General features: G+C 36.5%; 3 protein-coding genes across 9 annotated transcripts; 2 read left to right on the top strand and 1 right to left on the bottom strand.

The window, feature by feature from the left end:
• The first annotated feature begins 12,846 nt into the window (after nucleotides 1-12,846).
• Nucleotides 12,847-27,451, top strand: ABCB27 (transporter associated with antigen processing protein 2). 3 transcript variants are annotated; one of them, XM_088985612.1, is made up of 18 exons: nucleotides 12,847-13,040; nucleotides 13,593-13,772; nucleotides 14,477-14,551; nucleotides 14,643-14,678; nucleotides 14,768-14,842; nucleotides 15,067-15,191; nucleotides 15,715-15,814; nucleotides 16,124-16,295; nucleotides 17,914-18,032; nucleotides 21,770-21,880; nucleotides 21,996-22,140; nucleotides 22,323-22,455; nucleotides 24,547-24,622; nucleotides 24,865-24,930; nucleotides 25,117-25,224; nucleotides 26,122-26,229; nucleotides 26,318-26,515; nucleotides 27,000-27,451. In XM_088985612.1, exons 2-18 carry the CDS (start codon nucleotides 13,710-13,712, stop codon nucleotides 27,195-27,197), a joined length of 1,908 nt encoding a protein of 635 aa, XP_088841738.1. In that variant the 5' UTR covers nucleotides 12,847-13,040; nucleotides 13,593-13,709; the 3' UTR covers nucleotides 27,198-27,451. The 3 variants fall into 3 exon arrangements, with proteins under 3 accessions (XP_088841738.1, XP_088841739.1, XP_088841740.1); XM_088985613.1 differs by having other exon boundaries at nucleotides 12,999-13,357; XM_088985614.1 differs by lacking the exon at nucleotides 12,847-13,040 and adding an exon at nucleotides 13,286-13,456.
• Nucleotides 27,452-40,650: 13,199 nt separating this feature from the next.
• Nucleotides 40,651-49,046, top strand: LOC148854515 (RHOMBOID-like protein 12, mitochondrial). 2 transcript variants are annotated; one of them, XM_088941475.1, is made up of 8 exons: nucleotides 40,651-41,216; nucleotides 45,139-45,253; nucleotides 45,504-45,623; nucleotides 47,119-47,229; nucleotides 47,376-47,420; nucleotides 48,254-48,358; nucleotides 48,450-48,491; nucleotides 48,831-49,046. In XM_088941475.1, exons 1-8 carry the CDS (start codon nucleotides 40,825-40,827, stop codon nucleotides 48,918-48,920), a joined length of 1,020 nt encoding a protein of 339 aa, XP_088797601.1. In that variant the 5' UTR covers nucleotides 40,651-40,824; the 3' UTR covers nucleotides 48,921-49,046. The 2 variants fall into 2 exon arrangements, with proteins under 2 accessions (XP_088797601.1, XP_088797600.1); XM_088941474.1 differs by having other exon boundaries at nucleotides 40,658-41,216; nucleotides 45,504-45,631; nucleotides 47,115-47,229.
• Nucleotides 49,047-56,724: 7,678 nt separating this feature from the next.
• Nucleotides 56,725-71,354, bottom strand: LOC148854514 (Mitochondrial transcription termination factor family protein). 4 transcript variants are annotated; one of them, XM_088984298.1, is made up of 6 exons: nucleotides 68,063-71,354; nucleotides 63,991-64,159; nucleotides 61,840-61,904; nucleotides 61,575-61,639; nucleotides 60,457-60,544; nucleotides 60,038-60,272 (listed from the first exon to the last, which is right to left on the bottom strand). In XM_088984298.1, exon 1 carries the CDS (start codon nucleotides 71,209-71,211, stop codon nucleotides 69,838-69,840), a length of 1,374 nt encoding a protein of 457 aa, XP_088840424.1. In that variant the 5' UTR covers nucleotides 71,212-71,354; the 3' UTR covers nucleotides 60,038-60,272; nucleotides 60,457-60,544; nucleotides 61,575-61,639; nucleotides 61,840-61,904; nucleotides 63,991-64,159; nucleotides 68,063-69,837. The 4 variants fall into 4 exon arrangements, with proteins under 4 accessions (XP_088840426.1, XP_088840425.1, XP_088840424.1 ...); XM_088984300.1 differs by lacking the exons at nucleotides 60,038-60,272; nucleotides 60,457-60,544 and adding an exon at nucleotides 56,725-59,685; XM_088984299.1 differs by lacking the exons at nucleotides 60,038-60,272; nucleotides 60,457-60,544 and adding an exon at nucleotides 56,725-59,498.
• Between the last annotated feature and the right edge of the window lie 735 nt (nucleotides 71,355-72,089).

Here is a 72,089-nt window from a genome sequence, read left to right as displayed (position 1 = left end):
TCGTTCTCTCTTTGCTTCCTGTACGCAATACTAACTTAAGCATCAGAGCGTTCCTGTCGGGAAATCCCCTGGGAGTTCTTCCTCCTTCCTCTCGTTTCAGGTACATCTCAGGAGTCATGCGAGCGCCAGTTAAGAGTGACCGGATTATGCTACATCACTTTCATTTCATCAGCTTATACACTAAAATATATATGATATGCTGGAGGTGTTTGGGAATATAAACTGCCCTTACACATTTAATACATACGACCACTAACATGGTGGAATTAGTAAAGGAGGTGCAAAATAGAGGGGTGTTTTAACAATATATAACATATAGGGCGTATTTTAATAATCATACAAAACTATAGGGGTGTCTACATAAATGACCCAATAAATTGCTAATTCTATCCGACGGCGGATGACTCCACTCTGCAGAGGAGGTTTTGTAGACCCTAGCGAACGGTGTGCTACCATCTCCTATGGTTGTCGCTTACATTCATGGAGAGTAGGATATCGTACATTCAATTCGTACTCACAAGTCACGTCACATTCACTCCTGAGCCCAGGCTCCAGAGCAACCGTGATCGTTTCCTTGAATACCGTGCCCAAATCTGATGCTGGACGATGATGATATGGAAGGTGAATCATCAAATCTCATCCAAATCACATTGATATACAAAATATTTTTCCCAACCCCAACAATAACCGTTTTGAGGCGTCACGTATTCATATTTGGCCACGTCAGACTGATATGGCACACCCATGGCTGAAGCTTACTTTGCGCGTTTAGCTCAGCATTATAAACACATTTAACACATAAAAAACGTCAAAAAATAGTTATTTGGTTGAGTCTTTATTAGATAAACGGCTCTTTCAAAAATCTGAAAAAAAAGCCAAGGAGATGTTTGGTTCCGTTGGCGTTTATTAAAAAACTCAGCCACATTACCACCATATAGGCATTGGCATTTATTATAGATGAAGCAAAATAAAATAATTGTTTGGTTTCATATTTATCAAATAAATGATAGAAAAATGAAATGTTTTGATTTTTGTGCATGGGGCATTTGGAGAAATGTCAAATTCTTATTTCCCCTAACGCCCCATTGTTTCTTGAAACCAAATGCTGATGTGGCACACTTTAATAGGTATTAATTTGAGGTGGAGAGTAAAAAACGTTTAAAGTGAAGTTTAACCAAACAATAAAAACAAGAAACATTTAAAATGAAAAAGTGCAAATAAACACCCAAATCTGACGTTTCTCATTTTTAAGACCGTTTTTTTTTTTATTGAATCTAAAGGTGCTAAAGTGTAAAAAATATCACACAAAATGTTTAAATTTGTATTGGCCAATCTAAAACATTGCAAATAAAATTCACAATGATACCAAACACAACCTTAAATTTAGATATACCCATATTTCCAAGTTAAACTAGAAATTTGGAATATTGGGAAATAATCTATTTTTATGTCAAATATCATTTGCAGAGGAAATTATATTATTTATCTTCATAATACTTGCAATCAAATGCACGGCCTACGTGAAAAAATGTTGAAGAAAACACACATAAGGCTATATTTTGGTTGCAGTGCAATTTTATTTGCATTAATATAAATGCATTGGAGTATCTAAAAGATGCAAATTCTTGTTTAATTTTGTTTTGCATTTTACTTTATTTTGCTTCATGTCTTAATTTACTTTATTTGTATCGCAATCAAACAAAATAAGCTAAAATTTGAAACAAAAATAGGTAAGACACTCAAATCATTTGCACTATCATGATTTTGCATCAGTGTAAATTTATTTGCATTGCAACCAAACACAACCTAAAGTTCTGCCTTGCAGTGTTGCACAACAAAAACATTTAGGCTCAGTTTATTTGCAGTGCAATTTTAGTTTGCACTGTGTAAATGCATGAGAGTGCAAATAGGTAGAAATTTGCTTCAGACTTGACCAATTGTAGAGGCTTAGACCAAAAACAAATGCAGTACAAAAAGCCTTAGGCTACGGTTGGAAACAATGCAAGTGTGAATACAAATATGTAGAGTGTAAAATGGTTCATATAAATTGCAAAGTTGGGTTAATTTTGCATTGACAAATTTACCTTCTTACCAAACAGACTTTTAGCTGTAATGGATGCTGATGGTGTGCGATCTGGCTACTCCTAGCTAGAAGGCGATCCGAATTCCAATTGGGCGGTGAGCTGGACCGTTATGCAGAACAGTGGATCAAAGAACCTGGGGTATCTAACCTAGCAAGGTCGCTCCGATGCTTAAGTTAGTACTTATGCTGTGAATGTGAGTTGAATGTTTGAGAACTTGAGTGCTAGTGAATAGAATAATCACACGTACCTTTGCCTTGAGGTTTCATGTCTTTATATATTGGAGTAGTCGTGGGCCTTATGAAAGATCTCCGAGATCTCCGGGCTGTGTAGATAAGGTTTGTTTTGTTTTTGAAGGAGAACAGTATGTTGATAAGGTTTATCGTTTTACCTTCGATTCAGGTGGAGCTAGGACGAGTCTTATCGTGATCCCTAGAAATTCGAGGCCCATTGGGGAGGCCTTTGGAGTCGGTCATGTGACGTTTCGGCTCTCTAGCTCCGGACTGCCATTTTGATTCTTTAGTCCTAAACTGGATTGGGTGTCGAGGTGCCTCTACACCGAGGTGGTATTTTGGGACGAGGTGGCTGAATACCCGAGCTCCAAATGTTGCAAACTGGGTTCGCTTGGCTAAGTTGTCACTCATCGATCAAATTGCGCCTACGTGTCCCCTTCTTGCTAGGTCATGCCAAATCACCATTCATCAAATGCAAATATGAATTTCAATAAAGCATAAGCTTTTTTTTAATCAAAGCCCACTTAAATGCAAATTTACTTCTTTTTCATTGATGTGCTTTTACATCTTATTATCAATGTAAATATGCTTTGGTCTTTCATTTATCAATGCATAAATTTAATGTTGCCAAACACAGGCAAAAGTGAACCGGAGTGCAAATTTACCCTGAATTGGGATTTACACTCCATTTGCATCGTTTCCAAACACAGCTTTAGGGTTTGGAGGATGGACTACTCCCATTTCCTTGAAGCAAAAAGCCTTAGGGAGTAGACCTGTTCATGGGCCGGGTCAGGCTCGGGCCGGGCTTTTACTCATCATTAATGGAAATACGCTAGGCCCGAGCCCGAGCCTGACCAACGGACCTATAACTTGGGCCCTAGCCCGAAGCTCGAGCCCGAGCCTGAAGCCCGACCTAATAAAAAAATTACAATTTTCCCTATTTGAATTAGAATTAATAATTCATATGACTTTTTTTTCCTATTTAAATGAACAATGGGCCTACAAGATGGTTTTTTCCCTTTCTTTTACGTTTTAAAACACAGTTTGACATTCTTAAATCAAAAAATTTATTCAAATGGACATAATCACATAACCCATTTTAAGTCTAATTTTAGGTCAGGCCGGGCTGGGCTATTTTGACAAAACCCAAGCCCGATTCGAATTTATTACGGGCCGAGCTTTTTGGCCCGAATTTAAGCCCACGGGCCTATAAACATGTTCTAACCTGTCCGGGCCAGCCCATGAATAGGTCTATTAGGGAGTGTTCACCTAGGAGGTATTTGCCAATTAATACACCCCTCCCGCAATACACGGGTGACCACATGAATCCTATTTCACCGGTTAATGCCATATCTATTGTAATTTGTTAATTTATTTATTTTAGAGTAAAAGAAAGGAAAAAATACAAAATTTTATTGAAAAATGATAAAAAGTTCCCTTGATAATTGATCACTAACACCATAAACCTCCACAGAATCTTGGATTAGAACTAGAAGGCAACCCTAAATAAAGAATGGAAGAAAATGCGAAGGCATAGACCAATTGATGAATAATTTAAGTCTTACAGCATAATCAATTAAGATGGTGTTTGGAAGTGGGACGTTTTTTGGGACCTATTTTCAGGAAAAAATGTCCATAATTCCAAGATTTGTTTTTTACAGAAAAAATGCTTTGATTTTGTTTGGAAGTGTTTCTACCTTGTAGGTAGTGAACAATACTATGCTGTTTGGTAAGGTGATTTTCATCACCGTTTTTCATGTATGTACTAATAGATAAGCACCACATAGGATACATGTTGCCAATCAATCAACCGTTGGAAGCAACAATTCACCGATGCATGAAACGCCAAATTTAACGTTTCATGCATCGGTTGGGTCTTAATTTACGAAGCATACCCATGGTTCAAACGTTTTTTCAAAAAAAAACACACGTAGACCAAACAATTATATATATGGGCGTTTATTGAAACGCCTATATAAATCCAACGTGACACCAATTTTCAGAAAAACGGCCACGACGGTTCCAAACATCCCCTAATTCATCTGGTTTCCTGTTAACAGTTTGCGAGAGACATGATAAAGCAAGAAAGGTTCAAACCTATGTGTAAAGTTGCTGCATATTTATCTGACTACAAGACTCCCGATATTCTACAAACAAGATATGTGGAAACAAATTCAATGAGTAATAAAGATATCAGTTGTTAGTAGCTGCTACATCTACCTAGGTACGGATATTGTTAATACATTTATTTCTGATTGGGCTTGGTACTTGATAGCCTCTTGTAAACGGAGTTTTAGATCTCCTACACTAATACCTTGTACAGGCGCGTACACTAATTAACTAATCAAAATTTACATAGGGTTAGAGTTTAAAGGGTTTGATTGATCATATTACATATTACAAAGTGTATTTATATCTATATACAAATTATTTAAATTATTTTTAATCATTTTGAGTTTATGCTGCTTAAACAAAATATTAATTATGGAGTGAAACATAAGGTTATCCCATCATCTCTCTTCCCAGGTATGGCAAAAAACAGTCACTCTCAGACTTGAAGCTGGTTATCGCCCAATTGATGATCTCTTTGGTGCACCGCATTAAATGCTATAGTTTCTGAATCAATTGAATCCATGTGGCAACTGACCCATGTCTCTCTCCCAATTTGTGGCCTCAACCGACAGGGCCTATGTCGTTCTTTGGAATTTGAATTGTTCGGGCCAACTCTTCGTCGTAGAGGATTCAAAACAAGAGGGTGGTCGATGTTGGTGATAAGTGATAACCCGCAGATCTTGCCAATACCACTTTGAAACTTCAAAAAGACTCCTCTTTGTATTCCCCCCGTCAACTTGGATAAGGAACATGGTTTCATGTTAAAAATGCCGGCCGGTTGTTAGAGTGGAATGGTAGTAAAATGTAATTGTAAGGATTTTAAAATTGGACTGGATGGAAAATTATTCTGAGTTCAGTTATTGGGTTGAATGGTCCGATCATCTAGTTTGAATGGACATTTTGTTTTGATAAAAAAATCAAAAAAATCAAAAAATAGTCAAAAACATTATTCGATCGAATGATCAACGATCATACTGTCTAAATCAACAGTTTTTGGCCAAAAACTGATTTTGGAGTTAAACAGAATCAATCAAATGACCGATTCTTGATTTTTCCGGTCCAATCCGATTTTGAAAATATTGAATACTAACATTTGGCTTATTGACACACATGTGGTTTAGGTGAACTCTACCATTCAATCGTTACTCCACAGCTAGACTTTAGCTTGTACCGGCCCAAATGTTGTTCTGTAGTTGTTCAAGATACAGACACTATTCCTGCACCCTATTCATTATCCATTTGCTCTTCCTAATTTGGAGAGAGAGAAATGAGACGGATAATAAGCCTCATATATTTGGTTGATTTTTCTGGTATATGGTAGATGGGTGGATTTAATCCAGCCATGCATGTAACTCATCTGTCATGGCAGAACATGGACGGTGAATATAGTCTTCTCTCCGTCCTTTGTGTATTCATCTATTAGTGATAACTATTTAATTTGCTAATTTTGATGTAGCTTATTTTGTTTCTGCAACCTAAATAATATCGAAGTATGAAATCAGTCTTTTCATCCCATCTTAAAATTCTTCATAAAATTGTAAACAAGCTGAGAGTTTGGGTTTCACTTCATTTGTATGCGACGTGACTGATTTCCTTTGTTAAAAGACCCATGAAAAACAGGATTTTCGTCGTCCAATTTTCATGCTCTTAAAAGCTCATTCATCATGGGTTCTAGCTTTGGCAAATCTTCTGTTCTCTGTATCAATCATCAAGTTTTCTTAGGTGCTGACAGAAGAGGAGGAGGAGGAGGAGGAGGTTCACTATCTAACAAATATTGGAAGATAAAGCAATTTTCAGCTACATAAAAATCAAGACCTTCCTTCAATTGGACGGATACCAGAAGCAGATATTTTTTCAATTTCTTAACCTAAACCACAGATCCACAGACCATAGGCCTTGTCACTAAGAATCAATTAAGTGGGTGGGGAACACTGAACAATGAACACATGGGCTCCGTCAATAGGGCCGGATTCTACTCATTTTCAATGCTAGTTGGTCTATAAATGCACTACAAGGTATACTTCTTTTAAATTAGTATTAATACATATCAGTGTGTATCATACGATAAGTATCAATTCGAGCCCACAGATATACTAAACACTAGGAATTAGAGCATGCGGCTACTTTTCAAGGTTAATACCTTTTTTAGAGATTCTTCAACTCAAAATCCAATTAAGTTTTTTTTTTCGAGAGTTATGTGGGATTATGAAATTTTTATTTTCTCCCATCTTCTGACAAATCTGCCCGTCTTAATAATGACTTATTAAGTTAAAATGGTCATTTTTTTTTAATTTATCTAGAAAATAAAAAAAAATATGGATAAAAATATTTACCCGAATCAATATTTATTAGAAAACAGTTACCAGAATAAATGTATTTCCCGAAAAACAAACGGGACCTTGATCTAAATCACCTCCTTTGAATCGCACAATACACAATTTCTATGTATCACCCTTGGTTCACGAGTTGGAAGAAAACTCAGACAATCAAAATTGGACCGGATGCCTAACCGAAAGAATCACATAAGTTACGAGTTATTTTGGTTAAATTCTCAAGGCAAACATGACTAATTACCTAAGCAGTAAGGAAAGGTAATTAATTAATTGCATTAGCTGGGTGGGTACGACCCATGTGGCCGTGCTGGTCTCCCTGACCCAGAACCGTCCAAGAGCTCTGACTGGTTCAAGTCATATCGTGTCAATAAAACCAAAACAAACATTAGGTGATGCATAATACGTCAAACCCAAAGGGACAGACAGAGGTTGGCCCAATATGATTCACCAGAAGACAGAAGCTGAGCCTCATTGACCAGCTGATTTATCCTCTGGGTCATCCCAGAGACAACCTGCCTCAAGTGCAGATTTTGGCAGGGATATCTCTAATGTCTTGTGCAGTTGTACCAGTGCTCAAGTGTGGATCACAAATTTTGATAGATGGGCTACCAGATAAAAGAACTAGACACTCTTGTAAAACCCGTTTAAGTAAAAAAGTGACATCTCTTAGGCCCTAGCAAAGCATTATTGAAAACTTCCGTAGGGATTTGATCTCCTTATAATGGCAACTTCAACTTGGGGCCATCGGCTCCAGCTTTCCTGAACGATACACAGGCGGCCTTTCTTTTCAACCAAACAAGGTGTCCGTCCATTTAAGGTTATAAGCAATGGCGCAACCCCATGAGCCCCTTCAAATTGGCCAAGAAACAGACTCCAACGAAAGTGACTTTCAACGAACCCCAGATGTAGGGTCTTAAGTTTCTTCTGTGCAAATGGCTTCAACTTCTCTAGTCCCCATCAATATGAGTGTATGATTGACAGGAATTTCTCCTCTTATATAGTGGGTATAAACTATAAACCATGTGGATCCCCACCCCGTGTCTAAGGTGGTGTTTGGTAGCCTTTTGCCAACCTCCAAATTTTGAACTGTTCCCTTTCAAATTAAGTTTAGTGATTAATTGTTTGATCCAAAACATTTTGAACCCCTCTCTAAACATTTTAAACATTTTCGGAAGTGATCTAGTAATCTCCCCACTCCCCTCTCATGGGGTGTCAACATGTTGACTAATGCTTTTCGATTTTGTTGCTTTATTTTTGTGTTTTTTTATTTTGTCTAGGCTTTTGGACAGGGTTGAGAGGGTAAGGGGGTGTTGATGAAGGAAGATTTGGCCTGAACTTACAATTATGCAACACGTGGTAAAGGCAACAGTTCGGCACAAAAGCACATCTAAGGCGTGAGCACCATGGGGAGAAACCAGCGGTTCGAACTCCCTACTAGGGGCCCGAACTCACCCTTGGCCCCAAATCAGACAGTAATCCGAACTGGCCTGCATGTAACAGTTCGGGACACACCTTGCCAAACTGGCCTGCCTTGTAATAGTTTAGGACATACTTCACCGGATTGGCCTGCCTTGTAATAGTTCGGAACATACCTCGCCGAACTGGCCTGCCTTATAACAGTTCGGGATGCACCTCGCTGAACTGGCCTGCCTTATAAAAGTTTGGGATACACTTCGCCGAACTGACCTGCCCTATAGCAATACAGGACATACCTCCGAACTCAAGACTTCGCCTCGCTCACTACTCCACCACATCGCCCTCAGGACACCAAAACCAAACAAACCGTACTATGCCTGACGCCGAGGAAGTCCGTACCCAAGGGCGGCGCACCCGACTGACTTGGAATCTGACGCTTGACGGCCGCACTCCAAACGGCCCCCTGCCACCGCCTCCTAACACTGCCATCTCCAGTTAGAGAGACGGTTCCGACAAAAGGCAGTGACGGTTCTGTCTCAACAGAAAGGACGACACCCGAATTGACAGATGCGAGGGTAATCATACCCGACCTGACAAGGGCTTCGGAGCGAGTGCGCAAAGTGATTATAAAAGGCCGCCTACCCCCAACAACAAGGTATGTGAACTTTGCGCCATCTGGTCTATACTTTGCCTTTGAGAGATTAATAACTTGAGCTTCGAAGTTATCTCCCCGGGTTCCCCCCGGAGTTCCCTCATCTTTCCCGTTTCAGGCTCTCCGTCACTCCAGCTCAGAGGCAAAATCGTTGACAGCTAAGACCGACTGGATTGCGCTCCATCAGGTGTCATTTTGTTTTGGGTTTTTGGGGCGAGTTCAGATTTTTGCCCCACAGTACATCCCCACCGTGTATTGAGAACATCTTCCAATGATAGTATCAGTCCCGATGATGTTATCATCGAGAGATGTTCCCTATACATAGTAGGAATGTGCCATGGGGCGGAGATGTGATCTCTTTTGGGGCAAGGCGGCCTATGTACTCCCTTGTATTGTTTCACTTTTTTTTTTTTATGTTACTTGATCGACAAAATTTTAAGTTAATTGCCCCTTGTATTTGTTTGGGTACAACCAATTGAAGGTTTTGTTAAACTGAGCTTTGAAGGTTTAGGTAAGTGACCGAAACTTTTAAAATGTCTTGTAAAGTTGTGTTTGGTTTGAAGGAAAAGATAGGGAAATCTGTACAAGGTTCTCTTCCTTTTTCTATACTTTTCTTCAAACCAAACACAGCCTTAATAAATCACTTGGGTATAGATTTTAAAAAATGGGGCTTCCATGGTTTATTCAGTGATGGCGTTCCCATCCAAACAACGCACTGTGTCTGTCCATACCTGAACAGATAACAGATGGAACTTACCGTTATCATGATTGGGGTTGGTAGTAGGCTCTGTTTGGCTGGTACAAGAGTACTCCACATCCGCGTGAGACGCAATATGATGAAGATGAATCAAGTAAACCCATCACCGTCATAAATGGACCGAATTGGTTCAGTGTACTCTGCAAAAGAAAGGCCGTATTGGGTTCCTTTTTTCAAGGTAAAGGTATCCGTTGGACAAGTTCATAAGGTGGGCCCATGTCCCTACAATTAGGGCTGGGTTGGGCATAAAGCCAAACCATAAACTGCTGGGGGACCATTTAAAAGGCCTGGACCAGGCCTACATACCTGACTGGTGACTACTTGACTAGTGACTACTTACAACAACATTACTAAGCCTAACCGCCTAACCCAAACACATCCTATAATTACACACGCTTCACCAAATTGTCACTACCTTGAAGTGGTGAAGTTGACAATAGAGATAGAATGATAGATTTGCTAACTCAGCCCAAATTGTTGGCCCAGACTGAAGAGGACCACACCTTTACTTATCGAGAATTAGAGATTGAGTGACTCTTTTCATGGATCATATAAATGTCTCAAGCATGAAATTGAAATAGAAAAGGAAATCCTCTTCACGCCAACAAAAAAGAAAAGAAAAAAAGAGATGTATCATATCCACAAGAAATTATTCCTAAGTAATCCTTTTGCTAAATTTAAAAACAAAAAGAGATTTGTGCAATAATCTTTTGATGATCAACCCTATAGAAGGACAACCGCCAATTGATCCAAGTGCTGCAAACTTTCGGCACTTGCACCATCATATCTTCTTCTTCTTTTGTCCTTTATATATATAAATAAATAATAATTTGGTTCGTTGCTCCTTTTAATTTTAATATATTGTTGTATATTTTTAACTGTAAAAATAATTAGAAAATACTTTGACAGTGATATTTATCATGGTGATATATTCCTTACGAAAGAGAGAGGGGTCAACCCTAGAGAACCCATATTTAGCTTTGGCATGGATTTTTTTGGCCCAAGCCCATCTGGGATACCGTAAGTAGCCTTTCCTAAAGTTGGGGTATGGTTGGCCCAGCCCAAGTTGCAATACTGAACAGTGAAAACTAATCTCCTTCCCACTTAAGTGATGAAATTAGACACCAGACCCCTGAAGGTGAAGCCATACAGGTGCCACCAATTCATGAAAACCAAAAAAAAAAAAAAAAAAGGTTCAAACTCCAAATTCAACTAGAGCATAGAACCACACCATTTCCTCTCCTGATCTAACTGATCTAATCTTTTTTGTGTTCTTTTTTTGGTAAACCTAACTGATTCAATCACTACTTTAAGTTCCAAACTGAATTATGTGCATTGCTCACTAGGGTCATGATAGAGTGGGATTTGTATCGGATCCAGCTACATACATTAGGCGCTGATCCTAATGTGACATATCAGACTCTGACCAGTTTGTTTGTGTTTAAAATAAACAAAATATAAAAAGAATCTATAATGAATTTGTTAGATTATAAGGAGCCTATTAAGGGACCTCACCTAACAGCTTAAGCTTTTTGGTTGAACAGTTTTTTAAGATAGTATTATAGCCTATTTAACCAAGTGGTATAGTGTTCAATCCTCATTGCTCCTATTATAATTAATTTAATTTTAGCACAAGATATGAGTGGAATGTGCTCAATGGCATATCCAAGACCTTTGATCAGTGGGGGCAAACCTTATCACAACATCAACTTTACCATAACAATTTGAGTAATTAATACAAAAATTGTGACTAAAATATTTCCACTCGTACACTTTAAGAAAAATAGATACATCTTGCAAATCGATTGGTTCTTCTCCTAGATTTTTATAATATTCAACATACAAGGATCTAAAACCTAAGAAAAACAAAAGAAAACAGTGTTCCTAATACAACAACAATTAGGACAATTTTTGCATAAAAAGTAAGGGGGCTGTAATTTGCAAAATGCCAAGAGAGAGATCTCCTTGAGTGTGCGCCGTGCCATCATCCTTCAAGAATGTTATAGTGAATAGAAATAGAATGGAAGGACTCTATTTGGTTCATTTCCCTGATTTTCTCCTCCATGATCCAGCAATTGTTCCAAATCTAGGGGGTGTCAATATACCATGTATGGGTTAGACCTGTTTGAATCAAAATCAATTTGAATAGGTTGGGTGGTTTAATAAGACATATTGAATTGAACTAGTCCAGACTTAATGGTCCAAAGTATTTATTGGATTGGATTGGACCTAGCTCATTTATAATGAATTTATTTGGACTAGGTTGGATTGAACTGTACCGATATTTGATCCATTGATAGAAGAAAAGAGTAGAGGGGTCAATGAGCTGGGTTTGGATTGGATTGGATCCAATATGAATTAAAACCACTTTGAGCAAGTTGGACAATCCAATAAGACATTGGATTGGACCTAGTCCATCTGTAATGGAATCATATTGGGTCAAGTCAAGTTGGACTAATATCTAGTCCATTGACAGTCTTAACCCTTTAGTTTTCCAGGGTAATGCTTATCAATTGTAACATTGGCTCAATTTAGAAAGAGTATAGTTGTACAAATACGAATATATACAGTAATACAAAAAACAAGATTTTGCATACTACATATTTGTATTTGTACTCCTTCCAAACTGAGCCATTTGGCTGCATTTAGAAACAATGCAAATGAAATTTAAATCCCAGTTCAGGGTAAATTTACACTCTTGTTCACTTTTGCTTGTGTTTGGCAATATTACATTTATGCACATTGATAATAAGATGTAAAAATAAATCAATAAAAAAAATAAATTTGCATTTAAGTGAACTTTTAATAAAAAAAAAAGCATATGCTTTATTAGAATTCATGTTTGATCCATTAGAACTAAAAAATCTAATTGATAAATTTGTTAATTCACACTTATTTGCATTGTTTCCAAAAGCAGGCATTAGAAAAAATACAAGAATGTAGAGTCACTTCAAGTATCATTCTTTAAGTAGGTCTTAGTACATGTGTGTCATCCCTCTTATCATGCCTCTACCTGTCCATGTTTTTGGTCCAATAGACTTCTCATGAGAGTGGTATATTAGATAATAAAAAGCTACAAGGGACCTAACCTACCAGTTATATAAATAAATATAAATATTAAATAAATTAAATTAAAATCTACATTCAATCCAATTAAAGAGATGTGGGTTCTAAGATATCCATACAAATCTAAAATAATCCGATGGGATGTGGCCACGTGGGATAGAATTTGATTTTAGAGCCCATTCAGTCCTAGAATGCTCACTCCCACTGCTCAGTGTCATGTTAATGGATTTCCTTTCAGCTTTTCTGTTTAGGGAGAATGAAAGCTCATCTTGTCTTCATCTACTGGTGGAGGTTTACCTTGTAGCATCTCCTTCTTTTATGCAAATCATCGCCTCCATCGTCGGCTTTGGCTGACAGCCTGTGAGCCTGACATTGAGATGTCTGGGGAAGGTGAAATGCTCTCTCTTTCATATTATTTTATGTACTAAAACAACACCACCTACACCTAATCCCACAGACCAGAGTTTCCACTCACCACTCCAAAAGCCGTCCGCTCCAGGTCCAGTCTAAAGAACCGTTTCTCAGATCTGGAACATTCTTGGTCCCACTCCGACTCCGACTAAAACTCAATCAACAGATCAGCAAAACCAAGTTGATATCGCTATCAAAACCCAGCTTCTTTCGGTATATTTGTTGTCCAAGCTCCAAGGTTTATGGGATGAGATGGATAATGTTCAGAAGGTTTCAAGAGTATCTGTCCTCCCCAAGTAGGAACCGTTGGATTGGAATTTTTTTTTACAATAACAGGAAGGATGACGGTCCCATCATCAGAATCAGGGTGGCGCGTCCGCTTTTGTGTTTCTGTGGTGGGACTAATTATCTTATATTATTATTGGTTGACTGACTCGCTTGAACTGAAAACAACGATCAAATCATCTTGTATTAAGGATCTTTGTTTGTGAGCCATTCATTGCTCCCCCCCCTTTTTATTCGCTTTTGTAGATTGCTTTGGGATTGGAATCGACAGGACGACAGCTTTAATAAAACGTAGGATTGTTTGGGGTCATGTTCAACGTTTGAGTCAGCTGTTTGTCTCGAGAGAAACCTGAGAAGGAGTCAATGGGTAGGAATTCAGGTGCCAGTGCTTCAGGAAGTGAAAGAGTTCCTCTCTTGAATCAAGAGGTAAGCTTGAACATTTCAAATGAATAACCCATGATTCTCGTTTCTTTTTCATCTTTTTTATTTTTTATTTTTTATTTTGAAAAGGTATTTCTTTTTCATCTTCGATTTGTACTTGCATTTAGATTGTGGATAATCTTTTGCTTCGAGTTTTTGACAACCGACACGTTGTAGTTACCAGATTCTTTTTGGTCGTCTGTTGACTTTCATAATTTAAGCAACCCATGTTGTGGTTGCAGGCCAAATTTCTAGATTTTAGATTTTTCCCGATTGTTTAATGTTGAGAGGTTTTTGCTTTGTTTAGATTGTATGAGAGACATATGTAAACTTTCCTTGTTTACTGTTGGTTGTTGGTTGTTTTGGAATCCAAGTTTTTGGTGTCAAATCTTTAGCTTATCATGCCTGGGCTAATAATTAGATGCTTCGCCTAGTTGGGTTTTCGTCTCTGGTATCTTTGAAGTTTAGCTACCCCATATGGCTATTGGTTGTTGGTCTGTGTCTGGTAGATTCATCGAGCGTTGGTTTTGGCCCTTATCATTTGATTTTTGCCTCCGGTTTGCGATTTTGTATGCATATATGTTATATGACGATGGGGTTGTCGGAATGCCTCCCTTAGAAAAGGAACAAATAGCAAACTCAGAAGCAGTTTAATTCATCAAAAGAAGAAAAAGAAAAACTTAGAGGCAGTTAATTTCCTATTTCCACAGGTAGAGAGGAAGGTAAATGATGCCCAATCGGCTAATGGTCCTGTAACAGACCTTGAACATGGGGATGCGGTCCAGGTGATTTTAATTTCTTTTTTAAGTTTCTAATTCTTATATCCTGATTTTATGAGTACTTCAATGAAAAGCTGCTGACTCTTTGGAAACTCAGGCTGCAAATGTGGGATTCTGCAGAGTACTTCGACTGGTAAGTCAGAGTTTTTCTAATGTTTGCTTCTTGTACTAAAGCTATGCAATGAAATATGTAAAGCTGTTAACATCTTATCAAACTTACAGGCAAAGCCTGACGCAGGGAAACTGATGCTTGCTACTATTGCACTTCTGATAGCATCCACAACAAGCATTCTGATTGTAGGTATTTCTTGTATGTTGAGATGGGGCAACCCATCTTCATGAATCATGATTACCATATCCATATTTCTATCACGGATGGTGCTTTGTAATCATTGAACATGCTCAATTTGAAACTCTCATATGATCAAACGTACCTTCATAAACTAATTAGGCTTCTGTTTAAGCTAATATGTTTCTCTGTTTGGTCTTACTAAGTGGATGAATTTTCTTTTCCTTGGCAGCCAAAATATGGTGGAATGATAATAGACATTGTGTCCAGAGATACAACAACTCCTGAAAAGCAATTTGAAGCTTTGGATGCCATCAAGAACACCATATTAACTATTGTTCTGATAGTAGTGGTTGGGTATGACTAACCCTGCCATTTTGATTTCTTTTGTAAACCTATATACTAATACATTGTTGCCAGATCAATTTGAAGTTTGCTCTTTACTGAGCTCTAAAAACAATTGAGTAAAAGACAGACTATACACAAGTGTTTCTCCCATATTGTTGCTATCCTCTGTAGTTGTGTTTTTAACCATACAAGAGATAATCCATTTGAACACAAATGGCTTTATGGGGATCTCGAACCTCCAATACTGGATCAGTCCAATTTATTGAGAATTTAACAAAATAAGTTCTCTTAAAGTTATCTTATTTTTCTAAGTGATTGAGTTCTTTTTTGTGGGAATTATTCCTGATTGAAGATGGATAGAAAAAAGAACTGTTCAGTAGTAGCTCTTAATTTTGTTGTACATCTCTACTTGTGTGCTGAAAGACAATTTTCTATCTTACTCTTTCCAAGTCTATATTAAATTATATTTTGCTTGGGTCCTCAAAAGTTTTTCAGTTTGCGAAGGCTCTGATTAATGGTTTCTTTTTTATAGTTCGATTTGCACAGCACTTCGGGCATGGTTGTTTTCTTCAGCTAGTGAGAGAGTTGTTGCTCGACTGAGAAAGAAGTTATTTAGTCATCTTATTCAACAAGTGAGACTCAGGAATCCTTAATTTTATTACTTTTGATTCTCCTAGATATTGTAGCTTTTGAGTCACCATATTAATGATCTTTGGATGCTCCAAGTGATCGATCCTACAATCTAAGGTTTGCCAAACATTCTGGAATAGCAAAACAGTTTCTTTAGTCAATGTGTTAAAGCATTATGGCCTGCAGGTGACATAATGTTGGAGAGCACATGCCACTTTAGCTAGGCAATTAACAAGTTATTTGTTGTTTGCTCCTAATCACTGTTGTCATCTACATGGACACCCATTGATATGGTTAAAATGAATTGGCAGGAAATAGCCTTCTATGATGTTACTCGAACTGGGGAGCTCCTAAGTAGGCTGTCTGAAGATACACAGATCATAAAAAATGCTGCAACTACCAACCTTTCTGAGGCACTGCGAAATCTAGCAACAACATTTATTGGTCTTGGCTTCATGTTCACAACATCATGGAAGTTAACTTGTAAGTTACTTGTTTAAAACTGAAATATTCTTTTTGCATTCTTTTTGAAAAATTAAAGTATATTTTCATTACTAGGGGCATAAATCCCCCCCAAAATCATTTACAACCACTAATATATCTATACAGTGTGCCTGTATTTTTTTTATAGTAAAAAGAAAGAAATTTATTAAAAATAAAAGGAAAAGAACTGATTACAATCAATGTCAAGGTATTAATATAACACTCAACCCAGCAACAACCATAACAAAAAAAGCTCATCAAAGAAAAAAAGGCATAAAGAGAAAACAAAAGAAACCTCCCCAACTTGAAAGCATTGTTAACCATCTCCTTCAAACACTTCTTCCTTTCCGTCTCCTTCCTCATTCCATGCTTCTCCTCTTTCCCTTATTATGATCTCCATTCTCTCTTCCTTCTCCTTTCAAAAGCTCTTCTAGCAAACTCCTCTCCTCCTCAGAAAAACAAACCTAAGTTCTTGCCAACCCTGACATTTCTGTATAGTAGACATAGAAATATAAAACCTCCCCTACAAAACTACAATCAAGGGGAAGAAACCTCTCAAGGCCCAAGAGTCTGACTTGAAACAATATCATCAAAAGCAGTCTTCCTGAACTGCTTCAATATTGTCAACCAAGAGCTAATAGTGTGAAACAGTTTTCTCAACAAATCATCTTTCTGAACACTCTTTGGTTTCTCTCATTTCAAATGTACCATGTGAGAGCTGAAAAGATGGTTCTTCATAACTGCTTCCCTTTACTTGGTATCCCCTCAATACACCAACTACCTAGCAATTCCGGAACTGATTTTGGAGTTCACCAACTGGCATTCTCCTCTTTAAGATCAAATACCCCAACTGATATTTCAGTGAAGGAATAAGTAATCAACCATTTCAAGATCAAACATACACACACACACACACACACACACACACACACACACACACTTATGGATCAGGTACTGTCATATCGCTGCTAATTAATTTGCCACCTGTCGGGCATTTACCACAAGCCATGTCCATATGAGAAAGGAAACTTTTGAGGGAACAATTTTACTCCATGCCACCCTTCTAGGCGGAAGGAAGGGTTGCCCCTCTGCTGACAATCTTCTAGTAAGGGATTGGATAAAAATTTTTCCTGAAGAATTCCGTAACGAAATCCTCTCATCTTGTCTTCTCAGCCTCGGCTGCTGACCTTGCAGTGTCTGTAGTAGGGCTGCAAACTCCTCAATCTCCCAGTCTTTAAGATTCCTTCACAACCTCGGCATCCATATAACCTGGCTGTGTTCATCACTTCTTAACATATTCTAACTTTATCCTCCCTGATCACTGACATGGCAAAGATATTTGGATAAAGTTGTTTCAGTGGGATGTTGCCACACCACCTGTCTAACCACAAGCACACCTCTCCCTCTCCAACCTTGAATGCAATCTCTTCCTCAAACAGATTATAAACCTTTTCTGTTTTACTTTTCCTTGTTCCCACCCACCCACACAATTTGAAAATTGCTTCCACCATATCCACCAGCTGTCTTGTTCGAGGCTAAAGCTTGATAGCCACTTTTCTAACAGAATTTCATGTATAGTCGACCTATTTTTCTAATCTTATTCTTTACTCTTTGATAGTGTTGGCTTTGGCTGTCGTACCGGCTATTTCAGTTGCTGTACGTAAGTTTGGGCGTTTTCTTCGTGAACTTTCACATAAGACTCAAGCTGCAGCTGCAGTAGCTTCATCATATGCTGAGGTTTGTATTCTCTATTTGAATTTTTAGTTTTTCTTTTTTTTTTTTTTGATCAGCAAGAAAATTTTTATTAATAAAGTAGCAAAAGTTACAATCAGTTACAAAAGTTATAGGTAGCAGAAAAGCATTAATCTAATCTGCACCCACAAACAATCAGTTACAGTTCTGCCTAGTACAATGTAGATTTATTTGCCCCTTGTTTTGCTAGGGTATCCGCCATCCCATTTGTGCTCCGTTGACCCAACCAAACTGAGAGTTGATCCTCCTTGTAAGTATGTCAATTTCTCTGAAGATAAATTTGAGCTTCCAAGGTATTGAAGTGATGTTTTTAGCCCAAGAAATGACCAGTAGTGAGTCTCCTTCTATTTCTAAGTCTGTTATTCCTATATGTTCAGCCATCTTTAGACCTTGAAGTAGGGCTAGAGATTCAGCCTGTATTGAGTCACCAGTACCTATTGGTCTTGAGAAGAGTACCACCACCACACCCTGATGATTTCTTATCACACCCCCATGCCTGCCCTTCCTGGGTTACCAAAAGAACTCCCATCAAAATTTAGTTTTAGTTTGTTCAGTGCCGGTGGCCTCCATTCCTCACTCACAATTACTTTGGGTGCATCTGTCAGTGCTACTTCAGCCCAACTTCTTAAAATCTCATTCGTGGAGAAATTTTTTAATAGGTCAATGGTCTTCACCCAATGTGCAGTTCTGATTTTTATGGCTCAACCACTTCCTCCTTTGATTTACTTTTTTCAGAGAAAATTCTTAGGTTTCTTTCCTCCCATATAGTCCATACTGTAGCTGCTCTTGCTGCCTTTCATAAGCATTTTCCTCTTTTCTTCTATTGTCTCAGGAAGGAAGGGCTGAAAAGACTTACCACATCTTGTGAGGGAGCCCATTTGCATCCAAAGAGAGAACAAACAACATTCCAAATACCAGAAACAAAGGAGCAAGATAAAAGTAAATGGGGTAGGGTTTCACCACAATCCAAACAAAGGACACACACATGAGGAGAGAGGCATTTATTTGGCCTCCTTTTCTGTAGCACATCACAAGTGTTTACCTTCCCTAAGAACACTTCCCAACAGAAAGCTTGTACTTTTGGAGGGATCGGTTTACACCATATTTCTTTCACAGGGAAGTTCACCCCCATAGGGTCAGAGTGAGTGAGCAAACCAAAGAAAGATGAACAAGAAAATAAGCCATCAGGAGTTGGGGACCAAACTCTACTATCAGCTATAGATTGGTCTAAGTAGACCCTCTCAAGTGTTGAGATTAAAAGCACTAGAGACTCACATTCATTTTCCCTCAACCCTCTTTTGAACCCAAAATCCCAAGAGATACCAAAGTTTGAGAGCAAACCAAACCTAGCAGCAGGTTTGTTTTTGAGGTTTGATAAAGAGTAAAGATCCGGGAATTTAACCATAAGAGGCACATCCCCAACCCAAAGGTCTTCCCAGAATAAAACATTATTGCCACATCCAACATCAAATCTGATAAATTGAAGAAAGATTGGTAATACCTCCGAGATTGCCTTCCAAGGAGAGTTTGGAGCTGTATTGGAGGCTAGTTTTACATCCCAGCCGTTAACTGCTTCACCATGAATGCTTTTAATGACCCTGTGCCACAACCTATCTTCTTCACAAGGGAATCTCCATAGCCATTTCCCTAGAAGGGCCTTATTTTTCTTTAATAAGTTCCCTATACCTAGGCCACCCTGCTCCTTAGGGTAACAAACTTGCTCTCACTTTACTAAATGATCATTCTTTTCATCGCCAAGTTCCCACAAAAAATCCCTCATAACCTTCTTCAATTTCCTAGCTATTTTCATCGGGATCTTAAAGGTGGAGAGGAAATAAGTGGGTAGGTTTTCTAGGGTAGATTTTATCAGGGTGATTTTTCCCCCCAAGGAAATATAATTCTCTTCCACATTGCCAACTTCTTTGTGAATCTCTCTAACATTGGCTTCCAGAAGCTTTCAGCTTTTGGATTCCCCCCCCCCAAGGGCATACCTAAGTATTCTAGAATCCAGCTTTCCACTTCACAGCCTAGCAAATTTGTCGATGCTTGGATGTCCCCCTCCCCAATGTTTATTCCAGCTACACAACTTTTTCCCCAATTCACTTTCACTTTGGAGGCCTTTTGAAACTTATCCACCAATCTTTTCAGGTTCCTTACACTGGATTCATCCGAACCTTCACAGAAAATGATTATATCATCAGCAAATTACAAGTGAGACACCACCACTTCTGATCTACCCATCCTCCAACCTTTAAACTGGTTATCTTGGTCAACCTTGGTGATTTGTCTACTTAAGATCTCAACCACAAAAGTGAATAAGAATGGGATAAAGGATCACCCTGTCTGAGTCCTCTTTTAGCCTGAAAGAAATCCTTTGCTACCCCATTCATCAGAATAGAAAAATGTGCCAAGCTAATACATTCTTTAATCCACATTCTCCATCTTTCACCTAACCCCATTTTTTCCATTAGATTCAACAGGAAGGACCAATCCACCATAATAAGCTTTTTCTAGGTCCAATTTACAAATCAAACCTTTGCTACCTTGTTTTTTCTTAGTTGCCACTAAGATTTGATCCACAATTTGTCTCCCTTCTACAAAAGCTCGTTGGTTCTGAGATATAACATAGGGCAAGACAGTCTTCAACCTACCAACTAGGACTTTAGCAATGATCTTATACAAGCTACCCACAAGGCTTATTGGTCTGTAATCCTTGGGGTTTTGGCCTCCTTTTTTGGCACTAAAGCAATAAAAGTTGCATTTGCTCCAAGCAATAACTTCCCTTTTTAATAGAACTCCACAAATACATCCATTAATTCATCTTTCAAGATTTCCCAACAGTCATGATAGAAAGCCATTGAAAATCCATCTGGCCTTGAAGCTTTAGATCTATCCATTGAGAAAATTGCTTTGTGTACCTCCTCTACAATGAAAGCTCTTTCTAAGAAGGTTGCTTCGGATTCTGGCACTCTGTCCCACTGAAATTCTCCTAACTCTGCATTGCTTTCCTCAGAGGAGGCAAGGATTGACCTGAAGTGATCCACAAAGCACCTTTCAATTTCCTCCTTTGAATTTACTACTCTTCCCTCCACCTCTATATGGGAGATTTAGTTTTTCTATCTTCTCCCGTTTGCTAGGGAGTGGAAAAATCTGGTATTTCCATTCCTCTCCAGAAGCCATTTATACCTAGATTTTTGCCTCTAGGAAATTTCTTCCTTCCTCAGGATCTCCTATAGTTGCATTTTTATATTCCATTTTTCAGCTTTGTTTTTGTAGCATGACTATTATTGGTCTCTCTGTTCTTATCACATTCCCAATAATTTTCCTTTTCTTTGCACTCCCTAGCCCTCTCACATTCCAACAAAGAATCTTCATTCCACTTACTTGAAAATCAAATAAATAAACCTTGAAAATCCTTCCAAAATGTATCTTTGTTTACCATAATCTAACTCTTGGATTTAATTGTTGAAGCATAAAAAAGAAAGCCTTTAATTGTAAACTTGAGGGGGATATGCTGATTCTATATAAAAGAAACTGAATTTAAAGATGTTTTGTTAGAACATCTTAAACCATCATGTATTTCACTTAATCTAGCCCTTACTATTTCTAAATCAGTTATTGTGAATGTTATTATCCTTTTGCCTTTTTCTAAGGCATGCTAACACAATCCTGAGTTAAGCTTGTGATAATTTGCTAATAAGATTTTGAAAAATAAATTGTAGGAATCCTTTGGTGCCATAAGAACAGTGAGATCTTTTGCACAGGAGGATTATGAGATTTCACGCTATTCAGAAAAAGTTGATGAGACTTTGATGTTGGGACTTAAACAAGCTGTGAGCTGTTCATATTGTTACAATTTATCCTCCCCCTCCCCAACTTATAGGTGATCTTGGAGTTTTAAATTTCAGAAGGCATCTGAACTTTAGAGTTCCATTTTTTCTGCTACAGAAAGTAATTGGACTCTTTTCTGGAGGGCTAAATGCAGCATCCACATTATCGGTTATCATAGTTGTGATCTATGGGGCTAACATGACAATCAAAGGCTCCATGACCACGGGTGCTCTCACATCCTTCATTCTTTATAGTCTTACAGGTATTTCCCTCATCATATCTGGAACATAGGGTAGCTTCTTTCTAAATTGTTTCATGCTCATTATGTGTCTTGCTCTAGGGCACCTGCATAGATTTGTCTCTGATATTTTGTAATGTCATAGATTTCTTGGGATCCCTACACTTATGGTCTAATCCAACTTGCAAATGCTTTTCTACCTGCAGTGGGGTCCTCAGTATCTTCACTGTCGGGGTTATACACCACAGCAATGAAAGCTGCAGGAGCAAGTAGGAGGGTTTTTCAGCTTCTGGATCGTGTCTCGTCAATGCCTAAATCAGGAAATAAGTGTCCTATGGGGTTGGTTCATTGGAATCTACATCTCTTTGTTTGTAGTATTTAACAATCTGATTTTGCAGTACTAAATGCATTTTTGAGCAAATTTAAGGTATCTGTATGATAGAGTTTAACATTATTTACCACCAATGTGACTGTTATTATGCATAGGTGGGAGTGTAACTGGATCCCACTGGGAGATCTGGTTCTAAAAACTTATTCTATAGGATTGCTTTTTTTTTTTTATCAATAACCAAATAATTCATTAAAATAGGAAAAAAGTTACAGGGAAGGGGAGCCAAAGATACTTAACTCCCCAGAAAAGAAGTACAACTGATTTAAACACTCAGACCCTCACAATTGAGCCCAAAACCCAGAATTTCTAAAAACTCCTTGCCTAGCCAATCCATCAGCAAAGGAGTTGGTGCTTCTTCTAACCCAAGTACATAGGACTTCCATATCCTTAATCAGTGACTTGAATTTTCTTTTCTCATTGCTGTAGCTCCACATGTCTTCTTTCAGCCAATCCACAACAATCGCAGAATCTCCTTCTATAAGCAGTTTCTTGACTTGAATTTCTTTGGCCCTTTGTACCCCTTCCAACACTGCTAACACCTCAGCCCTCAAGGAGTCTCCCACTCCAATTGGACATGAGAACATAGCTATAACATTACCTCTCTCATCCCTTAGGACCCCCCCAATACCCGAAGGCCCTGGATTCCCCATGCTACTGCCATCAAAATTTAGTTTGATAAAACCATGAGGTGGAGGGTTCCACATGAGATTCAAAGTCTTCTTCCTTGTAACTGAGCTAGCAACTTCTTTCCACTTTCTTAGCATATCATTTGTTGAAAAATCTGTAAACTCCTTCATTGTCTTCAGCCAGTGTATTACTCTTATATGAGTCAACTCTACCAAAGTTTCCAAGCCTCTCTCCTTTTCCGAGAAGATTCTTCCATTTCTTTCCTCCCAGAGTGTCCAACAAACAGCAGCTCTCACGCATCTCCACATAATTCTTGATGTTCTCGTTAAGCATTCAATAAGTGAAGAGGAAAACAAGCTTTACAAACTATTTGGAGGTGTCCACCTGCACCCAAATAAAGAAGCAAACCAATCCCAAATATTTTTTGCCAAAACACAAGATATTAGTAAGTGGTACCCAGACTCACCAGCAGCTTTGCATAAAACACATCAGTGTGGAGATAAACAGCTATTGGGTCTTTTTCTTTGAAGTAGGTCACCTGTGTTGATTCTTTCAAGGAAAACTTCCCAACAAAATCTCCCAACCCTCGGAGGTATAGGTTTACACCACATTTCCTTGACAGGGAATGACAGACCAAAAGGAATTTCTGGTTGTATCAGGACTTTAAAGAAGGATGCACAAGTGAAGGATCCAGAGGGAGACAAAGACCAGATCCTACTATTTGTCTTCGTGGGTTCCAAGAAGATCCCCTCAAGAATGGACAAAAGAGATGAAACATTAACCAGTTTTGTGTCCCTGAGTGCTCTTCTCAAACCAAAGTTCCAAGCAAACCCAGAATTTGAGTTTGAGAAAACGAGGAAACTGGAAATTGGTTCATTTTTTAGGGTGGAGATTGCAAATAGAGTCGGAAATTGTTCTTTGAAAGGGGTCTCCCCAACCCAAACATGTTACCAGAACTTTATGAGATTACCCGAGTGTAAATCATACCTGATCCAAGGAGAGAAGAGAGGCAAAACATCTTGGATGGATTTCCAAGGTGATGCTCTTGTAGCTATAGCCAGAATCCCAGAGTCCCAACCATTCTCTGCAAGCCCGTGAATACTACATATTATCTTCGTCCACAGTTTTTCCCTCTCCATAGAAAACCTCCACAGCCATTTCCCTAGCAAAGCCAAATTCCTCTTCATAATATTCCCAATGCCTAGCCCTCCATCCTGCTTATTCTATAGGATTGTAACAAACAACTGATTGCCATCATTGCCTCTTGCCACCATACACTATCACCTTGACAGAGATTTACATCCACATGTGCTTGTGTAATATGTAGAGAATGTTACAGAAACCTTATACTTCCTTTCTGTTCTGAGATTAAAGTCATACTCATATTAATCATCTTCTGTTTACGGTGACAGTGATCAAGATGGAAATGTGGAGATGGATGATGTTTGGTTTGCATACCCCTCTCGGCCAAGTCACATGGTACTAAAGGTAATAATTTTGTTTGATTATTTCTTTTGTCTTATTTGTGCTTACTTGTTTTAATAAATTTTCTCTCTATTGGTAGGTAAACTAAAAATAGAAAATGTCTTAGGGTCTTGGGAAATAGCTATGTATCAGGAACAAAAAGATTTTCTTTTATTTATAAAAAAAACAGATATTAGGAAATGATCAATTACATCTTAGGATTTTGGGTCTTAACTAACATGCATTATGCATTTCATAAATTGCAGGGAATATCATTAAAGCTTACATCTGGTTCAAAGGTTGCACTTGTTGGTCCAAGTGGTGGTGGAAAGGTATTATTTCTCTCTTCTAATGTACCATCTGTCTCTGATTAATTTATTATTTTCTTTTTTTCCCCTTTGCTTGGTGGGATTTGTCACCAGCTTTTGCACTGTCAGGTGGAGTTGAAAGGACCTTTCTTATACAAACTTGAGTCAGAATACTTGTTTCACTAATGCTCATCTCTTTGTATACTGCAGACAACAATAGCAAATTTGATTGAAAGGTTTTATGATCCTCTTAAGGGAAAGATTTTAATAAATGGTATCCCACTAGTAGAAATATCACATGCGCATCTCCACAGAAAGGTAAAATTTGATTCTAGCTCCTAACCTTTTCTTTTGTTCATAAAATAAGATGCTTTAACACCCACTGTCCATCTACAACCTTTTGTACTTGATTCAATTTCACACTCTCAGTCAAATTGTATATATCTAGGCATTAAAACGTGCTGAGTTGGATATGAATTGGCCTATTGTTGGATAGAGCTTGATTCAAGAAAAAGAAAAAGAAAAATTATGGAATTTAATCCATGTTTCTTTTGATATACCACCCAATATAATTTATGCTAGACTTGTAATGCATGCTTGTGCTCTGAATACGAGTGTATTTGTTGACTGATAACCTAATAATGTGAACCTTAAGATATCTACTTTACCGAAAACTATGATATGATTTCTTTGCAGAAGCTTGTCATGGACACCTAGAATAACTTATCTAAATGGATCATTAAACCAGAAGCTTATGTATTCTTTATTCCATTGGAAGAAAACAATAGAGGATTTAACATGTATCGAGTACATCGGTTCATATGTACAGGATTTAACTAAGTTGCACATATGCTGATAGTGCAGTTGATTGGGACATAAAGGATCTAACAAACCCCTAAATGGTGACAAGAAATCCCTCATGCACTATACAACAGGGCCCCATAAAACTGAGTTGCATCAGCTCAATCCTTTTACTCTTTGTACTTTCTGACATTAAAAGGTTAACTCTACAAATTATATCTGTTGATTGTTATGCTTCTACTATTCGATTAATAGTATTCTTAAAATGACAGTTACACAATATTAGTGCATGTAGACTATCTTGTATCTAGACGTCACTTTTTTTTTCTTCTTGTTGTGCTAATGTATTACATGTAAAGACGTTTACAGATTCAGTTTAGCATTTGTCATCTTCCACTTTCTTTGAAATTACAGATCAGTATAGTGAGTCAGGAACCTGTTCTGTTCAACTGTTCTGTGGAAGAGAATATTGCCTATGGATTTGATGGAAAAGCTAGCAGCACTGATATAGAAAATGCAGCTGTAAGGTTCAGGGTCCCTTGTATATGCAATCATTCTTTTTGTTTATTCTTCATAATCCTCTAATTATAAATGCCACTGGGAATTTCAGAAAATGGCTAATGCCCATGAATTTGTATCAAAATTTCCGGACAAATATAAAACTTTTGTTGGAGAACGTGGTGTGAGGCTATCAGGAGGTCAGAAACAAAGAATAGCAATTGCAAGAGCACTACTTATGAACCCAAAAATCCTCCTTTTAGATGAAGCCACGAGTGCTCTGGATGCTGAAAGTGAATACCTTGTTCAGGTGAGATTCATGTCTTTTTTTTTTTCTTGAGAAATGTCTGCGTAGGAAAATCTACTTAATTAGGTCATCTATGCTTGCATTCAATTAGTTGATGTCCAAGGTAAAAATGTTGTGATCCCCCAAAAGGAAAAGGGAAAAGGGGAAAAGAAGGAAAAGCAATTTCTCTCATCATAGCTTGAAACAGATGAAGGTTCTCTTTAGTTTTCAGAACTGACAAAAAGCTCTCATGATTTTCAAGGTGCCCAATGTTTTTCTCCTAATAATCTGATTGTGTGGATGTGGGGGTCGAATCAGGTCTGGAATTTGTTATGTCTTCAATGGGCCTGAGGGCAAGGCCAAGCCTAATATAATTGAAAATGTTCAAATCAGGCAATTGGAGTTGCACCCCTATACTGTAAATGCATGTAGATTTTGTATTTTTCCAGTCGTTTTTTTTCTGAAAGGTTTTATATTTCAGTCAATCATTTTTTTTTTGGGTGTACAGGATGCCATGGATTCTCTCATGAAGGGCAGGACTGTTCTTGTTATAGCCCACAGACTTTCAACTGTTCAAAGTGCCAACTCAGTGGCAGTTATATCTGATGGTCAGATCGTTGAAAGGGGCACACATGATGAGCTTCTCAGCAAGGATGGCATATATACTGCACTAGTGAGGAGGCAGCTGCAAGGACACAAAAGTTGACTTCAAGGTCAATTGGATAAACAAATATAAAAGTAGTTAATCAGCAGTGGAACTGATCTTCTGACTAGAATCCTCATTTTGGGCATGGCTTGAATGACCCATTAATCATAGGACCTTCAACAAAATTGAGTTTGTAAGTTAGGATGTGGTTAAATTCTTGAGGAGAATGATGAAACGCAACAGAAGCATGCCAATAAATAACAAAAATTATGTCTAACTAATGCTATTTGTATATGATGGTCAAGTTTTGCAAATTTGCCACTTTGCAAGATGTAGAATCATATGCTTATTTAGTTCATTCTCTTCCTGGAAAGGGTCAAATGCATTCGAACTTCAAATCCTAAGCAACATATCAAACTGTCCAGTTCTCAAGGTCGTGAAGAAATCTTATAGTTGAAACTCAAGGTTCAAAATATCTGTATATGTACGTGATTCGCTTTGGATATGTATGGATTTGTTGGAAAGATTGGAAAACACATGAAAACATTGAGAAATACATTTACAAGAATATACTGGCATGCAGATAATGTAAACTGATTTTACTAACAACGCATCAATTAAGAGTACTGAACATATTGTGTAGTTCTTTCGAAAATTATCATATGTATAAAGCCATTAACATGTTATAATTTGTTCAAGTTAACATTATTAATTAATAATTATAAAATATATTATTAGATCCATGAGAATTTAGAAGATTCATAAATTTAAGAGATTAAGACACAAATCATATGTAATTGTTATATTTTAATTACCATATTAATTGTTTTAAATGTTAGTATTTTTTTTCTTTTGTATTTTACCAAAGACATTAGTCAAATTAATCTTAATTCTTAATATGCTAACTAATGGCTATATGCCTTCTTTAAAACTAATAATGCAAACTAATTTAATTTTTAAATAATATTTTTGTTTATGTAAATAATAAATATGTTGTTACTTATTGCAAATTAAACTATTAATTAATAATTTATAGAATTAGGTTATCTTACTTCAAAGTATATCAAATCCATTAAAATTTGTAAGATATCATATACAATTCATAAATTTTAATATTTTAAGTAGTTATTATGTTTTTATTATTTTTATTTCTATATATAACCAACAAACTAAAAATACATTTTTTACATAAATATAGTTCAATGGGTTTGATAGAGCATTCATATATCACATGCTTCACTAATATTTATAAGTACCAATTTTAATAATCAATGTTTAAACATCCATAAATAACACTATTTTATTTGAATTAAATGTGGCCCTCATGTTAAACAATTCCTATGTTATTTTAACTACTAGCACTTGATTAGGAGATGATTCAATAGTGAGTAATCATCTATACTATTACAAAACAGATACATGCCTTGGTTCGGGTGTAGGTCATAAAAGTTAAATTTGATAATGTATTGTTAATTAATATTTTTACCTTGGTTTTGATATATACATACATAACATTCCCTCACATTAATACCTTTAATATTGGAAGAATTGGGTTCAAATGAAATGATATTTTTTAAAAATCTTCTACAATATATAAAGTAGATGCTTGCATTGGGTTTTGTGATAGTATAGATGGGTCCCACCAAGTCACCAACATGACTATCTATGTTTATATGTATGGGTTCTATATAGGCACCAATTTGTGGTCCCACATATACAATTTATCTATGGGTCCACTTATTTAAATCTTGGCAATAATCTACCTCAATCATGTTTCTATTCAATTAGCCGACCTCATATAGATAAGGGTGCTCACAATTCAGTTAATCAAACTGTGGGTCTTTTTTTAAATCGAATCAGTAGTATTGGTTTTTGAAAAACCGGTAATTGAAACTGAATCAAAGTTGATCGGTTAATCAGTTGATTGGTTCAGTCCATTAGTTTTTATTTTTATAATATTGTATATAATAAATATAAAATATCATATCATAAATAATAAATAATATATTATATATTATAAATAAATATTTATAATATATAATGTAAATACATTCATTTATAATATATAAATAATAATATAATATAAAATATATGAAACATATATAATATATACACAAATATATATAATATATATAAATATATGTATACTGATCAGTTTGATTAATCACCAGTTTTTTATATTGATTAACCAAAATTAAACCGATACTTTTGATTTTTCAAAAATACTGAACCAATCGATTCAGTTAACCAAATTTTTCAGTTCAGATTTGTCAGTTCGATTTGGTGTTTCGATTTTTCATGACCACCCCTACATGACATAATTCAGAAAAGGGGTTGGATAATGAAGTCATGAAGATGATGATATTTTAAATCCACATGATCGTGTGATTATGGCCCAACATTTAGATGTTGGCCCACTTGTTTTAAATCTTGCCAATAGTTTTCCGCAAACAATGAGGCTCAAATAGGCAGCAAATTGTGAGGCTAATTAATAATCTACCCCATTCATGTGTGCAGTTCAGCCATAGACGTGAGATTGCAAGACTCATAATCACCAAGTGCTCTAATCACGTGATCAAAGAGCCTTAGTGTAAAAATCATTATTTATAATACATTAAATTTTGATATCAGGCATTATTTTATGGTGTTTTACCATAAAGTAATTTGAATCTAATTATGATCTAATCCATTAAAATAATTTGAATTTGAATGAAAATCTGTTTACTGATTGGGGTTTGTGGTCACAGCACTACCAAGACCAGTTTCAGACCATTGCCCAATAAGTCTTGCCCAAGAGAGGGTGGGGGTGGCCCTTGTGGCTACTACACCCTGATTTTTTACCAAAGGTGAAGGAGTGGTAGGAGGAGGATGAAGTGGAGTTCAAGTGCAAAGGTTATTGATTCTATAAGAAATTGCAGATGATGAAAGTAAAAATTAAGGTTTGGAATAAAGAGATTTTTGAAAGGATTGAAGAAATAAAACAAGAAATCCTAGGTAGAATAGAGGAGTTGGATGGGATGGAAGCTGAGAGAAGTTTGAATTCAGAAGACAGGAAAGAAAGATGGGGTTTGAAAAAGGATTTGGAAGACATTCTAAGAAGATAGAAAGTTACTTGGAGGCAAAAATCTAGATGTCAATGGCTAAAAGAAGGAGATGGTAATACCAGTTTTTTTTCATATATTGTCAAATGGGAGAAAGAAGAAAAACTCAATGCTCAAATTGGAATGGAATGAGCAAGTATTGACTATTGACAAGAGATGAGAACATAGCTAATGCCTTTGTGAGCCATTTCAAAACACTCTATGAGGGCCGAGGAGTTCAAGAGAAGGTTTAGAGGGATTGGAATGGATGGATAGAAATAGAGAGCTATTGGAATCCTTGGAAAAGAAATTTGAGGTTTAGGAAGTGAAAAATATAGTTTTCTCGATGGAGAGATCTAAAGTCATAGGACCTGATGGTTTTACAATGACATTTTATCAAGATTGTTGGGAGATAATTGAGGATGACCTGATGGAGGTTTTTGATGAATTCTATGAGAGGGCAAATTTAACTCAGTTGCAAATGCAACTTTCATTGTGTTGATACCAAAGAAAGTGGATGCAATCCAACCGAAGGACTTCATATTTATAAGTCTAATAGGAAGCATGTACAAAATCATTTTTAAGGTTTTTGCATTGAGAATAAAAAATGTAATTCCCTTGATGATTTCTCCAAATCAAGGGGCTTTTGTTTTTGGGAGACAAATAATGGATCAATTTCTCATTGCCAATGAATGTGTAGAGTTTAGAAAAAGGGAGAAGCAAAAATGACTGATTTGTAAATTGAATTTAGAAAATGCTTATGACATAGTGGACTGGGAGTTTTTGATGGGTATTTTTAAGTGTAGAGGATTCGAAGCAAGATGGTGTAGATGGGTGAAGGGCTGCATTTCTTCATGTCATTTATCAATTTTGGTAAATGGAGTAGCAAGGGATTTTTTTTTCTTGCCAAAAGGGGCCTTAGACAAGGATATCCTTTATCCCCCTTCCTGTATACTCTAGTAGCTGATGTGTTGAGTGAATTAATCATAAGGGTAGATGCAAAGAATATGATTAGAGGCTGGAGAGTTGGAAGAGAGGAGGTGGTGGTTACACATCTATATTTTGCATATGATATTATTTTGTTTTGTGAAGGAAGAGCATAAGAACTTATGAACCTAAAAAGGATAGTATATAATTTTGAGTGGATCTCCAACTTTAAAATTTATTGGGGCAAGAGCTACATGGAAGGAGTGAAGAGGTGAATCTACTAGCTGGACTGTTGGGGTGTGAAGTAGGGGATTGGCCACTACAAATTTGAGACTACCTTTGGAAGGAAATCCAAATACATATAGTTTTTGGTATCCAATGGTTGAGAGATTTACAAAAAAATCTTGAGAATTGGAAAAAAACTACATTTCCTTGAGAGGTAGGATAACCCTAATAAAGTCAACAATGGCTAACTTACCCGTGTATTTTCTATCTACCTTAAGGATACCAATGAAAGTGGCAAACCAAATAGAAAAGATTATGAGGGAATTCCTTTGGAAACTAGAAGACACACACACACACACAAAAAAAAAACATTTAGCGAAGTGAGAGGAGAGGTGGATTTTAGAAGTAGAGATGAAAGTGGTATAGGAATAGAAAAATATTAAAGTAAGAAACATAGCTTTGTTGGGAAAATGGATATGGAGATTGTCGTTGGAACATGATAAGCTTTAGCATAGGGTGATTGTTAGCATTCATGGATTAGCAAATAATGGTTGGGATGTAGGAGCTGGCCTTAGGGTTTCTTGGTGCTCTCCCTTGAAAGCTTTTCATCGTATATTGCCTTCCTTCCTTATGTTAAATTTGATGCTTGTGTATGAAACAAAATGTTGTTTTGGGAAGATATTCAGGTTGGAGAGAGTCCCCTTAGTAATAGGTTATTTACTATTTATTCATTGTCAAAAAACAAAAGGAGAGTGATCTCTTTAGTTTTTATTTATAATTCTTAGGACCTGGGTTTGAAGAGAGGTCTAAGGGAGTTGGAAATGAAATGGTGGATGAATTAGTTAACCTTTTAGAGTCAACCTATTTGGATCAATCTTGTTTGGACAGTAGAATTTGGAAACCTTCCCCATCTGGTGAGTTCACTTATTCCTCCTTTGATGTCATCATTCAATCAACAAACCCTATAAAAAGTTTTCCTTCAAATGAGGTTTGATGTCGGCCTATATCTCCAAAAATTTATGCTTTTTGTTGGGAGGTGATTCTCCAAAAAATCAATACTCTAGATATGTTGCAAAGAAGAAAAAGCCAAATTTGTGCTTGTCACCTCATGTTTGTAGCCTCTGCTTTGGTTCTAGTGAGACGATCACACACCTATTAATTTCTTGTCTATTTGTGTGCTTTCTTTGGACATGGTTCTCTTCTATCTTTGGTTGCAGATGGACACCTCCCCCTGACGCAATAAGCCTTTTTGACCCAAGCTTTTTTAGGCAAGCGAAGAGGCATAGAATAATAATGTGGAGGACCACAAGAGTAGCTATCCTATGGTCGGTCTAGGAAGAAAGAAATAATAGAATCTTCAAAGAAGTGGAGAAATCCTAGGAGGAAATTGTAGAAAGAATAACCATTATGACTATTTAATGGTTGAGAACTTTGGATTTATTTAAAGACTTCTCAACTAAAGACATTTACAGGAATTGGGGAGTGGTGGCAACTACAACCTTCATAAAACCTATTGTGTAGGAGTTATGTCCCCACCAATACAAGAAAGAATGAAACTGAACTTTGACGGGAGCTGTAAAGGTAACCTAGGCCCTTCATGTATAGGGGGAGTATTCAAAGATGAAAATGGCAGAGCTGTGGCTATGTTTTCAGGGATAATAGGAGTGGGGGATTCATTGAGAGTAGAGGTGATGGCCTTGCTTCAAGTTGTAAGACATGCCAAACAATTGGGGTTACACCAAGTTGAGATAGTGTGAGACTCTAAACTATTAATTAATTGGTTGCAATCAGGTAAGTTGGAAGCCTGGATTTATAGACAACCCATAAGGGAAATCCTCAACATAACAAGGGAGATTGGTGCTTGCTTCAAGTGGACAAGAGGATCAGCTAGGCTTAGCTGATACATTGGCTAAACAAGGGATTGTAAGGGAGGGTATATTCTGAGCAATTTTGTAACAAAGATTATTAGGGACTTAACACCTGTTTAGGGGTTGATAGTTGTACCAAATATTGTATTAATGAAGTTATTGTTTCCAATAAAAAAAGTGTCCAATCCAAATATTGAACCTTAATTATTAAGCTTTTATTTGTTAAAATTAATGTATTTTTCTGTACATAAGATTTAGTTTTCTAAGCACATTTACCTAGATAAATAACTTACCATTTAACGGGCCTTTAATTCATGCTTGTCAAATTTGTACAAAACTTAAATTGAAATTTCAAGAGAAGAGGCTCCCAAATGAAGTAACAACTCTATGAAACATTGTTAATTCTATAAAACCATGCAACATGTGAGACAAATTAACAAGATTAGTCATCGATTGCGCATTTGAAGGATACATTGTTAATTCCTTTCTTTCATGTATGTCTCTTTTGGTTTCTACACATTTGAAGCCCATTGACCTATCCATGGCTGACTAGAGAAAACCTATTGTCTTCCCTCTTCTCATTTCTCAACTCAATCAATGGCTATTCAAAAGCATGCATGTGCTACTTACACTAGAATAAGGTGGATTCGTTTTGACATCACACGGACAAGCATGAATGAAAAAGCCTTTCAAATATTCTTTAGAATGAAAAAAAAAAAACCTTGAAATTGGACAAATATCTAATTGACTGGAAGAAGATTTCATGATAAAATTATAAAGATCATGGTTCTAGATCCTGATTTTGGCACTAATTTATTTAGTTTATCCATATACTAGGAATCTTTACTATATTGGCTTAAAATTGGATGAAATTTTATCAACATTGGATTTACATCTAGTCCACACCTCCCAAGACTTCCCAAGACCCAAATAACTTGGACAATAGTCCTAGCAATGGTCCTTGGTACCACTGTTATTTCCACCTAAAACGTTTTGGGTTGATCAATACAAATTGACAAGCAACTGTTATTTGAGGTTGTTTGTAGTTGAAACAAGCATACCTTAAAATTGCATGTGTGGGACTGATCAATGGCATACATACGATTATGGTTTACTTGTCGTTGGCATACAATCGTTTCTTGCTCCAGGGGGAAGCCCAATTATTCTCACCACCAATTTGTATTGATCAACCCAAAACCTTTTAGGTAGAAACAACAATAATACCAAACACAACACTAATTTTCAGAAAGGTGGTCAAACAGATTTCTAGCTTAAAGCAGGACTGTTGGATTGATGTACCTTAGAGGAATGGGGAAAAGTTTTGGGTATAATCCCAGCAAACTGCCTTGCATTCAAGCTAAGGTCTATTTCTATTGGGACCCAGATAATGATGATGTCAACCGAAAGTCAAATTCTAATGTAGGACATAAGAGTCGCATCTCATATATCCATATTGAGACAAAACCTCCTAGCAATGCTAGATAAAGCTATTGGTTGCCTAAACCTGGACAACAGGGACACCTATGGACTCCAATCCATGGCACTAATCTGAACGGGAGAAAGATGAATTTTCCAATTGAATGTAAGAAAAGATTCATCTGAGATTGATAATCTATTGGATAATGGTTGTAACATCTAGTCTCACTCTTACCATTTCTTCTTTTGCACTATACAATATATACTCATATTCCTCATAATATTGGGTTAGGTATAATGGGTTAAGGCCAATTTAATACATGATCTGTTTCTTTATAGATCCACTGTCATGTGTAGTATAGGATGTTGAAAGTTGGATTAAAAATTGTGTGTATAATTGTGTTACATCACAAGTCATCCATACAAGATGATCTTGCAAAATTAGGACAATGAGACTAGGTAAAGGAATAAAAGATAGAGAGCCCATCCTGAGCAAAGACATGGGCAGCTTGGTTATAAGTGCCTGAAATGCATGTAATTTGGATATCTCTAAAGGATGACAAAATATTTTGACAATCCAGAATAAAAGGTTTGATTGACCATGACAGGTCTAGCTCTTCAGGTCACTACAAGGTCTCAACAATTTGGGTTGAGTCACTTTCTAAGATGAGGCATTGGGTGCCAATGGATATGACCAAGAGGAATCCTTCAAGGCAAGCCATGACTTCAGCTGTCAATGCTGCACAAGGGAGAAGGTGCCCAGATCGAGAAACTATGAAGGAACCTCTTGAGTCTTTAATGATCAAGCCCCCGACTGTAGTGCCGGGTTGGGAGGCTCTATCAGAATTTAAGTTGAGCTAAGAGTCAAGCAGTTTGCTCCATCTAGCTAGCATTCTTGGGACTATGCCTGTAGTTGAATCTTGGGAAATGGAATTAGAAAGGTTTGAGATATAGGAGTTAAGTGTCTGATGACAATGCAAGGGTTAAAGTAGCAATTTTCAAAGACAACTTTGTTGCAGTATTTCTAGATAATCCACCAAAGAGATGCCCCTTTTCATATCATGGACAGGCAGTTGCCCCCTGTTCTAGTTTCATCTGAGGTATGAACCAAACTAAACTTGCCTAAGATCTAGGTAGCTTAGGAGGAGGTGAGGCATGGTCTCATCTTCCTGAAGGAGAGTGGGCAGATCAGATCGATTGTAATAAGACTTAGATGATGATGATGATGATGATATATATGAAACAAGATTAGTTTATATAAGAATCCAAATGGGAGATGACAAATTTTAAGCCCACATTATTTACTATTGGGGCATACACAGAGAGGTAGATAAGAAAGATCACATGCTGAAGCTAAGAGCTGCATTTATGAAACCAGCTTTTACAGGAATTGCAACCAGAGGAGGACTAGCTTTTGGAAATTGGCATAACTAATGATTGAATAAATGAACCATGGGCCATCAGCAAGATGAGATGTCAATAGTGTAAGAATATAGCATATCTACGTCCGTTCTAATGATGACTTGATTCAACTATAATTGTTTGGTGAGACTTAAAAGTCTCTCTACTTCCAAAATCCTAATCTCAGGAATTGAGCTAGGTGGACAAGAAACAACACAAAAAATGGAGATCATGGGAGTTTAAACCAGCTGAAGCAGTAGGCTTCAACAGCTATGATGGCTCCATTGAAAGCATTCTCTTAACTTCATTGTGTCGGTTGCCATTAAAGATAACAATGGCAGGATCCAATTGCTTATTCAAAGTTGAACATTTTATTACTTTTCAAATATCACATAAAAAGATGATACAATGAAAAGAAACCCAAACTTCTAGCGCTGATGTTCTCTAAAGGACATCCTATATTTGAGTGGGACTCCTAGCTCAAGCCAAATGGCAATGAAAAAGAGGTGATGAATGGTTTTGAAGTTGTCATCACACAATCACACAATGAACATTTGAGCTAATAATGAGACCATTGTAGGCCATTTCTGTCCTCGCAAGGATCATGCAAGCAAGGTATTTCCAAAGAGGGAATGCATCCAAGGGAAACACTCATCTTTTTTTCCCATTACTTGGATGTTTCCAAAATACATATCACTACAAAGCAAAAGAGTAATGGATCTCCACAACACAATTCCCTTTGGAGATAAACTTTTGACACCAAGCGAAGTTGCATAATGGGCTGAAGTAGCAATCTGTGAGAAGCTCTGGAAAAAGGCCCAAGTAAACTGATAATGTTCTTGTACCATGTAGACATGGAGCTTTTCATGCAACTGGAATCAACTAACACTTGTCAAAGTACAACCAAAGTAGGCAAATTCCTTCACCAATTGGCTATTTGCTTTATCACAATGGTAGGTCTTTAGTTGAGTGACCAAATCATGCAAAAAATCTTCTTCCTAGCTAGGATACTGAACTTCCCATCTAAATATTCTCACAATGCAAAGAATCAAATACAACACGATTAGCATTCCATAAAGCATTAAACCAAAGATTCCACGAACAACTTAATGTTTCTTAAATCCTCTTTGGACTATGGGTAGTTTTGTGGCTTGAACAGCTTCCACAATCCAACAAGATGTTGGGGTTCAATTTTGGCTTGTGTTGATAATCTGCCAAAGATCTTTCCACACTCAGAATATGTCTTGACATAAAGATTGTAGAACATTATCCTATTGGGTTTTATTAGACCCTTCAACCCAACTTCAAAACCAAGTGCACCTTTTGAGTTTTGACTAGGGGTGGATTCGAGTTGAGCCGAGCTGAATAGTACGAGGCTCGAGCTTGGCTCGACTCAAGCTCGATTTGAGAAAAAATGTTTTATAAAAATAAAAATTATATTAAAAAATATTTTTTATTTGATATTTAAAAATTAAGAATTATAACATTTTTCTTATATATATATACATATATATTCGAGCTCGGCTTGAAGCTCGGTTGAAATTGAGCCAAGCTGAGCTCAAGTAGCTCGTGAACAGCTCGGCTCGTGGCCACCCCTACTTTTGACCTTAGATACTCAATCACACTATAACAAGAAACTTTTTTCTGTGAATTTTGTAGTGATTTTGGATGAGGTTTATAGCTTCCTGAAAAAAGATCAAACTTTTTTATTACAAGCTAAGTTTTTTCGGGAAAGCAATGAATAATCGATGAAAATCTGATTTAGTTAAAACCCTAATTGTCATTGCCGAAACCTTGATGATTTGGAAAAATACTTGGCTCCCACTAGGACATCCATCCTACAACAACCATTTTACACACTAGTTAAGGCTTAAGATTTGGACTTGGAGTTTTCATTGGATGGTTTTAGGGTTTAACTAAGATTTTAAATAGGAGTAGTGAACACAACAATATATGTTCAGCAGCTATGCAATCAACAATGACTCTCCACGCCAAAAAAAGGGTAAAATATAAAAACCTCCCCTAAGGTTTCTCACAATCATAAAAATCTCCCTGAAGTTTCATTTTAACAAAAACCTCACCTATAGTTTTGAAAAATCCTGTAGTTACCTCCCATTTTACCCTTATGACTATCAATTCATATGGAATTTTACTAAAATACTCCAAAAGAACTTTTAATTTTTAACTAAAAAATATCCTAAAGAGTAAAGTAATTTAATTTTGTATACTCATTATGATTGAGTGAAGTCTAAAAGGGTAAATCTTGGCATTTTGATTATATTGAAAGATTTATTTACGAGTAATAAGGACAATTTTATAACTTCAAAATCTCTATTATAGAAACAATAATCTTTTTTTTTTCCTTGATAATGAATGAAACAATGATAAAAGCCTTCTATCAAGGGAGGCTTTAAAGTTACCACATGATTTTTTTAAACTATAGGAGAGGTTTTTGTTAAAATGAAACTTCAGGGGAGGCATTCATCATTGTTAGAAACCTCAGGGGAAGTTTTTATATTTTACCCAAAATAATAATAATCTCTCCACATTAATCAAAATACATGGGGCACGGAATTTTCGTAAGGGTAAAATATAAAAACCTCCACTCAATCTACTGGCAATCTAAATGATAATATGTAAATACATAAAATATTTCCAATCTTGTGGACCGATCCGAATTGGATTGACTCACCGTTGCATTGCTTTGAATTCAAATTGTATGTCTTATTTGGTGGCAAACTTTGGCTCTCTTTTCTATAATCGAACATTGCCCACCAAGTTTAAGGGCTAGAAAAGTGAAACAAAGAGAAGAAGAATATAGTCCCTTTAGGGTATTTTAGTAAATATACACTCAAATGGATTATCCTAGGAGTAGAGGTGTAAATCAGGTCATGCCGCCCAAAACCCGGCATGGCCCAACACAAACTTGGACTGGCTTGGCACGATAGTCCATGGGTCATGTCAGGCCCAGCACAACCATGCAAGTCATGTTGGGCCTGGGGTTTTAGGTCCACAGGCCGACATAACATGTTACAACCGAGCGGGCCGTGCCGCGGGTGGCACGACCCATATATATAATAATTTTTTAATTTTATTATACTAATTTATTTAATTATTGTATATATAAGTAATTGTATACACAAAATTCATATAAAATTAAAATTTTAAGTTTTTTGTCAATTGTTTTTAAATAAGTAGCTTTGGCCCGATGCACGGCCCGACCAGACCCAAGGCTTAGCCCATGGGCCAGCCAGCTACCCGACCCGTGGCACGACATGGGCCGATCCCCAAAATTTTCACCGAGTGCCCGCGAACCGTGTCGTGTTGGCCCGACATGGCCCACTTTACACCTCTACGGGTAAATGTGTAAAACTAGCATTTTCAAAAAAGTAGTGCATCATGTGAGCAATTTTCGTTTGAAAAGATAATGGAAGGGAGCTAACCGTAAGGGTGAGTATGCATTGGTTGGGTTCGGCTCCCTAGCTTGTATTAATTAAATTAAGTAATTTAATATGTAGACTATTATAATAAATGATTCACAACTTATTATTATAATTTAAATTTTATAAATATTATCTTTTACATTACTTATTATACACATTGAGATATTAAAATAAAAACAAATAATCAAATCATTCAAGTAACTCACCAGTTAAATGAAATTAGGGCCTTTGTATACATGAGTAATTGGGTTCAAATTTTTACATCCTCGAGAGTATTTTGGGGTTTATTTCAAGACAACTTCAATTCCAAGGTTGGTTCCACTTCATTGGATCGGTTCGAGTGGAGTAAACCCCTAGATCCTAGAATCGACTTGGGTGGGGGTTGGTTCAAAGAATGTGAAATCAAACCATACCCTATTACAGATTGGGTAGGGTCGATTCAAGCCCATTTTGAGTTCAATTCCATTCGGTTTCAAGTAAAACTTATCCATTTGTTCACTCGTGTTTGATTGTACATTATTTTTAAAATTAGAGAGGAGATTTTTTATACAATCAAAACACATGGTAGCTTTTATGATTGTCAAAAAATCAAGGGGAGGTTTTTTATATTTTAGGGTCATTTACTAGAATATGCCTTATGTTTTCATAGATTTACTTAAATCTACCCTATACTTTACCTTTTACTAAAACACCCCTTATAATATGCAACCTATTTACTTAATCGACTTTTCATTAAGAAATATTTGTTTTGCCATCTAAACATAGTAACATGATCACCTAAATTAAGTAGAAAATGTTCAATCATGATTGTTTATTTCAAAAGTACCCCTAACATTTTTGTATATAAAACAAAATTGATCAAATAGAAAAAATAGAGTAATTGTCTATGTTTTATTAGGGGCAAATATGGCATTTTTTGTTTTTAGTTTATTTTCATTAAATTTGGTTGAATGGATGTTAGGGTTAAAACTATCATTTTCTACTCTAATGAAAGGTCGGTTAAACAAAAATGGCATTATTGTTTTTAGTTTCTTTCCATTAAATTTATTTAAATGAATGTTAGGATTAAAATTATCATTTTCTCTAATAATAATAAATTCATGAAAATATAAGAGATGTTTTAATAAATAATCCTATATTTTTCCCTTGACTTGAACTTTGAGGTGGCTGACCCATCCATGTGAATTTGATCCAACCGCTTCGCGGTTCGCGCTCAAAGTCGAGGTTTTCAGTTCAGTTTTCTTTCTTCCTGCTCCTGTATATATTCCTCCCAAATACCAAATAGACACCAACAAGAAGGCTTTTCTTTTTCTAAAAGAAAAAAAAAATGCAGAGATTGCTTTCTTCTAAACTGATCTCAGAAATTCCCAGAAAGCTTCACGACACCTCGTCGTTTCTGGAATCCCATTTCTGCAAAAAATTCATTACTTTCACCGAGCAGAACCCTAAGCAGCTATTCAAGTCTTCGGTCACTCAACCTCATTCGAAGTCTGAGCTTGGCTTCACTGTCTCTCGTTCATGGCGGTCTTATCACAGCGCTTCAGAGAAGAACTATTGGTTCTTCGCAGACCCAGAATTCGTAAAACAACTAGCCTCAAATACCCAGTTGATGGTCCGAAGTGGAGCGGTTAGTAAACGCGGGTTTGTCTTTCTGAGAAGCCAGTTTGGAAGACGGCATTTCGAAATCAACCCGATATTCAACTCTTCACGACATCGCTGGTAGGGCGTCCTCTTTTTTCGTTTTATTTTTTTCTGTTTGAACATTTGGGGCTTCAGCACTTTGAGCTTTCGTCGACTGTGCCACTGTAAAAATGTGGTTGTTGATGCTTTTGTTTTTCTGTTTCGGTAGATTGTGACTTTTGGGGGACAAACCGAAATGCCAGTTAGGTTTAGTTGAGGGTCTTGATCACGAATTTTCATCCATACCACAGAAGATATCGCCATGAGATTGCATTTGCCGCGAGGATTGAAAAGAACTGAACTGGTGCACAAGTAAGGCACCTGGTTTTTGTAGCAAGTGAAGCATCTGGTTTTATTTCCTCCGGGTTCCGGCCCGCCCGATATAAACCATCATTGTTCTCTCTGTTGTTACTTACCAACCCGAACCGACCCGGGTTATAGCTAGCCCCTCCCTAACACAGTAAAAGAGTTTAGTGGCCCTAAAAATAGTTTGGGCTGCCAATTACCAACCCGCACCGATAACCAATTATTACTTTTCTATTTAGGATTTACAGCAGCAATTGTCTTTTTGTTTTATATTTTTTGATTGGTAACTGTCAAGTTTTATTAGATCAGAAAAAGAATGAGGAATGTAGAATATGCCAATGCATCTTTATGGATAGGCTGGTAAACATCCACCTAACCCATTTTTGTAACTCACATTACAGTTGGGCCCATAGAATTCATCTTCATTCACCCTCGTTTAACCAGTGTGTCAACTAAAGTATTGGCTGATCTTTGAAATCAATAGAATGTTGCATCTAGTTCCCTTGTCATGTTTCTGGTTTCCCTTATAATGTGTTTGTACTGCCATAGTGTTGGGTTATTGTTTTACATCCAGCTCACCACTACCTTGGAATTTTCTTCTACCACTACCTTAATAAGATTTAGTGATTAGCATCTCAAACCTTGCAATACTATTAGTGGTTCTATTCTTAACGATTCTATGTTACCAAAAGTCCTATATAAAATTATAAATTGCTAATATAATGCCATTTGCATCCCTCCTACTACCCCAGAAGGTCCTATATTCCCAACGTTGCACCTATTAAAGTTCAATTTGTACATATTAGCTACACTCCTTATGCTTGATGAAGTAGCCTCCAGATGCCATACTATAAAGATATCTTCCATACAAAAGGGGCAAAGATATTCAAACTTTTCAACCAATGCACCACTTTCATTGTGATGCTTTCAATGATTTCTACCTTGGTGTGTACCTTCCCATTGAAGATTCTTGTCTTTCTTGCTTCCCAAATTGTTCAAATCATTGCTGCCCTACCATATATAGTATTATAGCCACATAATCCTTTCACTCCTTGACAATGTGATTATGGTTGGTGGGAACAAATTGGCCACATCAGTTGGAGAAATCCACTTGCAAGGTGCAACCAAATAAGGAGGCAATCCACTCCCATATATTAGAAACAAAAGAGCAAAAGATTAGTAAATAGTCAGTAGTTCCTCTACTTGCATTACATAGAGAGCACATGTTGTGGGGATAAGCACCAATTCAGTCTTCTCTTTTAGAGAGTTTCATATGTGTTTATTTTCTTATGAAGACCTCTCAACAAAAGTCTTTTTTTTTTATGCATAGACCTATTTCAGACTTCTTTTATTGGAAAAGGCTATGGAGGATGAGAAGTAGAGGAAAGAGCTTGAAAGAAAGATGTACAAGTGAAAGATCGAAGGGGTTTGCTAGCCAAACTTTGCGATCTAGTTTATACACATCAAAGTACTTCCTCCAAAACTTTAAACAAATCAAGAGCACAAATGATTTCAAAGTCCCTAGGCCCTTCTAAAGCCAAAGTTCCAGACAATTCCATGAACAGAGACTAGAAAATAATTTAGATACAAATTTATCCTAATACAAAGAAAGAGACAGCAAAGTTAGAAAATAACCATTTTTAGGAGTTTCCCTCAACTACAAGTCTTTCTTTAGTCCTTTTCCTGAATAAACATCATATAGAACAATGTTAAAAAAAAAAAAAAAAAGCTGGGGGTAAACTATAGATAGCTTTCCAAGAAGTCAAAGTAGGTCTAGTTGCCAGACCAGCTTCTGAACCATTTTTCCAGTAATTCATATATGCTAATTTCCGTTTTTCTGCTATAACTTATTAGTGTGTAACAGTAATCTCTGTAACCATTTCCCAAGCAAGGTTGTGATCCTAATCCCCAAGTTCCCCAGACCTCGCCCCCTTGGCCCTTCCTCCTACACAGCAACAATATCTTTTTATTTTTTTTATACAATGATTTCTTTGGGTCTCATTGAAGATATGATTAATACCTGTCCCCTATTTTGCATTATAGATGAAATTTAAAGATTTTGTTCATCAAGATTATATTTTCTTTTATTTATCAAAAAGGATAATATTTTCTTTTTTGAAAAATAACAAAATTTTGAGGGGAGTGATTTGTGCACATCCCATTTTTTATAAAGGGAGTATACCCTTAAACTTTATCCAAATGATATGCCTTAAAAGACAAAAGCACCTCTATGTTTTGACTTTTGTGATAACAAACAGTGTTTCTTTGTCTTTTCAGTAGGGATTTACCCAATTCATAAAAAATAGGATGTGCCCTAATCACTTCCCATTTTTAAACTTAAACAGAGCTTTTCTATTAACTCTCTCTCATTCTCATCTCATTAGTAAAAGGAAAAAAGAAAACATCCTTCATTACCTTTCTCTCACTCTAACTATTAATTTTTCCCTTTAATTCACACAATCCAAACTATCATTTTGCAATCCTCAGTGACATTATCTATGTTTAACTGAATGCCACTAACCTTTTTTACTTGAAGTAGTCCAGGTGTGGAGAAGGATAAACTTTCATCCACTCTCTGACAAAGAAAGGATGCATGTTTTTAACATTCTTTATTTCTATGTTGGTCCTTGACCTGAAACTGTTGGTCAATCTACTGTGGATAATGTTTTAGCAAGATTATGAAGCAAAAGTTCCAGCAACTTTCCTGCCTGAGTTTATTGTCTAAAACTTTAAGATGATTGGTGGGGTAAGGCAATCACATGATAGGCAACTGTACCTTCTCAAAGCTTGTAGCTCACCAACTCAGGATTTTTTTTCCTCTGCTGAGAGAGTTTACTTTTAATAAAGACAGTATTGCAGGTTAGAATTGGTGAGACTGCATGAAGTAGAAAAGGTGTTTCAAGAAGAGTTTTTAGAGTGGGCTGTCAATTGAAAATGCAATAAATTGTTAGTTGATGAATTTTTCAATTTACATGGAGCTAAATGTGTACCAACGGTCTTGCATTAATATATGGTTTATATCATCGGAAGTCTTTCACAAAAAAAAGTAATAATAATGGGAAGTACTCAGACTGATAACAGAATTCAATTTTGAGAGGAGTGAATGTTCTCTATATGCTATAAAGCTAAGCAATAATGGTTGTTGCCTAATGATGCAAAGAATTTGTATTCTTCTTTAGTACTTCATTTTTCCTGGACGAGTGAACATGAACATTGCTTGGTTTCACTCTGGGGGTGGGGAATGAAAGATCTACCACTTTGAGAAAGAGAGTAAGAATCATATGATAGTACTGAACTGCTAGGTTTTTCATGAAGCAAGGTGGGCAGTGCGGTCGTCCTTGAGACTGTGATACCAAGGGAGAAAAAAGTGCATTTTTTATGTAAGTGCTGAAATATCTGATGATTGGAGAGATTGAGGGAGTTATTGGCATCATAATTTTCTGTACTTCACTACATTTATATCCATTATTTGTTCACTTTTATGGTAGAGTTTGTTGCTCTAATTTAACACTTGTTATCCAATGCATATAACCAGCTGTATTCATGCTTCCTATTCTGTTGCCTGAAAAGTTTCATTTTTACTCTTATTAGATGATTCATGATCCAATCCCTATGTGTGATAATTTGTTGCCATCACTTCCTTTTCTATTTCCAGGAGGTCATGGCTCCCAACAGCAGAGGGAATGGTTTTGGCCTTGATTGTGGCTAATGGTGCTGTTATTATCTTATGGAGGATAGCCGATCCTACATTCATGAGGAAGAACTTCATGGTCAGTTTTCTGTTGGAACAATCACAAATTCTGTTTCTCCAATTAATGTCAAATTTATTTTTCTTACTAGACTAGACTTACCAACCCTAGTACTCATAAGTAGGAATTTTAAGTGACCATCAATCTACCATATTTTCTATTGGTTAACCTTTCTTTTAGGATTGTTTTTAGACAGTATTTGATTATTTAAGACTCTTGTAAAACTTTTTCTTAACCATGAGAATATGCTAACTCCTTGTTATTTGAGCAGATTTCAGTGGAAAATTTTACAAGTGGACGAGTTCATACATTGATAACTTCTGCATTCAGTCACAATGACATTGGACACCTTGGATCTAATATGATCGGACTTTACTTCTTTGGAAGAACTGTATGCAAGTACATCTTTAAATCTTTATTTTAGTTTAAAGTGAGTTATATGCAGCTGGAAACTCACTCTAAGGCTGCGTTTCTTTCAAGCCAAACACAGCCTAAGGGATTATTTTCATCGGGCAGGACTGTCCTCCTTGCTACTATCAGAGATGTGGTTAATGGTGGCAACAGGCCTATCCTGGTCTCACACAAGCTTGAGGCCAGACAAATAATGCATGCATGAATAATGAAAAGGTTTGCAAGTTGACTCCATTCAGGAAAGCTCCCTAACAACCTAGGAATTTTCCAATGGACAAATGAGTTTGTAGTCCAAAAGGACATCCTGCATTCCTCTCCCCACCCTATGTTCATGCAACAAATTTCAATCTAGAAGACCTTGCCACAAGTTCAAAAATAAATCCCCTTTTTATGGGTAAATTTCATATTATTAAAGGAAAAAACTTTGAAAATATATTATTAGCAGTGTTTTAAAACCCTGTCCAGAGGTTGAACTGCTTCTCTTTGGGTCAATGGGTCAGCAGTTCAATCATAGGGTTAACGGGCCAACCCGTGATGTCATTATTGTAATTTTAAAAAATAAAATAATACAAAAAATGGTAACCTGTTGAATAGATTAGATGGGTCAGTGGTTCAACCATCTGGGTTAACAGGTTGTTGACCAAGTCAATGATTTTTGGTAATATAGCATGTTAGATGTTAACCCAAACTGAAATTGTAGTCCATTTGACAGGGAAACTCTGGACCAGCCATGTCTTCTCTCATCTGGACTGCTGAATAACCATCTTGTATAAGAGTTTTGCTCAAATAATATTAGTGATATGAACTGCCAATTCTTTTTTTTTTTTTTTTCTAAATTGAAAGAATGCCCATAAGGAATATCTTGTTCTAGACATGGCAACCTTTTCTTTGGCTACCTCATAAATAAACGATGAAGAGAGGAACTCACGGACTTTTGGGCCCCATAACTAGTTTCCATGTGGAAGATTGCAGGATCATTGAACAGCTCACTAAATTATCCAACTAGAAAACTGTCGTGCCTCTACATGTGATAACAAGCAACCATTTCTAGCCAAGACAAAGGAAAAGTAGGCCCCAAATCTTTTTTTTTTTTTTCCTTATTGTATTGACCAGAAAAACCATTTGATAGGGATACTTTGGTCAATACGTGGAGGATTTTTAGTTTTTATCCCTCTAAGCAATGTTGTATTTTGAAATCATGCCTAAACCACTTACTATAACAAGTAAAGCAAAATAAATATTTCCCTCAAAATGGATGTCCTAAAAACAGTAGTTCAGGCCTGGCCGAGATGAAACTAGTCATTCCATAGCCAGGTCATGCCAGATCTTGAACTGGCATGGTGTGCCATGTATATGCTGCACTTATTAAGAATCCCTGGACCTTTTTTTGTATATACTTCTGCATATAAAGTGAATTTTCAGTAATATCCTCTGAAATTTTTTTGATGTTCTCTTTTCACATTGCATTTAGCCAGATTGGACAAATGTTTGGACCTGAGTTTCTGCTCAAGTTGTATCTAGCTGGGGCAATTGCTGGGTCGGTGTTCTACTTGGTACACCATGCTTTCATGTCGCCATCTCCAAAGGTGCAACCTAAATTAATGGATCCATAATAACAAAATCTAGATATTGAATGCTTATATGAGAATTGAACTTAGAATAAATTACGAGATCCCCTCTTAACTGTTAGCAATTGCTTGGCTTTAAATTCTGTCCACTCTTCTACTTGCAGGGTGGGGGAATGTGGTATGTCGACCCTTTGAGGATTCCAGGATTGGTATGCTTTTACTCAATACTACTTACCGGAGAAGCGCTATATTTGTTTTTTAAGTTCTTTTTCCTTTTTTAGTTGGCACAAATCAACCTGTTGCAGGTAGGAGTTGAGCATTTTCTGATAGAAAACTAATCTAACCAAAAAAGAACTAACCTAGATAAGCCTGGTCCTTTCTATCAGCCCTTCTTAAGTTGAACCAGCTAGCACAGCCCAGTTTATTGGTTCTATTGGTTCAAGTATGAAAATCCTGTTTAATTATTTTAGGTTTGCATGTATTAAGTCTTTACCTGATCAATTGCCACTCACCCACTGCCACATAAATGCTTACATATGAACATTATTGGAACCAGGTAGCATGTACAAGGAATAATACAGATATTGGATATTGATGGATAACAGTCATAGGCCTGTATATACCTCTAATTGTATAGTCCATTTATAGTTTATACAGTGCTTATTTATACTTGTGTAGTCCAACTAAAGTCAACTAAGCTTTGTTGCAAACTTGCAACTATATGAGGCCATCTATGTGAATCCCGTTCTGCCACACAACTTTATGTACCACAAAATATTTTTCAATATCCTGTATTATGCAAAGGGTGTATCTTTTGGATGTACATTAGTAATACATCGGCATATATATTCTTATATACAGCCAACAACAATTGCATTGGCAGTCAACAAAATCCCATTGCATTTCGATAGATTATAAATAGCTAATGTGTGCATAAGGATGTGCTTGTTTAACTATTTCTTCCATTTGATTTGCTACCTGGTATAATCTTTCATATTAAATTGTGATTGCTCATGAATTTATTGCTCTTGGCATCATGCAGGGGGCAAGTGGTGCTGTGAATGCTATTATGCTGCTAGATATATTTCTCTTTCCAAGAGCTACTATTTATTTTAATTTGTTCATACCAGTTCCAGCAATTTTGTTGGTAGAGTATCTTTCCATTCAAGGTTATATATGAACTGATGGCCGAAAGATGAATACAATCTTACCACACTTTCTGCTTTAAATCATATCAGGGAGCAGTTTTAATCGGAAAAGATATGCTAAGGATATTACAGGTATGATCAATCTGGAGCCCTTCAGTTCTGCTACATCCTTTTTTTTCCCATTTTTTGACCCTTGACCTTTTTGATAGGTAGCTGAATTGCTTTTCTTTAAAAGACTTTCTTCAGAATAACTCTAGGTTAGAAAATAGACTGGAATTACAGTACATGATGATTGGGAGTTGAGAAAAATGTGTGGCATATTTCATCCAGACATCTCCCAGTTTTTCTCATTGATGCAATCATCCTGAGCACATCCTTCTGTGCTTGGGCCATGGCCAGTGTATCGGGCCTAATGGGTGATCTACCCCCTTTAACTCTGTGGCTTTTAACTTTTACAATCTGTTTTCGCAGGGAGACAGTGAGGTCTCAGGATCGGCGCACCTGGGTGGTGCTGTGGTTGCTGCTCTAGCTTGGGCTCGGATTAAAAAGAGATGGATCTGAAAGCAATACTCCCTATATTTTGACCCCCAAACTATCACGATTCAGTAATTTACCCAAGATGATTTGTAAAACATTCCTGTAGGAAATGGAGCATACCATCAATTGAATGATGCTTTCCTTCTTGAAGCTTAGAATGTCTTTGAGGGTTTTTTCTAAAGAACTTGAAACTTTTGACTTTTCCAGTGGAGAAGAAATCTTTCAATGGACACGCTTTTTCATAAGGCTCCATTTGGGAAGAGTACAAATACAAAGATGTTCACTTGTTCAATGTAAACACAAATGCTGTCATTCTCATAAACCTGGCATATTTATATTTGCACTGCATATATTTGTATCTGCACTCTTCCTAAACAGAGCCTAGTCTCAGGTTGGGAAGAGTGCAAATATAAATATGTTAAGTGCAAAACCTTGTATAGGTATTTGTATGCCTTGTAGGCTTGTATTTCAACTATATATATTTGTATTTGCACTCTTCCCAAGGCTCAGTTTTGGAAGAGTGTAAATACAAATTTAGGTTTAAAATTACAAAATACAAGGTTTTGTAAGGTATATATTTGTATTTACACTCTTTACAAGTGAGCCTAAAGGTTTAAAATTTTCTGACCAAGCAAATTTGGCTCGGTAGTAGTAAGTAGGATCGTATGAAAATCTGGAAAAAGGTGGAGAATTAAGACAAAAACCGATACAAGAATGAATAAGCCAATAAGGTTGGCTAAGAAGAATTAAGTCGAAAACCGGTACAAGCAAATTTGACCAATCCGGTTTGTGTTTTTAGGATAGTGCTTTTATAGTTTTATGGAAATTCAGAGCAGCCCGTTTTGTAGTCCAGAAAATGAAGTTCTTACTAACCATCGTAATAACCCATTGTAAATGTTTTAAAAGCTGCTTTCAAAAAAAATGTTTTAAAAAAATAAGAATTAATCAAATCACTTCTAGAGGTGAGCATTTAGTTTATTTGGTTAAAATCGAACTGAACAAATCAAAATAAAAAAAATGAATTTAAAAAAAGAAAACTGAACTAAAATTGAATTATGGAAAAACCAAAATAATCAAAACCGAAAATTTTAGTTCGGTTTTTTATTAAAATCAAATTTCAATAATATATAATTAAATACATTATATTATATATTATATAGGGAAAATTGCATAATATTAGTACCCTGTACTTTGTGACTAGCTTTACTTTGGTCCCTGAACTTCAAAACATGTCAATATAGTACTTGAACTTCCAAAACATGCCAATTTAATATCTACCGTTAACCAACAGTCAGTTATATGTATCACATGATGACATGTGACTTAAAACTTTTGAAAATGTTTAAATTACCCTTTGAAATAAGACATCTTCCCTTGGAATTAAGATTGAACCAAAGCAATGGTGAAATTGAGTACCAAATGAAGTTGTTTTGCTCTAATATTTAACCCACACCCCCTCCCCCCTCTCTCTCTCTTCCATTCTTTCACTTCTCCTAAGAAGTCTAAACCATCTCTCCGCTTCTCTCTTTTCTCTTTCTTTAATCTTTGTTTCTCAACTAGTGTTGAATCCATACGCCATGCCCTACGAGCTAAAAAACCCATCTCTTCCTCTGTTCTATCCACCAGCTCCACCACCACTAAAGATGGCAACGGTTGTTCCACTTCTTCCACCACAACTACCAACTTTTAGAGCCTTTGGGCCTTTATTTTATCATCCATTTTACCCAGTTCCAAGCTATTACTAATGAGACCGGATCTGCTCCTCACACCTGGCGCCTCACACGCACATCCAACCATGCATTGGGAACATCTTCTGCACTTATTAATTATTATTCACAGGAGACATTTCCAATGCACGGTGGATGTGCATGTGAGGCGCCCATTTGTGAGGAGCAGATCCTGTCTCATTATTAACAACAACCATGCAACCTTTACTATTGTCTTCCACCTCCTTTGCTACCATGACCGGCATTGCATTTTCCCACATATGCATACTGCACCATTGCTACAGACATCCAGATTATGGGCATGGAGGTAAAAAGTGGCGGTGCTTGCAGAACAAGATCTATGCCCTAAGAAACATAATATTCCAAAGAAATTAGGATTTTGTTATTTCTCAATAATAGAGGAATGAGAAACACACTATTCCATGGTGTCCCTTTAAAATAACGAACATGCGTGGCTATGTGTGGGTGTAGTATTGTTCCCCTAAAATCAATGTTCAAAGTATCGATACGTATCGTCGGCCAATACGTATCATATTGGGGGCTTCCCAATATGCCCCTACATGGTGTGTTTCGGGGTCCTGACCAGTTCAAAGGGTGGGTAGATCTCTGAACCAAATTCGGAAAAAAACAAGTAAAAATAAATAAAAAAGCTATTGATACTAATCAATATATCACTACCGGTGTATCAGGCATATCAATATTTTGAACATTGCCTTCTTCCTCCATCAACAAAGCTCCTGACGCAACCCCCTCTCAACTCTTAAAAATGTTTGAGATGTCTATGTAACACCCATTTTCTCTTAAAAATGTTTGACTTTTTTATATATTTTATATGTTATTTTTCCTTATTGGATCCCCTATTTGTTTTTCATTGATTTTCTTATACCGACGCATAGGGGAGGCATCAAAAGCCCAATTGATCATTTTTTTTCTTCCTCCAACACAATATTTCTTTACAAATAGAACCTATTAAGCTATGTTTTTTTTTTTCTAACACTTTAGGTGTTTTAATCTATATTGTGTATTTTTCTCCTACATTAACTGCCACGGATGAAAGTTATTGAGGCTATGTTTGATGATTAAGTGGTTTGAAAAATAAGCATTTATTGTATAAATGTTTATTCTAAGTACTTATTTTAACAACCACTTAATGATGTTTGGTGACCCATTTCTCAAATCACACATATAAACAATGGTTTATATGAAAAATTTAACCCCCAAAAGTGCTTATCTTAGCATAAATGAAAATTTTAACCCCCATTTCACCCACACATATAGACAATGGTTTTCATGTATTATATTATACATTTAAAGGAGCCCACATGTACCACGTGAATCCACATGTGCCATTAATAGAAAAAATAAGGAACAATAGTAATGATAGTGATGATAATAATAATAATAACAACAATATAATAATGATGATGATGATAAAAAATAACAATAAAATAACAAATATTGAAGAGTATTTTCAAAAAATATTTTTAAATAGCAGTTTTCACAAAATACTTTCAAAAAGCACTTCCAAGGGGCAATTTTCACAAAGTACTTTTAGAAAGTATTTTCAAATAGCAGCTTTCACAAAATACTTCCAAATAACAATTTTCACAAAGTACTTCCAAAGGACAGTTTTCACAAATTACTTTTAGAAAGTACTTTCAAAGAGCAATTCTTACAAATTGCTTTCATAAATAATTTTCAAAGAGCAATTTTCACAAAATACTATTAAAAAGTACTTTCAAAGAGCAGTTTTCACAAATTGCTTTCAAAAAGTATTTTCAAAGAGCAATTTTCACAAAATGCTTCCAAGAAAGTACTTTCAAAGAGTAGATCTCATAAAATACTTTCAGAAAATACTTCCAAAGAAAAGTTCTTACAAAATACTTTCAAAAAGTACTTTTAAAGAGTAGTTTTCACAAATTGCTTTCAAAAAGTAATTTTCACAAAATACTTTCAAATAACAATTCTCACAAAATACTTTTATAAAGTAATTTTAAATAGTAGACTCCATAGAATACATTTAACCTAACTTTATAAAATGTTTCTAAATTTTTGTCTTTAATTATAGTTAAGAAAACATGCAACAAATATCAGAAACTCTGTGTTCATGTTCAATTAATGCACCCTCTAGTAACATAAAAGTGTGGATTTTTGTAAAATTGCATCTCACTTGGACATGTACATCACACCCATTGTAATCACACTAACTAGCAAGACATACGTGGATGCCCAATACACATAAGGTTAATCTAGGTGCACCACTCCTATCAAACGGTGGATTAGTCGAAGAATCATGTGAAGCATGAAACGACGGAAATGATAATCTACTTCTTCGTATGTTTTATATGAGAAAACATCGTACCACTATATTGGTTAGGGGTAAGCACTATTCGGTTTCGATTATTTTAGTTTTTCTATAATCCAGTTACGGTTTCAATTTTTAAAATTTCTATTTATTTGGTTTGATTTTTAATCGAACAAACCAAATGCTCACCCTTAGTATCAGTGGACCTGTAAGTTGCGCACATTCAGCCCAGGTATTGTATATACTTGGGCAACAACCAATGAACACTACATACTATTTCCTACCAACCATTAATGACCTGTAATGAGATCATATGTATCATCAACGACTAGATAAATATGGCTAAAGTCTCCAAAACATAAGGTACCTATATATGTTAAAGTCGAATACATCCTCAGTCAATGCATAATGTTATTGAAACACAAAAAAACAAATACCATGACCAATAACACAACTTATGTTGACCTAAGCCTCATCAAAACATCTTGTTATTGACATTATACATTGACATAAGTTAAATTTGAAAATCAACAATAAGATGTTTTGGAGACTTTAGCCATATTTATTTAGCCATAAAGTACCTAGCAACTGAGGTTTGAAATACAATTGCATCTCTTGTTGCTGATTTAAACTAGCAACTGCAATCTTATCAAAATCTTCTACATTTGTCTCAGATGGAGGTTGTATTTCAAACCCCTCATCATTTTTAAACTCGTTAAACAGGGTGTCTATGTGCTGGTTGTCCCTCATGAAGTTATGTATTGTCATGCAAACCATAACTAGCAATTGTTGTGTTTTCAATGAATAGCACAACAAACACTTCAAGATAGGGAATTGAGCCTTCAATACATGAAACTCCATTCAATGACACTTCTTAATAAGGCATGGGCATTGTTGAAGTACTCTTCCTTTGTCCTAGGCCATCCTCCCTTTCAAAAATCAAGCAAATGATACCATGTATTATGGTATGGTGCCATGTAGCCAAGTAATAATTTAAACAAAATTTTTAATGTATACATACATACCCTAGGGTGGATGCAGGATATTATATTTCGAATTATGTATGGCTTTTCCAAATATGTGATAGTTATGTGCGGTCCTCTCCCATCCAACAAAGACAAATGTAAATTGCATATTAAAATCACATGCGACCATTACATTTTGTATGTAATGCCCTTTTTTGTGTTGGTATAGTGTCTGCATATTAGTAGGGACCATGCAAATATGTGTCCCATCAATAGCTCCTATGCAGTTCTAAAAAAACTAAACTCAATAAAATTTAGTATTCATCTATGTGGTTTTAAAATGAACTCAGTGTGCAAATGTTACCTTGAAATATGGATAGTATTTTGGATTCCGCCAGATGTGTGGATGAACAATGTTGAAGTTAGGGGGCATATTATTGACAACAAAAGTTTAACCATTGCCATCAATATGTTATTGAAAGAACGACTAATCGTCTCGTTGGAGTGTTGGAATCATTCTTGCATCATCTGGTTTCTCTTGTTATGTCCAACAACATGAAGAAAAATGACTAATTGTTCCTCCACTGAAACATCTTGACTATTTTCAATGAAGACATGTTCTTATTAAGTGTATCGCATAGTCATATAAACACATGCTTGCCCATACGACAAAGTTCGTATAGTCGACCATCATGCCCTTTGAGGATAAATTGTGTATACATCGTACCATTGCAATCAATGGTGTATTTAGGTTCTCTACGAACCCAAGTATCATAGTAATACTCCCCCACCGCAAATGCAACATCCATAATACACTCCATCTCTTATCGGTGTCCATCACACCATCATAAGATAAGCTAATATTGAAATCTGACTCAATATCCGATACTACCTCAGTCTCCATTTCGGTTTCCTTATTAGTATCCATCTCTTACATTACCATGCAATTTAAAAAAAAATAGAAAAAAGATAATCATAGAACGGAACGCATAATGCAAGAAAAAAAAACAAGTGTAACATACCATTAAAATGTAAAGTAAATCAAATCCAATGATAATAATCCTAAAACATGGTTAACAAAATAGAGTAGTAATCAAGTTCTCAAATCATAGAAAGATAAACATGTATAACTATCTTGGAATGCTGGTACAACTCTCTAATCATCTTCAGGTGCAAGGTCATAGACCTAATTGCAATAAACAAGTTACAAAATTCGCCTTTCATTAACAGGAGACTAGCAAACATGAATAGAGGGCTCCCCTTAGGGATGGCAATTTTCTCCATTTCCCCGATCCCCATGGGGATCCGCCCAGAATGGGGCGAGGATGGGAATGATTTTCCCCCCACGGGGACGGGGAGAGCACTCCCCACCCTGTGGAGACCCCGATCCCCGCCCTGTGGGATCCCCACTGATATATATGTATATATGTATGCATATATTATATGTATATATGTACACATACATCTATATATTAACATTTTTTAAAATATGGTTGAATATGTTTGAATCTTTTTCTAATAAGATTGTGAATTTTAAGTATTTTGTTTTATTTTTTAAATAATAAAAAAATAAAAAAAAATATTTAACATTATAAAAAATCACGAGGAATGGGGATCACCACGGGGTGGGATCCCTGTTGGGGTGGGAGCGGGGATAACCTTGTCCACGTTAGTGGGGACGAGGATGGGGAGAGGCTCCTCGTCCCCACCCCGCCTCGTTGTCATTCCTAATTCCCCTCCTCAATCTCAAGGATCTCACTAAGGAGTTTCATGCATCGCTCCATAGAAATGAGCTTTACGAGTAGCTATTATCTCGAATGCATAGGGAATTCTTTCTAGGTTCTTGTTAATTTGTACAACCCCTGTTGTCTTCTCTTTCCTAGAGGAGTTGTTACTCTCGCTCATGTCTTTGGGGATAATCTTATGTGGGTGAGTGTTATTTGGGAATATTCTAGCTTCTTGCATTGTTTCAAATGCCTCTATTGGTGTTTGTGATTCATGTTGTACTTCATCATCCATCTAGTCATCATTTAGAGTTAATAAATGATGATGATGATAATATGCAATGAGAAACTTTGAAAAAGGGATAACACTTATTATTCATATTATACATAAATAAATGAAAATGTAGATGAATAAAAAAAATAGGAAAAAACATCACAAATATACAATAAGAAATTAAAAGAAAGATAACATTTACAATTCATATTAATAATAAAAAATAAATGAAATTTTGGATTAATAAAAAATGTAAAAAACAACACAAAAAAAAGTAGGATAATAATTTTTATTCATATTAATAATAAAAATAAAGGAAAATCTGGATTAATAAAAAAAAGGAAAAGCATAACAAATATGCAATGAGAAATTAAAAAAAAAAGTGTGATATCATTTATTGTTCATATTAAAAAATAAATGAAATTTCAAATTAATCAAAAAAATGTAGAAAACATCACAAATATGCAAAGATATGGATACAAAAAAAAAAAACTACTTATATCAGCATATTATTATTCATATTAAAAATCAAGAAACACCAAAATGTAATCACATATTTCAACATATTATTATTCATATTAAAAATCAAGAAAAAATTCAGCAACCACATATTCCAGCATATTGTTAACATAATCTTCAACAAAAATGGACCAAAAAAATACTTCTTATTCATAAGAAACACCACAAGCATGCAATAAGAATTAAAAAAAAAAAAGATATCACCAATTATTCACATTAAATTTCCAAAAAAAAAATGCAGCAGAATTCGGAATATGCAAAAACAGAACAAAAAAAAAAATCAGTAATTACCTCTTAACAATGGAAGGATTGAATTGCTTATCTTCAAAGTTGAACTTTTTATTACTTTTCAAATATCACATAAAAAGATGATACAATGAAAAGAAACCCAAACTTCTAGAGCTGTTCCAAGAAATCAAATTAAATATCTATTCTCTAAAGGACTTCCTGTGTCTGAGTGGGACTCCTGGCTCAAGCCAAATGGCAATAGAAAAGAGGTGATGAATGGCTTTAAAGTTGTCATCACACAATGACAATAATGACAATGAACATTTGAGCTGATAATGAGATCACTGTAGGCCATTTCTGTTCAGGCAAGGATCATGCAAGAAGGGTATTTCCAAAGAGGAAATGCATCCAAGGGACTCTAAATCCGATTTCCAAAATATCTTCCAAAAACACTCGTCTTTTATTACGTTCCTCTCTTGGTAGGGAGAGAAAAACATAAACTGGGTTAATTCGAGAAAACCCAAAGCCTCCAAACTCTAACAAGAGTACAAATTTGAGATAATATCCAATATTTTAATTAACTCTAAAAATACAACTTAAATACATGAACCAACGTTCCAACATATCAACTACTAGAGAGATTCTCTCCTTGTTTTAAGGCTTTACTCCATCTTAATAACAAACCCACGAGTCCAGATCTCCTGCTCACGAGAACTCTGCCCACGTTAATCGCATCCACACATAGAAAACATCTCATCCTCGACATAGTATTACGCAGGGGGAGATGTTCCCAATTCATTAAAGGCAGTGTATTGTGGGTAAGCGTGGGCAGAGTTCTCGTGAGCAGGAGATCCGGAGTCCAAACCCAACTTATCTAAAGACCCCCATTGACTGCTTTAATAAGACCACGTAATCTCCTAAATGGCTAAATGTAAGTTCATGGAACCCACTAAATCCCCAACAACCGATTAACACTAACAGACTACTAACCCAACAAATCACCCTGGTGGGTCCCAACACAGCCCACTAATCCACTAAACCTGACATGTAACATTCCCATCCCCTTAAAATTGACTTGTCCTCAAGGTCATGCGATGAACGAACACAAATAGTGACACGTGCATGCTTTTCTTGATTGGCCACCACATTGTTGGCCACAAGTTTCCCTCGAATCCAATACCCCTCCAGCACTAGCGGGCCCATAGTAATTAACACAGTGTTGTCTTCGTCACAATACTTGGTATTTCTCTTTTTATAGCAAAATTGTTGTGTTCCAGTCCCCAAGAATGTCACTCTTACACGCTTGTTCGAGTGCAGTGATACCTGCAAACGGAGAGCTAAGGGCACATGGGAAATTCAGGTAGTAATTCGCGATCAAGTCATAGAGCAGTCCTGGATTCATGCCACAGTTTGGTTGCACATGACCCACATCATAATTGTATGAGGTTGCTTTAATCTCCTTTTCCTTGCACAAGGGATCAATCGGAGTGTTGAATACAGCAGATATGGATGTGACCCTTGAAGTGGAATCCATGTAACAAAAAATGTTCATTGCTTTATTTAGATTACCAGCTCTGTAATACTGCCTGATCAATGCTCCATAGGTAACTATAGTGAACAGAAGACCATCTTTAATAATTTTTTCTGGTACTAGACATGCATTGCACTATTGGAGAAAATTTCAGCTATGGACCAAGTGGAAATGAGTAGGTTGTATGTCCTTTCAGCAGGTCAAATTCTCTTCTCCATTAGTTCCGTAAATGGCACTGAATCAGTGAATTGGCATTCATCTCTCGCTCCACCACCACTCGGAATTTATTCTGCCATAACATGCTCAACCCCGAATTTGCCCATCTGTGCAGCAATGCTAGAGTCCTCAACTCGGTTCCATAGTATAAGTGCTAGGCAGTTTTGGATCATCTCATAGGCTTTGGAAAAGTGAAGCTGCTCAAGCTTCTCATTTTGGATTGTAGACGAGAACTCCAAAAAGTTCCAGACAGCTCCATAAAAACAAGAGCCAAAGGGCTTGATTCTACTTTTATCTCAGCAAATAATGGAAGAAGAGCAATAAAAACAACAGCATAATTATTGTTAAGAATGCCGGTGCAAGTTCCTCCGCCATTGTGTGTAGAAATATTCCAAGGTGGATGTTTGGATGTCTCTGCTTCTATTTCAGTGTTCTCAATTGACCTTGAGCAACATTTGCTAGGCAACATCGCTGCCCTCTGCAATGGAAAAATCTTAAACTGGGTTGTCCAAGTGGAACTGCACAGAATGTGATGGAATAATGGAGGAGAGGTGATGACAAAGCTCGCCATCACCACCGTCATTTTCTTCCACCCACCAGGATCGAGTAAACCCTTTGGTTTGGACTTCAGAATTCCCCATCGTTTTGACTTTAACTCATCCGCTAAATCATCAACCTTCTCCCAATATGATTTCACCATAGTATCTGTAAGTGAGCGATACAGTGGAAGGAGAATAAAACCTCCAAAGGTTCTGGCTCTTCTTAGATCATCAATCGTGATCACTGTTGTCTTTCTGCTCTTGTGATCATTCATATTACAAAACTCCACAACAGAAGCCTTCTCACCACCAAGAAACCCAGCATGACCGCTCATAGGATTAAGACATTGAATCACACTTGTAGGATGAATAATATTATGAGACTTAAAAAGCCAGTCATTGAGATACATGGTGTAGAATCTTGGAATACCTCGACTGAAATCTAAAAGCACATCACGAGGTTCAAATACTTCACCATCCGGGGACACCTCAATTACCTGACTGAATTTTTCAAAGCTAGTTGGAGTCACATTGGTCACCTTGAATTTGACCGTAGAAGATGCCTTTGCTTCTCCTGAGAAATCCATTGAGAGGGAGAGAGATGGAGAGTACTGATCGTTAGTGCTAGATGTCATTGATCCACTGTTGATTTTCATAGAGCCAAAGAGATCCCCTCTTCCAAAGAACTCTTCAACGGCATCTACCTTCTCATCTTCTTTATTGCAAATGGCTTTTAGTTGATCCAAACTAGCAGAGAGGCACTACAGGAAAAATGGTTGCCGCTAAAACTCCAAAACTGCCGCTAAAAGTTTTACCGGCAGTCAGCAACATGCCGCTAAAACATGTGTTGCTAGAAGTTCTAGCGGACTAGCAACAGTTTTGACAACTGCTGGTAAAAAAAAAATGCCGCTAAAACTAAGGCCTTTAGCAGCAGATGTAAACTGCCACTAAAGACTAAAATCTAAGCGACAGCTTTATCTTTAGCAGCAGTCATGACTGCCACTAAAAGTTTGTCACGCTTTTTTCGGCACACTTTTTGGTGCGCTTTTTTCGCTAAATCATATTTTTTTTCATATCCCTATAGTTGTTTTCAATCAGTAAACAAGCTTCTAATTTGCTTCAAATAACATGTTTTCTCTTCATTAATCTAAATTGAAATGTAATACAAAAGTCAAAACATCAACTACAAATAAATTTTAGAAGTCCATTCTCCATTCAAAACATTTGAATCACAAATACATCTGAGTTTCAAATTGACACTTTAATACAAATTTCATCATCCATTCTCCAAATTCAAAACACATGATTTATAAAAACTTCTCCCAAAATCCAACGAAAAGATGAATTCCTGATGAAAACAATCATAAATAAACTTGAATCAAAACCAGAAATAAGCCATCAAAGTAAAAAAAAAAAAAAAAAAGCATAAATAGTGATAAATAATTCATTAATTGGATTAGACACTTGAAACTTAGAAATGCAGGTAGCCAATGTTCTTAAGGCCTAGTTTGTTTGAACTTTGAGTGACTTACCACTGCTGTCTAAATGTTCTTAAGGGTAAGGAAGCACCTTCCTGGAGCATCTGAATTTGGATATATTTCTCATTTGCAACCATCAGTTCTGCCATAGGTAGGATTAACTTGCTAGGAAAGATGGGGGTAGATGTTACAAACATTAACTAACTAGCAAAGTTCATGAAAATGACAGCATTTGTGTTTGCAAATATATTTATTTCTGTTTGCAGTCTTTCCAAATGGAGCCTAAATAACAAACTTTTAGATCTATATGGACCCCTATTGTTTAGTCCTAAGAAAAAAGCCCAACTCTGATTGAAGGAGAAGCTCTCCTGATAAGGGCTTTGGTGCTAATTGCTAAGATATCCATGAGTATCCTGGGTCCAACTATGATAAGGTGCTAAGGTAAAATAGCTGAGCTTGCTTTAATAACCTGTTCCAACCACACCTTAGAGAGTTGCACTTTTTTTTTTCTTTTGTATTTGTTGGTAGGACCTGCTCCAACCAAACTTTCCTTTAACCTGGTAACATGTTTAATATTTGTCTTGCTTGGATTTTTGTTTGCCCCTTGTTTATCTAAGGCATCCACCATGCTATTAGCTGTTTTTTTTTATCAATTGCTATTAGCTGATCTTTGTGAACAGAGGAACTGAATTCTGAATTCTCTTGCTAAGCTGCCTTACACTTCACTCACTATGTATCTGTACTGCCACATTATAGGGTTATTTTGTCCAATCTAGTTTTTATCTCCTTTCAGTATGAGGTCTCGATTTCAGTTCCTGATGTAATGACAAGTAATAACTCAACATTTATAGAGTCTTGCCTCTTCAAAGACATCTGATAAAACATTTACCAAGTCTCCTTAGCCTAAAGTCCTAAAGTATGATGCCATAACTACACCATCAGTCCCAAAGTATAGTTCAAGGTAAAAGATCAAACATATATTTATAACAAAATGTGCAAATCTGGAACAAGGTAACAATACCAGTGTTGAAACCATCACAAGAGGTAGAAAAATAGATATGCATGGCATTTTGATTTATGAACCTCTGCTCAAATTCCATGCTACTCTACTTGAGTATGTCAGAATTTTAATGATAAATTAAATTATTTGTTGTGAGAAGGAGCATGAGTACCTTGAAGTTGGTCAAATCAGGGACGACATAGTTTGGCAATTTCTCATTCATCACAACATATACACCTGCACCAAAATGCTATGACACATTATAAACAACAAAATGATATTCACTTCCAACAATTGCTAAACATGGAGTTTAGAGGGGCTCACCTTCTTAGTTTGTTTTTTATTATTAAAAGATAGAAAGATACAAAAGAAATCCCAGAGCATGTCAGATTTTAATGATGAATTAAATTATTTGTTGTGAGAAGGAGCATGAGTACCTTGAAGTTGGTCAAAACAGGGACGACATAGTTTGGCAATTTCTCATTCATCACAACATATCCACCTGCACCAAAATGCTATGACACATTATAAACAACAAAATGATATTCACTTCCAACAATTGCTAAAAATGGAGTTTAGAGGGGATCACCTTCTTAGTTTGTTTTTTATTATTAAAAGATAGAAAGATGCAAAAGAAATCCCAGAGCTAACACAGCAAACATCCAGTACTACAAGCCAAGACTTAGGGCCATTTAATAATTGCTAAGTTTGACTTAACCGAATTACTCATTGCTTTGTCTTTTACCATATACAATAGCAATATAATGAAATAATTAATGGTAAAGTAGGTACTAACATGTCATTCAGCAACTAAGGAACCCACCCCCTATGTAATTGTGTATCAACTAAAAAAACAAAATTATAAGCAATTATGGGACCCAGTTGGAGTGCATATGGGTAGGTGTGATTCCCTGGAAATGATGGCAAAGTACCATGACCAAGAAAAGTACCATTCAGCCCTTTGCATTACAACCTCAATGGAGCTTCATTTCAAACACACGAGCATTCATTCCAAATTACTTGCTCAGTCAAGAGCAAGGAGAGTGAGGTTCCAAAGAATGTTACCTCTCCTGCTATAGCTACAGATTTCCAAGCAGAAAGCAACGCAAATCTTCAAACAACACCCATTGCAATTAACATAGCCAAGCTTTACCCTACGACTAATAAGCACTAAAATTAATTGGGACCATTCAAGTTAATTGGTTCCATCCAGTTTTACGGTTGTACTCTAGGACATGCCTAAAGAAATACAAGTCAACTTCAAAACTTTCACTAGAAGCTTTATCAGCAATTGACTATAACCAATACTATTCCACATTCCAATACACTCTAACTTCGATATTCCTAGACAATAATAACCCGCTTCACAGGCCTAAACATGACACAAACTATAGTTGGGTGCTCTTAGGTAACCAATAGTAACCCAAAGAAAAGTTCTCCAGGTACTTCTCTACTGTTGGAGCCAACAGAACTCAGTAGCCAACCAAAAATACTAATAAAAGAATCCAAATTTGAAGACAAAGAGGTAGTAGTAAATATAGAGAAGAAAAACAGATGTCTCATACTCAATATTCCAGCAAATTATGTAAAAATGGACTCGGATGATCCATAAAATGCCACATGTCAAAAACAAGTGGTCCTAGCAGAATCAGTCCCGATGTGAGGTTAGATCAAACAAACCTTGAACTGGATTTTCCTATTTTCGCCAAAAATAATATCCCGGGGAAAATATTAACTTTCACAAAATATGCTTGGAACTTATACCAAAAAAAAATGTTAAACCAATATCAACAAGTCCAGATTTTTTTTAATACCAAGATGAACACTTGGCATGGCTGCTGATATCATCCATATGCCTATTGGCATCAACAAGTCATTAGTGACTATTCCTTCAGATCTCTGTCAAGAAGTTCTAATACCAAGTTGATGTTTTCTTGGCCTATTGATATCATCCATAAGGCCTATTGACACCAACATTGCTGCTCTGTGAATCCAGCTCTGCCCTAATTGAGTTACCTTCACACACCAGGCCTGAAAAACTCAGAAGATGGTACCTTCATGATCTCTACATACTCCCCCAACACTTGTAACAACCCAGTTGCCTAAAGTGCAACCATCAGTTAATTTATTGGTTCCCAAAACTGGTGCAACTTGGGCTGGTTTGAGGTTAGACTCAACCTAATAGAAGGGGGTATTATACACTGTTGTCACGAAAAAGTGCAGTGTGCTCCAGAGCATATAAAATATGGCCTACAAATATTACTTCATTGGCATACAAAGAACAAAATAAGGCAATTTGATTTATGCACCAATGGAATGATTCTGTATTATGGGAACAAAATAAATAAACAAACTATTTTTCACCCCCAAGAACACCAGAAATATTGCAGCAGAAGGTGACCAAAGGGGACACTCAGCCTACAAGAGTCTGCTGAGTTGATTTGGCATCCAATGCATTAATGCTTTAACAAGGGGAGCTTGACACAGAAAATAAATCAATTCCCTTTATACATTCTTTCTCCCCTGTTCATGGATGGAAGAGATGATGAGTTGTAAATGGATAACATTTTTGTACAGGAGTATCAAACCTGAAAAATAATATGCCCTTGAAGACCACTCTTTTGTCATGTGTACATTGTACCAGGATTTCCCTTATTGGGTTCTGTCAATAACATTTGTAAGCCCAAAACCCCAGCTAGAATTGGCCATCATCCCTTATTGGGTTCTGTCAAGAACATCTGGGTCCATGTGGAAGGCCTGCATCATGATTGCCAAACTATGTTAATCTTCCCTCAAATCAAATTTGGCAATAGAATAACACAGCATAATATTTTAAATCGCACAAGGGGACATGACAATAAATAAATAAAGGACATAATATGGGAACTTGTATATTCTTAACATGGCTTTACCACGAAACACTTATGATGATTCCAGTGATCTGGGGTCTTGGAAGGAGTGGACTAGGTAACCTCATGAATCTTTGTAATGAAACTTAGGTGTAGGTTAAAATCCAAGTTACATATATGCCATAGTCAACATGCCATGATTCTGTATCATCTGAAAACCAGTGTATCATCACATGAGCACACCTATACAGCCATGTGCACATGTCAACCACACCCAAACAAATAAAGGCTTTGTTCTATGACCAAGGAGAATCATCATTTAGTACTGTGGAGTATACTAACTTCAATCTTACAACTTGAAGATTCTAATGTACAACCAATTGATGCCACTAAGGAATATTATATCATAGCTGAATTGGATATAACAGAATAGATTTCTATAGAAGTTAAGCCATTCAAAAGTTGCAAGTTAAGCTTCAGACTAATATCTGAAGCAGATAGACCAAATTTTAGCTAAGGAAAACGAAATCTAATCATGACCTGCATATAGATGGACATAGGAATAAATATGGGGGCATTCATCTTCACATGTCTGATGGTTACTTAGACAAACAAGAGAAACCAACATGCAAATTCAAAGTTAACATATGTACATACATATTTCCACCCTATGTAAGTTAAGTAGCAATCATGTATGGATTTTAATTGATTTTCAAGTCAAACTCAATTATATCATCTTAAGTTTATAGTATACAAGTTAAGTAGCAATCATAAACGTCATATATGGATTTTAATTGAAAGTTGGACATAACTAATTATAGGAGACTGCCAGGTTGTGATGGCTGGCCATTCTAAAGAGATGAGGGACCCTGGGCTCTTCGACACTTGATAATAGAAGCTAGGTCGTGATAGGCTGGTAACTCATAAGCAGTTCATACATGCCATTAGCACTGCAAGTTCCCTTGCAAGTGTGGGGATAAATAGAAATGAACTGTCATGGGGTTCACCTGGTCTGGGCAGGGGATTGTAAAAAGTGTGAATCTGCTCCTGAAGCAATTGTACTGCAAGGGACCTGCTCTTAGCTGTTTTTTATATTTCCTTCATTCTAATTTTCTTGGAACAAAATTCATTTTGTTTAATCATTTAATAGAACCCAAACCTTGCAGTTGATCTTTACCCAACAAAAAAAAAAAACTTGCAGTTGATGATCAAATAAAAAATGGACTGGGGAATTGAACACATGGCCAATCCAGTCACCCCCCCCCCCAATCCAACTGATTATCTGGACCATCCATATGATCCCTCCATGAAGCAGAAATAGGTGAAGTCATGTATCCATCAAAAAAAAAAAAAAAGAAAAGAAAAAAGGTGGAGTCATGCAGTGAAGCTCCCTACATGAGCTGATATATTAGTATACCCATTATATATGTCAGACATCTTTGTGTTTGGTAATTCTCTATATACATCACCTTGGGTTAATGCATAAGCTAGCTGTTTGTGTTAGTAAGTATATGCAGGCAAAGGTAAGATTCTGCTTTTTTAATAATCTTCTGGTTGTTGCTCACGTTTAGTAAGTATATGCAGGCAAAGCTTGTTGTGTTTAATCATCTTGGCATTGTATTGTTTAGAAGTTATATACTTATGTAGTTAGATGGGGCATTTTATTGCTGCACATTATGTCCTGTGCTTTAATATTATGATCAGATTGAAGAAACTAATGAAGCAAGGAAGAAGTTCTCAAATGCTAAGCCTATTCCATCAATCCAATATTTTGGGGATCAACACAAATCAAGAGAAATGGAAGCTCAAATCTCTTTGCAAAAGTTCTTGGTATGTGTGTTAATTAACCATTAATGATGTTGCAATATGAGAATTGAAACTCCACTTGTTGGAAGAAACAAATTTTGTGCTAAGCATCTTAAGTTACAACCACTTGTGTAGAGTTCAAAGACAAATAGGGATTTTGTCTAAGCATCTTAAGTTACAGCGTCTAAGATTTTGGTTAATCTGCACTGAATTACAACTTGAAAAGTGCAGTTCAAAAACAAATAAGTATTTTGGCTCTCTAATTAATGAATAGGATAAGCATACAAACCCCTGGCTCAAGCTGGCGACAAGGATTGCAGTTAGAAACAAAGAAACATAATTGATTGCCAAACAATTGAACAACAAAATTTAATAAGTTGCAGATGGAGCAACTTAGGACGTTAAAGGATAAAATGGGGCCTCATAGCAAAGATCTTTTGGAGTTGGATCAAACTAAATCTTCCTCCTTGATCAATCAATGACTTCACTCTTTGTCCCTCCAAGATTAGTAAAGTTGAATTATTGATGTGTATTTGATTAGATTTTGCAGAATCTGCACTTCTTGTTTGCAAAAAGAATTTACTGTCAAAATTCAATAAACCACACACCTTTGAGAAGCTTGTGACAACTCCAGTTCATAAGTAAGTTTTGATTGCTAGTGTATGGATTTTCACTTTTGTTTCTTTTAGGTGTACAAGTATATTAATTGTGGTCCTGCATTTGATAAGCATGAGGTCCTTATATTTTACTATCTGTACTTCTGAGTAAAACTGCATAGGCCTTCTCATAGGTTGCTGAACTTTTTACTTGTAAAAGCAAGAGAATCATATAATCTATAAAAACTTTGATATGGCATAAAGATTTCTTCCGTAAATAAAATAAAGATTTTATTAAAAGAAAGCAGAGAATTACAGGAAAGGTGACAGGAAATCACCCAAGAGAAGAAAATAAAAGCACCCCAAACCAAGAAAGGTCTACATGAACATTTGTTGTTCTTTTGACTTGCAAACCTATTCATTAAGTTGCACTACATTATATCTGAAATTTTGATCAATAAATTATATATGCAATTATTAATGTCAAGCAATGAATAGGACAACTCTTCATGCATAAGGGTCTACATGAACATGATATACCTGAAAGGAAAGAAACTCTTTGATAAGAAATTCTCAAAAGACCTGAAAGAAAGGTCTACATGAACAGATTCAGAATTATCTGAAAAAAACTTAACTCAAGTTTGATCAAGAACAGTCATATTATCCTCAGAGGCTTGCAGCTCTCACTCCTAGATTTGTTGGAGTTGATATTGCAAATGTTTGTAATGAAGCTGCTTTAATTGCCGCAAGAAATGAGGTATCACAAATTGCTATGGGACACTTCAAGGCAGCTATAGATAGGATAATAGGTGGTCTAGAGAAAAAAAAATGCTCCAATTTCTAAAGACATACCCGAACCATCTCAGTTAGCTCAACTCTCATGTGTTAGTTTCATCTCTTTAACATAAAGGCGTGTTAGTTTCATATAAATTTATTTTATATTCCCCAGTTAGAGTTCCATGAGATTGAAAACATGCTTATGTCATGATAGTTAATTTGTTCTTATATACAGACCATCATATTTTCCACAATTATTTGTTTTTTAGTGCTTTTATGGATACAGGTGGTGGTCTTCTAAAGACTGGTATTTTACAAGTGACAACTGCAATGAATTCACACATACATATATCAAAGAAGAGGATTTTTTTTTGGATAATATATAAAGTGTGAATTCCTTTTTCATTGGTAAAGGATTGTTGGATTGCAGCCTAGGCTTCAACCATTCACAACCGACATTATTAAAAAACAATAATATTTTCATGAGCAATTATTTACAATACCTAATCAAATGATCAATAAGACGAATTTTCAATTAAATTGGAGAAAACCCTAAATGACACAATTGAGTAAATTTATGGGAAAAAATAAGATTAATGGGATCATGAAAAGAGAGAGAAATATGAACTCACAATGTGATCAGAAGTGCCAATGGGTCCATCTAGAATGCGAATGCGAGTGTGAGTCTCCTTGCATATCTTCTTGACTAGTTCGCCCTTGCGGTCAATGATGCTACCGACCTTAAGAACAAGGACTATGAGACAGAAAATGCTATTGCTAGGCTACCCAAGCTATTTCTTCTTGGTTGGCATTGCCATCGAGGCCTGGGCCGGGACTTCTGGAGTTGCCACCATTTCTAGAGGTTGTTGAGATGACTCTGACAAAGCGGTGGTCGTGGCTATATCAGTCCAACAATCCTTTGTATGTCATATGGATGGGTGAGAAGTGATTGGGTAGCTTAGCCAGAATCCACACTGCTAACCTTGACGTTGCTGGTTTGTGTTGTCTGATGGAGGGCAAAATCAACCAAACGGTTAAGGGAAATCCATAAGAGAGAGAGTGTTTCACCTGTTGATGCTAGCGCCATTGGTTAAGTGTCATCCCATGGTGAGAAGTTTGAGAGAGAGAGAGGTGTCATTTGGTGGCGAAAAGGTTGAGTAAAAGAGAGGGAGGAGGAGACACAGAGAAAGGGCAGAGGAGGAATGTGATGTGAGAAAAAGGGTTTACGCAAGGAGGAAAATAGGCTTTAATACACTTTTCGTGCCTACATGGATTTAGTGGCAATCAACACTGTCTTTAGCAGCAGTTTTAAACGACTTCCGCTATATGGTATTACTTTTAGCGGCAATCACCATTTAGTCCCTGTCAAAGCTGCCGCTATTTATTAGTTTTCCTAGAGTGAGGGATGCAAACATCTACAACATTCTCTCCTTCATCCGTTTCTAGACGACCACAAGTGAAGCCACTTTTCTCTCCAGTCATGCCAAGCAATGTTCAAAACTGGTAGCCATTTCTGGCTCTGATACCAATTGTTATGTTCCTCTCTTGGTAGGGAGAGAGATAAACATAAGCTGGGTTAATTCGAGGAAACCCAAAGCCTCCAAACTCTAACAAGAGTACAAATTTGAAATAATATCCAATATTTTAATTAACTCTCAAAATACAACTTAAATACATGAACCAACATTCCAACATATCAACTACTAGAGAGATTATCTCCTTGTTTTAAGGCTCTACTCCATCTTAATAACAAACCCACTTATCTAAAGACCTCCATTGACTGCTATAACAAGACCACGTAATCTCCTAAATGTAAGCTCATGGAACCCACTAAATCCCCAACAACCAATTAACACTAGCAGACTACTAATATTCTAATAAGATAAGAATAACAACTAACAACATGATAACAAATTACTTAACCCAACAAATCACCCTGGTGGGTCACAACACAGCCCACTAATCCACTAAACCAGACACGTAACATCTTTTTTCCCATTACTTGGATGTTTCCAAAATACATATCACTGCAAAGCAAAAGAGTAATGGATCTCTACAACACAATTCCCTTTGGAAATAAACTTTTGACACCAAGCAAAGTTGCATAATGGGCTGAAGTTGCAATCTATGGGAAGCTCTGGAAAAAGGCCCAAGTAAACCGATAATGTTCTTGTACCATGTAGACATGGAACTTTCCGTGCAACTGGAATCAACTAATACTTGTCAAAGTACAACTAAAGCAGGCAAATTCCTTCACCAATTGGCTATTTGCTTATTACATTGGTGGGTCATTAGTTGAGCAACCAAATCATGCGAAAAATCTTCTTCCTAGGATACTGAACTTCCCATCTAAATATTCCCACAATGCAAAGAATCAAATACAATACGATTAGCACTCCATAAAGCATTAAACCAAAGATTCCATGAACAACTTAATGCTTCTTAAATCCTCTTTGGACTGTGGGTAGTTTTGTGGCTTGAACAGCTTCCACAATCCAACAGGATGTTGGGGTTCAATTTCGGCTTGTGTTGAGAATCTGCCAAAGATCTTTTCACACTCAGGATATGGCTTGACATAAAGATTGTAGAACCTAAGCCTACTGGATTTTATCAGACCCTTCAACCCAACTTCAAAACCAAGTGCACCTTTTGACCTTAGATACTCAATTACACCATAACGAGGAACTATTTGCTTTTCGAAATTCACACCTAAGTATTCTGGAACTTCAACCAGGCAATAAATATTACACTCCATCCTGTTTATTAAAAAATCAATCTTCTTCTCTATGTCACCCAATTCATATATGATTGATCGTGGTTCTCTCTGCAGCACTTTGAAAGCGTCCCTCAGGGTTAGCCCATGTCTGTGCAAGCAATCCACTCTCAATTTTACTTCGGTTCCAGCTCTAAAAATCCCTTTACAGAGAATTTTCTCTTTGATTGCCAACCTACACTTCAAACCCCTCATTAGTTCCAGGCATCGAGAGAGCTCCCCTACTTCCATAGTGAGAATTCGAGGGTCTTTAATGACCTCCCTTCTGATATCGTCTGCCTTAAAACCCAACTCCTTAAACTCATTAAAAAGTGGCACGAACCTACCCTCAACGGAATATCCTAAAATCCCCGGAAACGAATAGCAAAGTTTATCGATTTCATCACTTCGAATTCCAATTCCCTTAAGGAACTCAATCCCCCGGTGAAGCTCATCCGGTTCTATCATAATAACTCTCGGAAATTCCTCTAAAACTCTAGATACAGTCCCATAATGAAAGCCAACAGCCTTTAGGACCCGTACACTGTTGCAGAGGTCAGCAGGTTCTAACTGAAGCCTCCTAGAGTGCTCAAGAACGTTTTGAATTAGCAATGGAGAAACACTACCAAGATCTAGTTCAGAAAAAACCATCTCCCATTTCCTCAGAAACCCCAATTCCAAAACCCCAGGACAACTAGATATTATTGATACAAGAGAATTCTGCGATAATTTGAACGCCAAAAGAATTCCAAGAGACTTCTCCACATCCAACAAATTGAAATTCAATAAAAATCGACTCTTTCCAAGAAGTTCATGTAGTTGACATGCCGGAAATCCATACCTTTGCAAGAGATTAGCAAGCAAAACTTGTTGTCTATATTCTGAATTTCCTATGAATTCTGAAGTGATTTTAGATGCGGTATCATAGCTTCCTGAAAAAGATCGAACTTTTTCATTACAAGCTAAGTTTTTCGGGAAGACAGTGAAAAATCGATGAAAAGCTGATCTAGTTAGAACCCTAATCGCCATTGTTGAACCTCAAGGATTTGGAAAAATACTTGGCTCCCACCAGGAGGACATGCGTCTTACCACAACCATTTTACACACGAATTTTAAGGTTTAAGGTTTGGACTTAGAGTTTACGTTAGATGGTTTTAGGGTTTAACTAATTGCTTGTTTGCCACCGGTGTGTTTGATAGTAAATCGTTTCACCCGATTCATAATGAATCGTTTCACCGGTTTATTTTGAGGGAAAAAAAAGGAATGCAGGCTGATTGGGCGTTTAAAGTAATTTGGTTTAATATTATAATATATATAAAGGCTCAATTTGGAAATACAGCGTAAATACATACAAAATAATACAAATATAAGGCTTTGCACTCTATCTCCGAACTCAGCGAAAATGACAACTTGTCTCAAAAAGTAGTCAATTTTTTCAAATTTCAATGTGCCATGTGATATTGATCTCCTCTCATTGTCGGGATGAGGTCGGCTTCTTCCCTCGAGCTATAGTGTCAAGCATGGCTCTCAAAAGGAAAATAAACAAAGATAGTTTTGTTGGAAGGTGAATCTCTCATACCCATTCGGTTGTGGTTGGATACATATATAGAGCTCAGGCTTGATGGTCGTTACAACTGAAATGGAAAAGACAATAAAAAGGCTAATGATTGCTAATAATGCGCAGGGAATATTTCTACTATAACAAACTCTACAATTCTGCTACTCTCCACTAGCTGTCCTAGAGCAAAAGACCACGTTAGCTTCTGCATGTCAATGTGTCGTAACACTCCCTCCCCCTTCGAAAGCAGCCTTGTCCTCAAGGCTAGACTGAGGAAATTTCTGTTGCAGTTCCGTGAGTATTTCCCAAGTCGAATCTGTTGTCGAGGTTCCTTGCCATTGAACCAGTA

The sequence above is a fragment of the Nelumbo lutea genome, chromosome 4, assembly GCF_056320005.1.
Source record: "Nelumbo lutea isolate HS-2025 chromosome 4, American lotus-T2T, whole genome shotgun sequence".
Taxonomy (NCBI): domain Eukaryota; kingdom Viridiplantae; phylum Streptophyta; class Magnoliopsida; order Proteales; family Nelumbonaceae; genus Nelumbo; species Nelumbo lutea.
The sequence above is the reverse complement of the archived record's forward strand: the minus strand, read 5'-3'. Positions and strand labels throughout refer to the sequence as shown.

Excerpts from the sequence above, each read along its gene's own strand:
- ABCB27 (XM_088985612.1), top strand. The coding sequence starts at position 13,710 with ATGGGTAGGAATTCAGGTGCCAGTGCTTCAGGAAGTGAAAGAGTTCCT. Across the intron at positions 14,552-14,642 it reads AACATGGGGATGCGGTCCAG|GCTGCAAATGTGGGATTCTG; the intron begins GTGATTTTAATT and ends TTGGAAACTCAG. Across the intron at positions 21,881-21,995 it reads TGTTGGGACTTAAACAAGCT|AAAGTAATTGGACTCTTTTC; the intron begins GTGAGCTGTTCA and ends TTTCTGCTACAG.
- LOC148854515 (XM_088941474.1), top strand. The coding sequence starts at position 40,825 with ATGCAGAGATTGCTTTCTTCTAAACTGATCTCAGAAATTCCCAGAAAG. Across the intron at positions 45,254-45,503 it reads TCATGAGGAAGAACTTCATG|ATTTCAGTGGAAAATTTTAC; the intron begins GTCAGTTTTCTG and ends TTATTTGAGCAG. Across the intron at positions 47,421-48,253 it reads CTTTGAGGATTCCAGGATTG|GGGGCAAGTGGTGCTGTGAA; the intron begins GTATGCTTTTAC and ends GGCATCATGCAG.
- LOC148854514 (XM_088984300.1), bottom strand. The coding sequence starts at position 71,211 with ATGGCGATTAGGGTTCTAACTAGATCAGCTTTTCATCGATTTTTCACT.